Source organism: Salvelinus alpinus, chromosome 26 (assembly GCF_045679555.1).
Source record: "Salvelinus alpinus chromosome 26, SLU_Salpinus.1, whole genome shotgun sequence".
Lineage (NCBI taxonomy): Eukaryota > Metazoa > Chordata > Actinopteri > Salmoniformes > Salmonidae > Salvelinus > Salvelinus alpinus.
In genome coordinates this window covers 19,185,380-19,255,907 of record NC_092111.1, presented here as the reverse complement: position 1 = coordinate 19,255,907, position 70,528 = coordinate 19,185,380, and the positions used below count along the sequence as shown (strand labels likewise).

Below are 70,528 nucleotides of genomic sequence, written 5' to 3'. Positions count from 1 at the left end.
TGACGACTGGCTGTTCAGGCTAGAAATATACACTCAGCTGATATATCAACAACTCAAGGCAGTAAGGCTGCGTTTACACAGGCAGCACAATTCTGATCTTGTTTTCACTAATTAGTCTTTTGACAAATCAGATCTGCTCTGAAAAAGAGCTGATTTGAAAAGATCTGATGTGATTGGTCAAAAGGCAAATTAGTAGAAAAAAGATCTGAATTGGTCTGCCTGTGTAAAAGCAGCCTAAGTTAGCGAGCTGCCAGCTATTGCGTTGTCTAGTCTGTGGGTTCTGTAGTACTTCATTTAAATATAGCTTTTGGAAAACATTTTGGTTACAATGTTTGGGGAAAAAAGTGTTTCATACCTACTGAAAAGTTTGTGAAATATGTTGTGTAATTTCTCTCTTGGCTTTTACGTGATTTAACTTGTACAATTTATTCTCTTGACAGGATCTGTTTGTTTTGTTCATTGTTTGCAGCTTGTGTAAGCTATGTGTGTCAAATCAAATCAAAATTCAAATCAAATTGTATTGGTCACATACACATGGTTAGCAGATGTTAATGCGAGTGTAGCGAAATTCTTTGCTTCTAGTTCCGACTATGCAGTAAAATCTAACAAGTATTATAACAAATTCAGCTACCTTATACAAAAACAACTACCTTATACACACAAATAGACACAAACGTAAAGGGATGAATAAGAATATGTACATATAAAAATATGGATGAGCGATGGCAATGAGATGAGTAATGTAGGATATGTAAACATTATTAAAGTGGCGTTATTTAAAGTGACTAGTGATACCTTTATTAAGTCAGTTTATTTCAGTGGCCAAAGATTTTTGTCTGTATGTTGGCAGCAGCCTCTCTATGTTAGTGATGGCTGTTTAACAGTCTGATGGCCTTGAGTTTGAAGCTGTTTTTCAGCCTCTCGGTCCCAGCTTTAATGCACCTGTACTGACCTCGCCTTCTGGATGATAGCGGGGTGAACAGGCAGTGATGATCTTTTTGGCCATCGGGTGCCGTAGGTGTCCTGGAGGGCAGGTAGTTTGCCCCCGGTGATGCGTTGTGCAGACCGCACTACCCTCTGGAGAGCCTTGCGGTTGAGGGCGGTGCAATTGCCGTACCAGGCGGTGATACAGCCCGACAGGATGCTCTCGATTGTGCATCTGTAAAAGTTTTTGAGTGTTTTAGATGAGAAGCCACATTTGTTCAGCCTCCTGAGTTTGAAGAGGCGCTGTTGCACCTTCATCACCACGCTGTCTGTGTAGGTGGACCATTTCAGTTTGTCCGTGATGTGTACACCGAGGAACTTAAAACGTTCCACCTTCTCCACTTACTCTCCCGTCGATGTGGATGGGGGGGGTGCTCCCTCTGCTGTTTTCTGAAGTCCACGATCATCTTCTTTGTTTTGACGTTGAGTGAGCAGTTATTTTCCTGACACCACACTCCGAGGGCCCTCACCTCCTCCCTGTAGGCTGTCTCGTCGTTGTTGGTAACCAGGCCTACCACTGTAGTGTTGTCTGCAAACTTGATGATTGAGTTGGAGGCGTGCATGGCCACGCAGTCATGGGTGAACAGGGAGTACAGGAGAGGGCTGAGAATGCACCCTTGTGGGGCCCCAGTGTTGAGGATCAGCGGGGTGGAGATGTTGTTTCCTACCTTCACCACCTGGGGGCGGCCCGTCAGAAAGTCCAGGACACAGTTGCACAGGGCGGGGTCGAGACCCAGGGTCTCAAGCTTGATGACGAGTTTGGAGGGTACTATGGTGTTAAATGCTGAGCTGTAGTCAATGAACAGCATTCTTACATAGGTGTTCCTCTTGTCCAGATGGGATAAGGCAGTGTGCAGTGTGATGACGATTGCATCGTCAGTGGACCCATTGGGGCGGTAAGCAAATTGGAGTGTGTCTAGGGTATCAGGTAGGGTGGAGGTGATATGGTACTTGACTAGTCTCTCAAAGCACTTCATGATGACAGAAGTGAGTGCTACGGGGCGATAGTCATTTAATTCAGTTACCTTAGCTCTTGGGAACAGGAACAATGGTGGCCATCTTGAAGGATGTGAGGACAACAGACTGGGATAGGGATTGGTTGAATATGTTTTTTTGTTTGTAGCACATAGCCCTTTAGCTTCACGGTTGTTTTGGATTATGTGCCACAAACAAAGTTAACCTCCCACAAAGACAGGTGGGAAAAAGGGCTACCTAAGTATGGTTCTCAATCAGAGACAATGATAGACAGCTGTCCCTGATTGAGAACACTACCCGGCCAAAACATAGAAATACAAATAATAGAACTAAAGAACATAGAATACCCACCCCAAATCACACCAAATAGAGACATAAAAAGGATCTCTAAGGTCAGGGCGTGACACCAGTCACTCTATGGGTAGCTTTACTCTGGCCTGAACCAGCAGTACTAGAGGCTGGTCTGAGTTGATCCTGTGGTTAGCTGCCACTTGGTGGTCCCTGCTTAACTTATAAGACTGACTTATACATGAATATTGCATGGCCCAAACTGACTTATAAATGCATATTGCGTGGCCCAGACTGACTTATAAATGAATATGGTGTGGCCCAGACTGACTTATAAATGAATATGGTGTGGCCCAGACTGACTTATATTTTAATATTGCATGGCCCAGACTGACTTATATTTGAATATGGTGTGGCCCAGACTGACTTATAAATGAATATGGTGTGGCCCAGACTGACTTATAAATGAATATGGTGTGGCCCAGACTGACTTATATTTTAATATTGCATGGCCCAGACTGACTTATAAATGATTATGGCATTGCCCAGACTGACTTATAAATGAATATGGTGTGGCCCAGAATGACTTATAAATGAATATGGTGTGGCCTACAGTGATGTTCTGTGCATTCAAATGACTATTTGTTAAACTCTCCTTTGTTCTCCAGAAAACACTATTTTATAATAATAATAATGTAAGGCCCATGTACAATGGTTCACAGCGCCTTTATGCAACCACTTCTGTTCTTCAGCAATGTTGCACATGTTTACATTCCAAATAAGTCATTCATTCAAATTTGTACAATTTAATGTACATTTTATAAAAACAACGTTTCCTAAGTCGTAGACGACTATGTTTGTTACTACGCTGTACCACAGCGCCGATAAAGGACGATATCCATCTGGACCTTTGCCACCGAGGAAATTTGTGTCACTGGACCTTCTCAAATGGTTTAATACCGAGGTAAAGTTGGTTTTATATTCACACATTCGGACATGCAACAGACATTCAACAGACATTCGCCAAAAGCAATTTAAAAATGTAAAAATCAATAACTAATTCACGTTTGTCACAGAATCATCAAGCTATATATGATTTATTCTATAAACGTCTAGCATACTTTTACAACCTTCGTTTCGAGGAAAAATTCCAGTTTTGATTTAATAGAACTACATAAAATCTATAAAATGCCATTTAAAGCGGCAAAAATCAATAACTAATTCACTGTTTGTCACAGAAACATCAAACTATGTATGATTTATTCTATAAATGTCAAGCATTCTTTTATAACTTGTTTTGAGTAAAAATCCCTGTTTTGATTTGATAGAGGTCATGTAGTCCGTCTAGAGGGCGTGTGGTCAAAGTTCTAATGAGTCTGTTATACCCTATTAGAAGGGGCCTGGCAGGAAATTCTGCATCTTCACCAAGACAACCAAGAGGATCAACATGGACATTCCACAGTGGAGATAAGGAAAACAGAGTGAACCATAACATACACTACCATTCAAAAGTTTGGGGTCACTTAGAATTGTCCTTGTTTTTAAAGAAAATCAACATTTTTGTCCATTAAAATAACATCAAATTGATCAGAAATACAGGGTAGACATTGTTAATGTTGTAAATGACTATTGTAGTTGGAAACGGGAATATACTTACTTACTTACTTTATTGTCCCCATGGGGAAATTTTGTTGCAGTGTCATGTACACATTTAAAGTGGCGTTAAATACAAAACAAGATTGACAATACAACTTTCAATAACAGTCACGCACCAATAAATAAAATAAAATTTTAAATTTTAAATTTTAAAAAGAAGAAAAGACTAACCTACTGGCCTTACGGGGTCAATGGGAACATTTGCCCGAGCTATTTAAGAGGGATATCACACCTGGCACAAATGATTGTCTCGTTCTATTTTTCCTGCTGAGGGGTGCCCTATACCTGCGCCCAGAGGGGAGTAATTCAAAGTCCAGGTACAGGGGGTGACTTGGGTCTAAAATGATTTTGTGAGCCTTACGGAGGGCCCTGACCTTAAAAATCTCATCCAGGCCTGTCTGTTTGACTCCAAGTACCTTGCTTGCTGTGCTAATAATCCTTCTCAGCATGTTTCTCTGACTGACAGTGGCATTGCCAAACCAACAAACAATACAAAAAGTTAAAATACTCTCAATAAAGGATTTGTAAAACAGAGTCAATATAGTACAGTCTATATTAAAAGAACCCAACTTTTTTTTAAAGTACAGTCTCTGTTGGCTCTTTTTGTAGATCTGGTCTGTACATTTACTCCACTGAAGCTTACTGTCCAAAAAGACACCCAGATATTTATATTCCTCTACAATTTCTATATTCTGGCCTCTGATAGATGTTGCAGAGGTAGGTGTTGTACGCTTCCTGAAGTCTATGCACATCTCTTTGGTCTTGTTAGTATTGAGGACCAAGTGTGATTCCTCACACCACTCTACAAAGTCATTTAGGATCGGGCCATGATGTTCCTCGTCATCATGCAACAGGCTGATCAAGGCAGTGTCATCAGCGAACTTAACGAGGTGTCTGTCAGTATGGGAACTAGTACAACTATTAGTGTACAAGATGTACAGAAGTGGGGACAAAACACATCCCTGAGGAGAGCCTGTATTGGTATTGCGTATATCCGACACATGGGGACCTATTTTGACTCGCTGTGAGCGTTGGCTCAGGAAGTCCAACAGCCACAAAACCAGCCCCCCATCTAAGGAAAAGTCCCGAATGAGTCTCTGTGCCAGAATGTAGGGCTGGATTGTGTTGAAGGCAGAAGAAAAGTCAACAAACAGAACCCTGACATGGGATTTGGTACCTTCTAGATGTCTATAGACCATGTTAAGGAGGGTAAGAATGGCATCATCAACTCCTCTGCTGGTCTGATAGGCAAACTGAAATGGGTCGAGGAGCTTCTGGGTGACACTGAGAATATGACTTTTCACAATTTTCTCAAGGCATTTCATAACTAAGGATGTCAAAGCGACAGGGCGATAGTCATTCAGCACAGAGGGATTCGATACTTTAGGAATTGGTATAATTATTGATTTTTTCCATAATACTGGAACGTGTTGCTGGTTGAGTGAGGATTGGAAAATGTCTGTAAAAACACCAGCCAGTTGTTCAGCACAGTGCTTTAACACATGCCCACTTATTTTGTCTGGGCCTGGGCTTTTGTATGTGTTACATCCCCTGAACAACTTTAGAACATCAGACTGTTGAACAACAACTCTCTCAAACATTTGTAATGATGCTTCCATTTGTTTTACCTCCGACACGAAGTTGTCTGATTCAAATCTTGAGAAGAAAACATTCAGTTCATTAGCCATGTTCTGGCCCTCATATCCCCCAAGGTCAGCACTGGTTTTTCCCCTGCCAATATGGGGGGCGCTAGCCATGGATTTAATCCCTTGCCAGGCCACCCTTGCGTTTCCTGAGGAGAGGGTCCTCTCCACCCTTTGCTTGTATGCCTCCTTGTCCACCAGTATCTGTCTTTTTATCTCACGTTGTACATCTCTTAAAGCCTGTCTATCACCCCCAGCATAAACTGCCTTCTTCCTATCAAGTAGTGATTTTAGATGTTTTGATACCCAAGGCTTGTTGTTAGGGAAGATTTTACAGGTCTTAGTAGGCACAACTGACTCAACACAGAAGTTTACATAGTCTGAAATAACCTCTGTGAGTTCATCCAGATCAGAGCTGCTGTCCTCAAATACCTCCCACATTGTACAGTCAAAACACCCCTGGAGACAAGTGATACTGTTGTCATTCCAGATCTGGACAGTTTTAACTGTGGGTTTCTCCCTCTCCAGGAGGCGACAGTAAGTTGGCCTGAGGTAGACCACATTGTGGTCTGATGTTCCCAGAGGAGGTCTGGTGGTGGCAGAGAACGCCTTTGGTATTGTCCCATAGCACAAATCAAGAGTCCTATTTTTCCTAGTGTGACATTTCACATACTGATGGTATGTGCGCAAGACTTTGCGCAAGGTACAGTTGTTAAAATCCCCTAAAATAAATTTGGGTGCGTCGGGGGAGATGGATTCCAGTTTCTGTGACAGATTATAAATAATCTCTGATGCCTTTGTTATATTAGCTTTTGGTTGAATGTACACAACGGTAACAAACAATTGGGGGAACTCACGGGGCAGATAGTAAGGTCGCAGTGACACAGAAAGCAGTTCAATGTCGGGGGTACAGAGTCGCTCTCTTACCAGGATCGATTTACACCACTGGTCCCTGACAAGCAGGCAGACGCCCCCGCCGTGAAGTTTCCCTGTGACTGTCAGATCGCGGTCCGCTCTGACCAGGGTGAAGCCGGCCGGCTCCACTTCTCTGTCCGGGACTCTGTCATCCAGCCAAGTCTCAGTAAATGCCAGCAAACAGGCCTCCCGGTATTCGTGTTGGAAGCGCAGATTCGCTGACAACTCATCCGCTTTCCCCCTCAGTGACTGGGCATTAATCAGCAAGGTGGTGGGTAAGGGAAGTTTTTTCTTAATTTTTTAAAGTCGTTGTCTGATTCCCTCGCGTTTTCCACGTTTGCATTTGGGTTTGTAATCCACTCGCAGACAATCAGGTATTAGATGGGCCATTGGGATATCCATCGCGTTCGTATTTGAGTTGCATTGTAGTAAAAACTCCCTGCTGTATTGGATTCCGCTGCCAGCAGCGTTTTCATTATTTAGTCCGTTCTTAGCGGGTATGTACACGATCAACAAGATCAGTCCAACACCCCACCACTGGAAATCCATGGTTGGCAGAATGTTTATAAACTAAGTGTTGTAAGAAATGCTGTCTTCATTGACCTTAACACATAGCTATAATACTGTTATAATGCCTTCCTTATTAAAGCAGACTTTGTTGCAAATATCTTGCTACACCCCACAGTTAAACACCATCTGCCCGTAACAGATACAAACCTCACTCCCCCACGCAGGGGAGGATGGCTGACTCAGACCTTTTATTACCACTGATAAGGGAGGCATGCCATTATACGAGCACACACACACACCCTTGTTTCAGGCTGGGTTTCCAAGAACAAAGAACAGTGCCAAGAACCAATGAGGCATTGACACCAGCGTGGAGGGAACGGGCCTCCACTTACAACGACCAATCAGGAGCACGAACTACCAGAATCTACCTACGTCATTCACTGTATAAAATGTACTGCACAATATGTTACGGGACTCGCTCCTGCTAGTTCCTTCTGAGCTAAATGAACGAGTCCGTGCACGCTTTGCAAGATATCTTTACCTCTGAATAAACTGTCTTTACTATATACCGATCCACCCTGTCCAGCGTCTTGACTTGGTCTCATTTCTCTAGTAACGAATCATCAACAGTGTACAAATTAAAAACATAAAATAACGCCACTAAGTGTACAAATTAAAAACATAACATTAAAAACATAAGATAACGCCACACCAAACGTCACACACACTGCAGGTCGCAACAGAGCCGCGCCCCCTAACCTATATGCAAATGAACATTAATACCATTTAAATGTAGATGTTTTTTGCATTGGATATATTTACCATATCATATGGAGACAGAAACATAAACCTTATCATAAGTAGACATAATTGCAAATTATGAAATCCTTCCAATAGAAAAACAACAACAATTTAGTTACGAATTGAACTTTAATTAAATGAGTTGACTCTTCACATGGGATGATTTCACTGAACAACAAAAGAAAGGGAATATTTAATGATCCATCACATCTCCCAAAAACGTTATCAACATAACATAACTAAAATGATAGTCTAGAAACTAAAGCTTTGGTTGTCTTCCTCGCAGGCGTCCACGTGTTCTCCCTGGACCTCCTCAATGTCCACTTCTTAAACATCAGACTCTGAGGCCTCATCTTCACTGTCACTTTCCAACCTTGTTGAGGATGGCTCGTTGTCAGGCTCAAATAGCCTCAAATTTGCCTGGATGGCCACCAATTTTTCAACCCTTGTATTGGTCAGCCTGTTGCGTGCTTTGGTGTGTGTGTTCTCAAACAAGGACCAGTTGCGCTCTGAGGCGGCTGATGTTGGTGGGATTTGGAGGATGATGGAGGCAACAGGGGAAAGAGCCTCAGATCCACAAAGCATCTTCCATCAGGTGGCTGATGAGATATGTTGGCACGACTACCATATTGCATCTCCATCCCAAAGCCCTTGCTTGGAAGTGTACTTCCCCAGACTGCCAAGAACCTTGCCCTCATCCAAGCCAAGGTGGCGAGACACGGTAGTGATGACACCATAGGCCTTGTTGATCTCCAGACAGGATGCTCTTGCCAGCATACTTTGGGTCCAATATGTACACTGTGGCATGTATGGGCTTCAGGCAGAAGTCTTCACACTTTTTGATGCATTTCAGAACTGCAGTTTCCTCTGCTTGGAGCAACAGTGAAGTGGGCAGGGCAGTACGGATTTCTTCTCTTACATCTGCCAGCAGAGTCTGAACATCAGACAGGATGGCATTGTCTCCCTCAATCCGTGCAATGGCTACTGCTTTAGGTTTCAGCAGTTTCAGGCTGCTTACCACTCTCTCCCAAAATACATCATCCAGGAGGATCCTCCCGATGGGGCTTGTCCATATTGGCAGACTGTGATATGGCCATTTCATGGCGACTCCTTCCCCTCCAGGAGACTGTCAAACATGATGACACCACCCCAACGGGTGTTGCTGGGCAGCTTCAATGTGGTGCTCTTACTCTTCTCTCTTTGCTTGGTGAGGTAGATTGCTGCTATAACTTGATGACCCTTCACATACCTAACCATTTCCCTGGCTCTCTTGTAGAGTGTATGCATTGTTTCCAGTGCCATGATGTCCTTGAGGAGCAGATTCAATGTATGAGCAGCACAGCCAATGGGTGTGATGTGAGGGTAGGACTCCACTTTAGACCAAGCAGCCTTCATGTTCACAGCATTGTCTGTCTCCAGTGAAAATGCCTTCTGTGGTCCAAGGTCATTGATGACTGCCTTCAGCTCATCTGCGATGTAGAGACCGGTGTGTCCGTTGTTCCTGGTGTCTGTGCTCTTGTAGAATACTGGTTGAGGGGTGGAGATGTAGTTAATTATTCCTTGTCCACGAACATTCGACCACCCATCAGAGATGATTGCAATACAGTCTGCTTTCTCTATGATTTGCTTGACCTTCAGACCTTCACTTGAACTCTGTTGAACTCTACATCCAGCAAATGAGTAGATAAAGCATGTCTGGTTGGAGGGGTGTATGCTGGGCGAAGAACATTCAGAAATCTCTTCCAATACACATTGCCTGTGAGCATCAGAGGTGAACCAGTTGCATACACAGCTCGAGCAAGACATTCATCAGCATTTCTCTGGCTACGTTCCTCCATCCATTTAATACTGCAGATAGAATGCTCTGTGTGCCAGAGATGGTACCATTCAGCTTGTCTGGGGATGAAGGACTTCAACAAAGCCAAAATAGAAAATGATTGGAAGGGGCCTCTTTGCTGTTAAATTAGAGACGTGTAAATAACTGTTGTGCCTTGTAACTACTTTAAAATGTGGAACTGTTGCACTAAAAATGTGAACATTGATTTGACATCAAGTTGTACAGTGTTTACAATCTTACATTGTTAATGAAATACTTCACAATCAGATAACTTTCAGGAGGGTTTTAGTGAGATAGAAAGCAAGTGCATTAGAGCCACCATTAATATTAAAGGCATCAGGCCCTAAACACTGCTTCAAGCTCATTGACTGCAGAGGTCCAGTGATGCAAATGATCCTGGCCAATGCCAGAGAACCAACATTTCTTCTACTGGAACAAGCAACCTGATTACCACAACACAGCATTCAAAACATTTAAATTTAAAAAGAAAAAGACTAAAATGTATTAGAATCAATTTTATTTAAAACAATTGAAGTAGAGAAGTCCTGACAACACTTCCAGGTCACAGCACCTAGAAGACAACATATTAGTAACAAGCATACATGAAAGCAAAGACAGGTGGCAAGGCTGCATTTACACAGCCAGCCAAATTCTGATCTTTTGCCTAAGAGCCAATTAGCAAAAAGATCAATAAACGGCCTGTGTAAACCTACACAGCCCAAGTGGCATAAAAATACAGAGAAGCCGAAATCTCACCTCAACTGGTGGCTACAGATCCCACTTCATGTTCTGGACTCCCCTAGTCCACTAAAGCGCTGGACTCAGACGTAGGTAGTGCTGGGGCCTTTCTGCTTGGCAGATAGTGTGGTTTGCCTGTGGCTTTCCGACACTTGAAGAGCTGGGTCGAGTGGCTAGGGGAGGCCCTACTCCTACTGAGTAGGGTCTTTGAGCCGGTGGATTGGAGATCCGCCGTACAATTCTGGGATGCTGTGGATGACGGTCTGGGCAAAGCGTTGAGGGGTGGTCGAGATGGCACTGCTGGCAGCGCCAGTGTTGGACTTCACTTCATTGAACATATAGCGTTGACTGGGGGCAGGTTCAGAGCCACTTGACTTCTGGGCTGTGGCAGGAGCATTCTGGATGAATGTTGAACTGGCAGCCTGGGTAGAACTGAAGAGGCTGGAGACTGGCCCACTACTGGCAGCATAGCTGGGCTGGTAACTCCCCCAATGAGCAGACATTTGGCCATACTTCCTTTGGGTAGGTTTAGCAAGGAGATTCTGGCTGTATGTTGAACCCTTTCCACCCTGGTTAGAGGTAAACAGGCTTTGGCTTGGTGTTGCACCAAGGTCATAGCCAGGCTTGTAGGCTCCATAGGAGTTTCCACTAGCTGTAGAGCTAGGGCGAAAAAGACTGGCGCGAGAGGCCAGGCTAGAAGTGGGCATGCCACGACTTGAGGTAGAGGCTCCATCTATTCTCTGGCCAGAGGTTTGGGCATATTGATTGGAAGTTGAAACACTACTGGCAGAGCTGCTCTGGTATTGCATAACATCTTGGGAGAAGCTAGGCTTGTAGCTTTTTGTTGCACTCCACCCTTGAGTAGAACCAAAACTCAGAGGACCTGGTCTAAATGAAGTTAGTGAAGAACCACTTGAGGGAACTTGACGGTCAGGAGTGGAAATTGACTGGGCAGAGATTTCTATTGGTCCCTTGGAAGCCAGGGTAGGGAAGCTGCTCCCTTGCTTCAGTTCCTGGACATAGCGGGTGAGGGAGGTGGTTTGGGTAGCAGCTTGACCATAGAGGCTGGGGGCTCCTCTACTCTGAGTCTGGACAAGGCCTTGGTTGGGTTGTCTGGAGGTGGAGAACTTCAATCCACTCTGGGTAGAGCCATAGTTAGGAGTAGATGGTTTCAGGTTAGAGGCAGTTCTACTGTGGACATTAAACATAGCATATGGACTCTGGACTAATCCAGAGCTGCTGGAGTGAGGCTGTACTGGACGAAGAGTGTAGGGCTGGATTCTCTTTGCCTCCCAACTTGAAACTGGCCTTACTGCACTGGGGTCAGTGACACTTTGACCATAGGTTCTGCTGGCCTTGGTTTGATGCTTGTTGTGGATGGCAGAGGTTCCACTGGCTATAGAACCAGAGAGGCTAATGTCAGTATTCTTGGCACGGGTCCTCTTACCCTTTGTCTGGGCAGAGGTAAAGCTGCTGGGGTTAGAGCCACGAGAGGCTGGTCTGAATTGATCCTGGGGATAGCTGCCACCGGTTTGCCTCTGCTCAACTTCCATTCTGGAAGAGCCAGAAAACCCATAGCCTCTTACTCTCTGGGCATCTAAACAGAACAAAGGGAAGTTATAGATTCAGTGACAAACTTGAAGGTTGGTCTGACAAAAGTGACAATGTTTGGTGTTCATGCCTTACCACGTGGAGCCCATGTAAAACTTGAGTGTTCTGCAAACAATGAGCAAAGGAACACAATCCTGTCAAGAAAAGAAGTGGCCATTACACATCAACATTGCAAATACAAGCAGCAACCTTGCAGTAGACCTGAAACACATTGTTCAAAGAATCTTACCCCAAATTAATTCCAAAAGCCATATCAAAGCCTTAAACCACCAGACCAGCCAGCGCAATACTCCACAATTAGTAGCTCAATGCCTTGCTGCCTTGCTTAGTTCACATACTAGCTTGGTGTGTATTTATTGCCTGAACCTGCAGTTGCCATCCAAGCACTGGCTTATTGATTGATCATTCTCAGCTGTATGTCTTTGTGGAGTGGACAGATTTTAAAACAACCAAGGTGAGGAGAGAGGACGCGAAGAGTTAAGGAAAGACTTTTGAAATTCACACAAAGAGGGCTAACGTTATGACATCACAACGACATGCAGCTGAACATGATCAATCAATCAAACAGTGATGACGACTGGCTGTTCAGGCTAGAAATATACACTCAGCTGATATATCAACAACTCAAGGCAGTAAGGCTGCGTTTACACAGGCAGCACAATTCTGATCTTGTTTTCACTAATTAGTCTTTTGACAAATCAGATCTGCTCTGAAAAAGAGCTGATTTGAAAAGATCTGATGTGATTGGTCAAAAGGCAAATTAGTAGAAAAAAGATCTGAATTGGTCTGCCTGTGTAAAAGCAGCCTAAGTTAGCGAGCTGCCAGCTATTGCGTTGTCTAGTCTGTGGGTTCTGTAGTACTTCATTTAAATATAGCTTTTGGAAAACATTTTGGTTACAATGTTTGGGGAAAAAAGTGTTTCATACCTACTGAAAAGTTTGTGAAATATGTTGTGTAATTTCTCTCTTGGCTTTTACGTGATTTAACTTGTACAATTTATTCTCTTGACAGGATCTGTTTGTTTTGTTCATTGTTTGCAGCTTGTGTAAGCTATGTGTGTCAAATCAAATCAAAATTCAAATCAAATTGTATTGGTCACATACACATGGTTAGCAGATGTTAATGCGAGTGTAGCGAAATTCTTTGCTTCTAGTTCCGACTATGCAGTAAAATCTAACAAGTATTATAACAAATTCAGCTACCTTATACAAAAACAACTACCTTATACACACAAATAGACACAAACGTAAAGGGATGAATAAGAATATGTACATATAAAAATATGGATGAGCGATGGCAATGAGATGAGTAATGTAGGATATGTAAACATTATTAAAGTGGCGTTATTTAAAGTGACTAGTGATACCTTTATTAAGTCAGTTTATTTCAGTGGCCAAAGATTTTTGTCTGTATGTTGGCAGCAGCCTCTCTATGTTAGTGATGGCTGTTTAACAGTCTGATGGCCTTGAGTTTGAAGCTGTTTTTCAGCCTCTCGGTCCCAGCTTTAATGCACCTGTACTGACCTCGCCTTCTGGATGATAGCGGGGTGAACAGGCAGTGATGATCTTTTTGGCCATCGGGTGCCGTAGGTGTCCTGGAGGGCAGGTAGTTTGCCCCCGGTGATGCGTTGTGCAGACCGCACTACCCTCTGGAGAGCCTTGCGGTTGAGGGCGGTGCAATTGCCGTACCAGGCGGTGATACAGCCCGACAGGATGCTCTCGATTGTGCATCTGTAAAAGTTTTTGAGTGTTTTAGATGAGAAGCCACATTTGTTCAGCCTCCTGAGTTTGAAGAGGCGCTGTTGCACCTTCATCACCACGCTGTCTGTGTAGGTGGACCATTTCAGTTTGTCCGTGATGTGTACACCGAGGAACTTAAAACGTTCCACCTTCTCCACTTACTCTCCCGTCGATGTGGATGGGGGGGGTGCTCCCTCTGCTGTTTTCTGAAGTCCACGATCATCTTCTTTGTTTTGACGTTGAGTGAGCAGTTATTTTCCTGACACCACACTCCGAGGGCCCTCACCTCCTCCCTGTAGGCTGTCTCGTCGTTGTTGGTAACCAGGCCTACCACTGTAGTGTTGTCTGCAAACTTGATGATTGAGTTGGAGGCGTGCATGGCCACGCAGTCATGGGTGAACAGGGAGTACAGGAGAGGGCTGAGAATGCACCCTTGTGGGGCCCCAGTGTTGAGGATCAGCGGGGTGGAGATGTTGTTTCCTACCTTCACCACCTGGGGGCGGCCCGTCAGAAAGTCCAGGACACAGTTGCACAGGGCGGGGTCGAGACCCAGGGTCTCAAGCTTGATGACGAGTTTGGAGGGTACTATGGTGTTAAATGCTGAGCTGTAGTCAATGAACAGCATTCTTACATAGGTGTTCCTCTTGTCCAGATGGGATAAGGCAGTGTGCAGTGTGATGACGATTGCATCGTCAGTGGACCCATTGGGGCGGTAAGCAAATTGGAGTGTGTCTAGGGTATCAGGTAGGGTGGAGGTGATATGGTACTTGACTAGTCTCTCAAAGCACTTCATGATGACAGAAGTGAGTGCTACGGGGCGATAGTCATTTAATTCAGTTACCTTAGCTCTTGGGAACAGGAACAATGGTGGCCATCTTGAAGGATGTGAGGACAACAGACTGGGATAGGGATTGGTTGAATATGTTTTTTTGTTTGTAGCACATAGCCCTTTAGCTTCACGGTTGTTTTGGATTATGTGCCACAAACAAAGTTAACCTCCCACAAAGACAGGTGGGAAAAAGGGCTACCTAAGTATGGTTCTCAATCAGAGACAATGATAGACAGCTGTCCCTGATTGAGAACACTACCCGGCCAAAACATAGAAATACAAATAATAGAACTAAAGAACATAGAATACCCACCCCAAATCACACCAAATAGAGACATAAAAAGGATCTCTAAGGTCAGGGCGTGACACCAGTCACTCTATGGGTAGCTTTACTCTGGCCTGAACCAGCAGTACTAGAGGCTGGTCTGAGTTGATCCTGTGGTTAGCTGCCACTTGGTGGTCCCTGCTTAACTTATAAGACTGACTTATACATGAATATTGCATGGCCCAAACTGACTTATAAATGCATATTGCGTGGCCCAGACTGACTTATAAATGAATATGGTGTGGCCCAGACTGACTTATAAATGAATATGGTGTGGCCCAGACTGACTTATATTTTAATATTGCATGGCCCAGACTGACTTATATTTGAATATGGTGTGGCCCAGACTGACTTATAAATGAATATGGTGTGGCCCAGACTGACTTATAAATGAATATGGTGTGGCCCAGACTGACTTATATTTTAATATTGCATGGCCCAGACTGACTTATAAATGATTATGGCATTGCCCAGACTGACTTATAAATGAATATGGTGTGGCCCAGAATGACTTATAAATGAATATGGTGTGGCCTACAGTGATGTTCTGTGCATTCAAATGACTATTTGTTAAACTCTCCTTTGTTCTCCAGAAAACACTATTTTATAATAATAATAATGTAAGGCCCATGTACAATGGTTCACAGCGCCTTTATGCAACCACTTCTGTTCTTCAGCAATGTTGCACATGTTTACATTCCAAATAAGTCATTCATTCAAATTTGTACAATTTAATGTACATTTTATAAAAACAACGTTTCCTAAGTCGTAGACGACTATGTTTGTTACTACGCTGTACCACAGCGCCGATAAAGGACGATATCCATCTGGACCTTTGCCACCGAGGAAATTTGTGTCACTGGACCTTCTCAAATGGTTTAATACCGAGGTAAAGTTGGTTTTATATTCACACATTCGGACATGCAACAGACATTCAACAGACATTCGCCAAAAGCAATTTAAAAATGTAAAAATCAATAACTAATTCACGTTTGTCACAGAATCATCAAGCTATATATGATTTATTCTATAAACGTCTAGCATACTTTTACAACCTTCGTTTCGAGGAAAAATTCCAGTTTTGATTTAATAGAACTACATAAAATCTATAAAATGCCATTTAAAGCGGCAAAAATCAATAACTAATTCACTGTTTGTCACAGAAACATCAAACTATGTATGATTTATTCTATAAATGTCAAGCATTCTTTTATAACTTGTTTTGAGTAAAAATCCCTGTTTTGATTTGATAGAGGTCATGTAGTCCGTCTAGAGGGCGTGTGGTCAAAGTTCTAATGAGTCTGTTATACCCTATTAGAAGGGGCCTGGCAGGAAATTCTGCATCTTCACCAAGACAACCAAGAGGATCAACATGGACATTCCACAGTGGAGATAAGGAAAACAGAGTGAACCATAACATACACTACCATTCAAAAGTTTGGGGTCACTTAGAATTGTCCTTGTTTTTAAAGAAAATCAACATTTTTGTCCATTAAAATAACATCAAATTGATCAGAAATACAGGGTAGACATTGTTAATGTTGTAAATGACTATTGTAGTTGGAAACGGGAATATACTTACTTACTTACTTTATTGTCCCCATGGGGAAATTTTGTTGCAGTGTCATGTACACATTTAAAGTGGCGTTAAATACAAAACAAGATTGACAATACAACTTTCAATAACAGTCACGCACCAATAAATAAAATAAAATTTTAAATTTTAAATTTTAAAAAGAAGAAAAGACTAACCTACTGGCCTTACGGGGTCAATGGGAACATTTGCCCGAGCTATTTAAGAGGGATATCACACCTGGCACAAATGATTGTCTCGTTCTATTTTTCCTGCTGAGGGGTGCCCTATACCTGCGCCCAGAGGGGAGTAATTCAAAGTCCAGGTACAGGGGGTGACTTGGGTCTAAAATGATTTTGTGAGCCTTACGGAGGGCCCTGACCTTAAAAATCTCATCCAGGCCTGTCTGTTTGACTCCAAGTACCTTGCTTGCTGTGCTAATAATCCTTCTCAGCATGTTTCTCTGACTGACAGTGGCATTGCCAAACCAACAAACAATACAAAAAGTTAAAATACTCTCAATAAAGGATTTGTAAAACAGAGTCAATATAGTACAGTCTATATTAAAAGAACCCAACTTTTTTTTAAAGTACAGTCTCTGTTGGCTCTTTTTGTAGATCTGGTCTGTACATTTACTCCACTGAAGCTTACTGTCCAAAAAGACACCCAGATATTTATATTCCTCTACAATTTCTATATTCTGGCCTCTGATAGATGTTGCAGAGGTAGGTGTTGTACGCTTCCTGAAGTCTATGCACATCTCTTTGGTCTTGTTAGTATTGAGGACCAAGTGTGATTCCTCACACCACTCTACAAAGTCATTTAGGATCGGGCCATGATGTTCCTCGTCATCATGCAACAGGCTGATCAAGGCAGTGTCATCAGCGAACTTAACGAGGTGTCTGTCAGTATGGGAACTAGTACAACTATTAGTGTACAAGATGTACAGAAGTGGGGACAAAACACATCCCTGAGGAGAGCCTGTATTGGTATTGCGTATATCCGACACATGGGGACCTATTTTGACTCGCTGTGAGCGTTGGCTCAGGAAGTCCAACAGCCACAAAACCAGCCCCCCATCTAAGGAAAAGTCCCGAATGAGTCTCTGTGCCAGAATGTAGGGCTGGATTGTGTTGAAGGCAGAAGAAAAGTCAACAAACAGAACCCTGACATGGGATTTGGTACCTTCTAGATGTCTATAGACCATGTTAAGGAGGGTAAGAATGGCATCATCAACTCCTCTGCTGGTCTGATAGGCAAACTGAAATGGGTCGAGGAGCTTCTGGGTGACACTGAGAATATGACTTTTCACAATTTTCTCAAGGCATTTCATAACTAAGGATGTCAAAGCGACAGGGCGATAGTCATTCAGCACAGAGGGATTCGATACTTTAGGAATTGGTATAATTATTGATTTTTTCCATAATACTGGAACGTGTTGCTGGTTGAGTGAGGATTGGAAAATGTCTGTAAAAACACCAGCCAGTTGTTCAGCACAGTGCTTTAACACATGCCCACTTATTTTGTCTGGGCCTGGGCTTTTGTATGTGTTACATCCCCTGAACAACTTTAGAACATCAGACTGTTGAACAACAACTCTCTCAAACATTTGTAATGATGCTTCCATTTGTTTTACCTCCGACACGAAGTTGTCTGATTCAAATCTTGAGAAGAAAACATTCAGTTCATTAGCCATGTTCTGGCCCTCATATCCCCCAAGGTCAGCACTGGTTTTTCCCCTGCCAATATGGGGGGCGCTAGCCATGGATTTAATCCCTTGCCAGGCCACCCTTGCGTTTCCTGAGGAGAGGGTCCTCTCCACCCTTTGCTTGTATGCCTCCTTGTCCACCAGTATCTGTCTTTTTATCTCACGTTGTACATCTCTTAAAGCCTGTCTATCACCCCCAGCATAAACTGCCTTCTTCCTATCAAGTAGTGATTTTAGATGTTTTGATACCCAAGGCTTGTTGTTAGGGAAGATTTTACAGGTCTTAGTAGGCACAACTGACTCAACACAGAAGTTTACATAGTCTGAAATAACCTCTGTGAGTTCATCCAGATCAGAGCTGCTGTCCTCAAATACCTCCCACATTGTACAGTCAAAACACCCCTGGAGACAAGTGATACTGTTGTCATTCCAGATCTGGACAGTTTTAACTGTGGGTTTCTCCCTCTCCAGGAGGCGACAGTAAGTTGGCCTGAGGTAGACCACATTGTGGTCTGATGTTCCCAGAGGAGGTCTGGTGGTGGCAGAGAACGCCTTTGGTATTGTCCCATAGCACAAATCAAGAGTCCTATTTTTCCTAGTGTGACATTTCACATACTGATGGTATGTGCGCAAGACTTTGCGCAAGGTACAGTTGTTAAAATCCCCTAAAATAAATTTGGGTGCGTCGGGGGAGATGGATTCCAGTTTCTGTGACAGATTATAAATAATCTCTGATGCCTTTGTTATATTAGCTTTTGGTTGAATGTACACAACGGTAACAAACAATTGGGGGAACTCACGGGGCAGATAGTAAGGTCGCAGTGACACAGAAAGCAGTTCAATGTCGGGGGTACAGAGTCGCTCTCTTACCAGGATCGATTTACACCACTGGTCCCTGACAAGCAGGCAGACGCCCCCGCCGTGAAGTTTCCCTGTGACTGTCAGATCGCGGTCCGCTCTGACCAGGGTGAAGCCGGCCGGCTCCACTTCTCTGTCCGGGACTCTGTCATCCAGCCAAGTCTCAGTAAATGCCAGCAAACAGGCCTCCCGGTATTCGTGTTGGAAGCGCAGATTCGCTGACAACTCATCCGCTTTCCCCCTCAGTGACTGGGCATTAATCAGCAAGGTGGTGGGTAAGGGAAGTTTTTTCTTAATTTTTTAAAGTCGTTGTCTGATTCCCTCGCGTTTTCCACGTTTGCATTTGGGTTTGTAATCCACTCGCAGACAATCAGGTATTAGATGGGCCATTGGGATATCCATCGCGTTCGTATTTGAGTTGCATTGTAGTAAAAACTCCCTGCTGTATTGGATTCCGCTGCCAGCAGCGTTTTCATTATTTAGTCCGTTCTTAGCGGGTATGTACACGATCAACAAGATCAGTCCAACACCCCACCACTGGAAATCCATGGTTGGCAGAATGTTTATAAACTAAGTGTTGTAAGAAATGCTGTCTTCATTGACCTTAACACATAGCTATAATACTGTTATAATGCCTTCCTTATTAAAGCAGACTTTGTTGCAAATATCTTGCTACACCCCACAGTTAAACACCATCTGCCCGTAACAGATACAAACCTCACTCCCCCACGCAGGGGAGGATGGCTGACTCAGACCTTTTATTACCACTGATAAGGGAGGCATGCCATTATACGAGCACACACACACACCCTTGTTTCAGGCTGGGTTTCCAAGAACAAAGAACAGTGCCAAGAACCAATGAGGCATTGACACCAGCGTGGAGGGAACGGGCCTCCACTTACAACGACCAATCAGGAGCACGAACTACCAGAATCTACCTACGTCATTCACTGTATAAAATGTACTGCACAATATGTTACGGGACTCGCTCCTGCTAGTTCCTTCTGAGCTAAATGAACGAGTCCGTGCACGCTTTGCAAGATATCTTTACCTCTGAATAAACTGTCTTTACTATATACCGATCCACCCTGTCCAGCGTCTTGACTTGGTCTCATTTCTCTAGTAACGAATCATCAACAGTGTACAAATTAAAAACATAAAATAACGCCACTAAGTGTACAAATTAAAAACATAACATTAAAAACATAAGATAACGCCACACCAAACGTCACACACACTGCAGGTCGCAACAGAGCCGCGCCCCCTAACCTATATGCAAATGAACATTAATACCATTTAAATGTAGATGTTTTTTGCATTGGATATATTTACCATATCATATGGAGACAGAAACATAAACCTTATCATAAGTAGACATAATTGCAAATTATGAAATCCTTCCAATAGAAAAACAACAACAATTTAGTTACGAATTGAACTTTAATTAAATGAGTTGACTCTTCACATGGGATGATTTCACTGAACAACAAAAGAAAGGGAATATTTAATGATCCATCACATCTCCCAAAAACGTTATCAACATAACATAACTAAAATGATAGTCTAGAAACTAAAGCTTTGGTTGTCTTCCTCGCAGGCGTCCACGTGTTCTCCCTGGACCTCCTCAATGTCCACTTCTTAAACATCAGACTCTGAGGCCTCATCTTCACTGTCACTTTCCAACCTTGTTGAGGATGGCTCGTTGTCAGGCTCAAATAGCCTCAAATTTGCCTGGATGGCCACCAATTTTTCAACCCTTGTATTGGTCAGCCTGTTGCGTGCTTTGGTGTGTGTGTTCTCAAACAAGGACCAGTTGCGCTCTGAGGCGGCTGATGTTGGTGGGATTTGGAGGATGATGGAGGCAACAGGGGAAAGAGCCTCAGATCCACAAAGCATCTTCCATCAGGTGGCTGATGAGATATGTTGGCACGACTACCATATTGCATCTCCATCCCAAAGCCCTTGCTTGGAAGTGTACTTCCCCAGACTGCCAAGAACCTTGCCCTCATCCAAGCCAAGGTGGCGAGACACGGTAGTGATGACACCATAGGCCTTGTTGATCTCCAGACAGGATGCTCTTGCCAGCATACTTTGGGTCCAATATGTACACTGTGGCATGTATGGGCTTCAGGCAGAAGTCTTCACACTTTTTGATGCATTTCAGAACTGCAGTTTCCTCTGCTTGGAGCAACAGTGAAGTGGGCAGGGCAGTACGGATTTCTTCTCTTACATCTGCCAGCAGAGTCTGAACATCAGACAGGATGGCATTGTCTCCCTCAATCCGTGCAATGGCTACTGCTTTAGGTTTCAGCAGTTTCAGGCTGCTTACCACTCTCTCCCAAAATACATCATCCAGGAGGATCCTCCCGATGGGGCTTGTCCATATTGGCAGACTGTGATATGGCCATTTCATGGCGACTCCTTCCCCTCCAGGAGACTGTCAAACATGATGACACCACCCCAACGGGTGTTGCTGGGCAGCTTCAATGTGGTGCTCTTACTCTTCTCTCTTTGCTTGGTGAGGTAGATTGCTGCTATAACTTGATGACCCTTCACATACCTAACCATTTCCCTGGCTCTCTTGTAGAGTGTATGCATTGTTTCCAGTGCCATGATGTCCTTGAGGAGCAGATTCAATGTATGAGCAGCACAGCCAATGGGTGTGATGTGAGGGTAGGACTCCACTTTAGACCAAGCAGCCTTCATGTTCACAGCATTGTCTGTCTCCAGTGAAAATGCCTTCTGTGGTCCAAGGTCATTGATGACTGCCTTCAGCTCATCTGCGATGTAGAGACCGGTGTGTCCGTTGTTCCTGGTGTCTGTGCTCTTGTAGAATACTGGTTGAGGGGTGGAGATGTAGTTAATTATTCCTTGTCCACGAACATTCGACCACCCATCAGAGATGATTGCAATACAGTCTGCTTTCTCTATGATTTGCTTGACCTTCAGACCTTCACTTGAACTCTGTTGAACTCTACATCCAGCAAATGAGTAGATAAAGCATGTCTGGTTGGAGGGGTGTATGCTGGGCGAAGAACATTCAGAAATCTCTTCCAATACACATTGCCTGTGAGCATCAGAGGTGAACCAGTTGCATACACAGCTCGAGCAAGACATTCATCAGCATTTCTCTGGCTACGTTCCTCCATCCATTTAATACTGCAGATAGAATGCTCTGTGTGCCAGAGATGGTACCATTCAGCTTGTCTGGGGATGAAGGACTTCAACAAAGCCAAAATAGAAAATGATTGGAAGGGGCCTCTTTGCTGTTAAATTAGAGACGTGTAAATGACTGTTGTGCCTTGTAACTACTTTAAAATGTGGAACTGTTGCACTAAAAATGTGAACATTGATTTGACATCAAGTTGTACAGTGTTTACAATCTTACATTGTTAATGAAATACTTCACAATCAGATAACTTTCAGGAGGGTTTTAGTGAGATAGAAAGCAAGTGCATTAGAGCCACCATTAATATTAAAGGCATCAGGCCCTAAACACTGCTTCAAGCTCATTGACTGCAGAGGTCCAGTGATGCAAATGATCCTGGCCAATGCCAGAGAACCAACATTTCTTCTACTGGAACAAGCAACCTGATTACCACAACACAGCATTCAAAACATTTAAATTTAAAAAGAAAAAGACTAAAATGTATTAGAATCAATTTTATTTAAAACAATTGAAGTAGAGAAGTCCTGACAACACTTCCAGGTCACAGCACCTAGAAGACAACATATTAGTAACAAGCATACATGAAAGCAAAGACAGGTGGCAAGGCTGCATTTACACAGCCAGCCAAATTCTGATCTTTTGCCTAAGAGCCAATTAGCAAAAAGATCAATAAACGGCCTGTGTAAACCTACACAGCCCAAGTGGCATAAAAATACAGAGAAGCCGAAATCTCACCTCAACTGGTGGCTACAGATCCCACTTCATGTTCTGGACTCCCCTAGTCCACTAAAGCGCTGGACTCAGACGTAGGTAGTGCTGGGGCCTTTCTGCTTGGCAGATAGTGTGGTTTGCCTGTGGCTTTCCGACACTTGAAGAGCTGGGTCGAGTGGCTAGGGGAGGCCCTACTCCTACTGAGTAGGGTCTTTGAGCCGGTGGATTGGAGATCCGCCGTACAATTCTGGGATGCTGTGGATGACGGTCTGGGCAAAGCGTTGAGGGGTGGTCGAGATGGCACTGCTGGCAGCGCCAGTGTTGGACTTCACTTCATTGAACATATAGCGTTGACTGGGGGCAGGTTCAGAGCCACTTGACTTCTGGGCTGTGGCAGGAGCATTCTGGATGAATGTTGAACTGGCAGCCTGGGTAGAACTGAAGAGGCTGGAGACTGGCCCACTACTGGCAGCATAGCTGGGCTGGTAACTCCCCCAATGAGCAGACATTTGGCCATACTTCCTTTGGGTAGGTTTAGCAAGGAGATTCTGGCTGTATGTTGAACCCTTTCCACCCTGGTTAGAGGTAAACAGGCTTTGGCTTGGTGTTGCACCAAGGTCATAGCCAGGCTTGTAGGCTCCATAGGAGTTTCCACTAGCTGTAGAGCTAGGGCGAAAAAGACTGGCGCGAGAGGCCAGGCTAGAAGTGGGCATGCCACGACTTGAGGTAGAGGCTCCATCTATTCTCTGGCCAGAGGTTTGGGCATATTGATTGGAAGTTGAAACACTACTGGCAGAGCTGCTCTGGTATTGCATAACATCTTGGGAGAAGCTAGGCTTGTAGCTTTTTGTTGCACTCCACCCTTGAGTAGAACCAAAACTCAGAGGACCTGGTCTAAATGAAGTTAGTGAAGAACCACTTGAGGGAACTTGACGGTCAGGAGTGGAAATTGACTGGGCAGAGATTTCTATTGGTCCCTTGGAAGCCAGGGTAGGGAAGCTGCTCCCTTGCTTCAGTTCCTGGACATAGCGGGTGAGGGAGGTGGTTTGGGTAGCAGCTTGACCATAGAGGCTGGGGGCTCCTCTACTCTGAGTCTGGACAAGGCCTTGGTTGGGTTGTCTGGAGGTGGAGAACTTCAATCCACTCTGGGTAGAGCCATAGTTAGGAGTAGATGGTTTCAGGTTAGAGGCAGTTCTACTGTGGACATTAAACATAGCATATGGACTCTGGACTAATCCAGAGCTGCTGGAGTGAGGCTGTACTGGACGAAGAGTGTAGGGCTGGATTCTCTTTGCCTCCCAACTTGAAACTGGCCTTACTGCACTGGGGTCAGTGACACTTTGACCATAGGTTCTGCTGGCCTTGGTTTGATGCTTGTTGTGGATGGCAGAGGTTCCACTGGCTATAGAACCAGAGAGGCTAATGTCAGTATTCTTGGCACGGGTCCTCTTACCCTTTGTCTGGGCAGAGGTAAAGCTGCTGGGGTTAGAGCCACGAGAGGCTGGTCTGAATTGATCCTGGGGATAGCTGCCACCGGTTTGCCTCTGCTCAACTTCCATTCTGGAAGAGCCAGAAAACCCATAGCCTCTTACTCTCTGGGCATCTAAACAGAACAAAGGGAAGTTATAGATTCAGTGACAAACTTGAAGGTTGGTCTGACAAAAGTGACAATGTTTGGTGTTCATGCCTTACCACGTGGAGCCCATGTAAAACTTGAGTGTTCTGCAAACAATGAGCAAAGGAACACAATCCTGTCAAGAAAAGAAGTGGCCATTACACATCAACATTGCAAATACAAGCAGCAACCTTGCAGTAGACCTGAAACACATTGTTCAAAGAATCTTACCCCAAATTAATTCCAAAAGCCATATCAAAGCCTTAAACCACCAGACCAGCCAGCGCAATACTCCACAATTAGTAGCTCAATGCCTTGCTGCCTTGCTTAGTTCACATACTAGCTTGGTGTGTATTTATTGCCTGAACCTGCAGTTGCCATCCAAGCACTGGCTTATTGATTGATCATTCTCAGCTGTATGTCTTTGTGGAGTGGACAGATTTTAAAACAACCAAGGTGAGGAGAGAGGACGCGAAGAGTTAAGGAAAGACTTTTGAAATTCACACAAAGAGGGCTAACGTTATGACATCACAACGACATGCAGCTGAACATGATCAATCAATCAAACAGTGATGACGACTGGCTGTTCAGGCTAGAAATATACACTCAGCTGATATATCAACAACTCAAGGCAGTAAGGCTGCGTTTACACAGGCAGCACAATTCTGATCTTGTTTTCACTAATTAGTCTTTTGACAAATCAGATCTGCTCTGAAAAAGAGCTGATTTGAAAAGATCTGATGTGATTGGTCAAAAGGCAAATTAGTAGAAAAAAGATCTGAATTGGTCTGCCTGTGTAAAAGCAGCCTAAGTTAGCGAGCTGCCAGCTATTGCGTTGTCTAGTCTGTGGGTTCTGTAGTACTTCATTTAAATATAGCTTTTGGAAAACATTTTGGTTACAATGTTTGGGGAAAAAAGTGTTTCATACCTACTGAAAAGTTTGTGAAATATGTTGTGTAATTTCTCTCTTGGCTTTTACGTGATTTAACTTGTACAATTTATTCTCTTGACAGGATCTGTTTGTTTTGTTCATTGTTTGCAGCTTGTGTAAGCTATGTGTGTCAAATCAAATCAAAATTCAAATCAAATTGTATTGGTCACATACACATGGTTAGCAGATGTTAATGCGAGTGTAGCGAAATTCTTTGCTTCTAGTTCCGACTATGCAGTAAAATCTAACAAGTATTATAACAAATTCAGCTACCTTATACAAAAACAACTACCTTATACACACAAATAGACACAAACGTAAAGGGATGAATAAGAATATGTACATATAAAAATATGGATGAGCAATGGCAATGAGATGAGTAATGTAGGATATGTAAACATTATTAAAGTGGCGTTATTTAAAGTGACTAGTGATACCTTTATTAAGTCAGTTTATTTCAGTGGCCAAAGATTTTTGTCTGTATGTTGGCAGCAGCCTCTCTATGTTAGTGATGGCTGTTTAACAGTCTGATGGCCTTGAGTTTGAAGCTGTTTTTCAGCCTCTCGGTCCCAGCTTTAATGCACCTGTACTGACCTCGCCTTCTGGATGATAGCGGGGTGAACAGGCAGTGATGATCTTTTTGGCCATCGGGTGCCGTAGGTGTCCTGGAGGGCAGGTAGTTTGCCCCCGGTGATGCGTTGTGCAGACCGCACTACCCTCTGGAGAGCCTTGCGGTTGAGGGCGGTGCAATTGCCGTACCAGGCGGTGATACAGCCCGACAGGATGCTCTCGATTGTGCATCTGTAAAAGTTTTTGAGTGTTTTAGATGAGAAGCCACATTTTTTCAGCCTCCTGAGTTTGAAGAGGCGCTGTTGCACCTTCATCACCACGCTGTCTGTGTAGGTGGACCATTTCAGTTTGTCCGTGATGTGTACACCGAGGAACTTAAAACGTTCCACCTTCTCCACTACTGTCCCGTCGATGTGGATGGGGGGGGTGCTCCCTCTGCTGTTTTCTGAAGTCTTCTTTGTTTTGACGTTGAGTGAGCAGTTATTTTCCTGACACCACACTCCGAGGGCCCTCACCTCCTCCCTGTAGGCTGTCTTGTCGTTGTTGGTAACCAGGCCCACCACTGTAGTGTTGTCTGCAAACTTGATGATTGAGTTGGAGGCGTGCATGGCCACGCAGTCATGGGTGAACAGGGAGTACAGGAGAGGGCTGAGAATGCACCCTTGTGGGGCCCCAGTGTTGAGGATCAGCGGGGTGGAGATGTTGTTTCCTACCTTCACCACCTGGGGGCGGCCCGTCAGAAAGTCCAGGACACAGTTGCACAGGACGGGGTCGAGACCCAGGGTCTCAAGCTTGATGACGAGTTTGGAGGGTACTATGGTGTTAAATGCTGAGCTGTAGTCAATGAACAGCATTCTTACATAGGTGTTCCTCTTGTCCAGATGGGATAAGGCAGTGTGCAGTGTGATGGCGATTGCATCGTCAGTGGACCTATTGGGGCGGTAAGCAAATTGGAGTGTGTCTAGGGTATCAGGTAGGGTGGAGGTGATATGGTACTTGACTAGTCTCTCAAAGCACTTCATGATGACAGAAGTGAGTGCTACGGGGCGATAGTCATTTAATTCAGTTACCTTAGCTCTTGGGAACAGGAACAATGGTGGCCATCTTGAAGGATGTGAGGACAACAGACTGGGATAGGGATTGGTTGAATATGTTTTTTTGTTTGTAGCACATAGCCCTTTAGCTTCACGGTTGTTTTGGATTATGTGCCACAAACAAAGTTAACCTCCCACAAAGACAGGTGGGAAAAAGGGCTACCTAAGTATGGTTCTCAATCAGAGACAATGATAGACAGCTGTCCCTGATTGAGAACACTACCCGGCCAAAACATAGAAATACAAATAATAGAACTAAAGAACATAGAATACCCACCCCAAATCACACCCTGACCACACCAAATAGAGACATAAAAAGGATCTCTAAGGTCAGGGCGTGACACCAGTCACTCTATGGGTAGCTTTACTCTGGCCTGAACCAGCAGTACTAGAGGCTGATCCTCAACACTGGGGCCCCACAAGGGTGCATTCTCAGCCCTCTCCTGTACTCCCTGTTCACCCATGACTGCGTGGCCATGCACGCCTCCAACTCAATCATCAAGTTTGCAGACAACACTACAGTGGTAGGCCTGGTTACCAACAACGACGAGACAGCCTACAGGGAGGAGGTGAGGGCCCTCGGAGTGTGGTGTCAGGAAAATAACTGCTCACTCAACGTCAAAACAAAGAAGATGATCGTGGACTTCAGAAAACAGCAGAGGGAGCACCCCCCCCATCCACATCGACGGGAGAGTAAGTGGAGAAGGTGGAACGTTTTAAGTTCCTCGGTGTACACATCACGGACAAACTGAAATGGTCCACCTACACAGACAGCGTGGTGATGAAGGTGCAACAGCGCCTCTTCAAACTCAGGAGGCTGAACAAATGTGGCTTCTCATCTAAAACACTCAAAAACTTTTACAGATGCACAATCGAGAGCATCCTGTCGGGCTGTATCACCGCCTGGTACGGCAATTGCACCGCCCTCAACCGCAAGGCTCTCCAGAGGGTAGTGCGGTCTGCACAACGCATCACCGGGGGCAAACTACCTGCCCTCCAGGACACCTACGGCACCCGATGGCCAAAAAGATCATCACTGCCTGTTCACCCCGCTATCATCCAGAAGGCGAGGTCAGTACAGGTGCATTAAAGCTGGGACCGAGAGGCTGAAAAACAGCTTCAAACTCAAGGCCATCAGACTGTTAAACAGCCATCACTAACATAGAGAGGCTGCTGCCAACATACAGACAAAAATCTTTGGCCACTGAAATAAACTGACTTAATAAAGGTATCACTAGTCACTTTAAATAACGCCACTTTAATAATGTTTACATATCCTACATTACTCATCTCATTGCCATCGCTCATCCATATTTTTATATGTACATATTCTTATTCATCCCTTTACGTTTGTGTCTATTTGTGTGTATAAGGTAGTTGTTTTTGTATAAGGTAGCTGAATTTGTTATAATACTTGTTAGATTTTACTGCATAGTCGGAACTAGAAGCAAAGAATTTCGCTACACTCGCATTAACATCTGCTAACCATGTGTATGTGACCAATACAATTTGATTTGAATTTTGATTTGATTTGACACACATAGCTTACACAAGCTGCAAACAATGAACAAAACAAACAGATCCTGTCAAGAGAAAATAAATTGTACAAGTTAAATCACGTAAAAGCCAAGAGAGAAATTACACAACATATTTCACAAACTTTTCAGTAGGTATGAAACACTTTTTTCCCCAAACATTGTAACCAAAATGTTTTCCAAAAGCTATATTTAAATGAAGTACTACAGAACCCACAGACTAGACAACGCAATAGCTGGCAGCTCGCTAACTTAGGCTGCTTTTACACAGGCAGACCAATTCAGATCTTTTTTCTACTAATTTGCCTTTTGACCAATCACATCAGATCTTTTCAAATCAGCTCTTTTTCAGAGCAGATCTGATTTGTCAAAAGACTAATTAGTGAAAACAAGATCAGAATTGTGCTGCCTGTGTAAACGCAGCCTTACTGCCTTGAGTTGTTGATATATCAGCTGAGTGTATATTTCTAGCCTGAACAGCCAGTCGTCATCACTGTTTGATTGATTGATCATGTTCAGCTGCATGTCGTTGTGATGTCATAACGTTAGCCCTCTTTGTGTGAATTTCAAAAGTCTTTCCTTAACTCTTCGCGTCCTCTCTCCTCACCTTGGTTGTTTTAAAATCTGTCCACTCCACAAAGACATACAGCTGAGAATGATCAATCAATAAGCCAGTGCTTGGATGGCAACTGCAGGTTCAGGCAATAAATACACACCAAGCTAGTATGTGAACTAAGCAAGGCAGCAAGGCATTGAGCTACTAATTGTGGAGTATTGCGCTGGCTGGTCTGGTGGTTTAAGGCTTTGATATGGCTTTTGGAATTAATTTGGGGTAAGATTCTTTGAACAATGTGTTTCAGGTCTACTGCAAGGTTGCTGCTTGTATTTGCAATGTTGATGTGTAATGGCCACTTCTTTTCTTGACAGGATTGTGTTCCTTTGCTCATTGTTTGCAGAACACTCAAGTTTTACATGGGCTCCACGTGGTAAGGCATGAACACCAAACATTGTCACTTTTGTCAGACCAACCTTCAAGTTTGTCACTGAATCTATAACTTCCCTTTGTTCTGTTTAGATGCCCAGAGAGTAAGAGGCTATGGGTTTTCTGGCTCTTCCAGAATGGAAGTTGAGCAGAGGCAAACCGGTGGCAGCTATCCCCAGGATCAATTCAGACCAGCCTCTCGTGGCTCTAACCCCAGCAGCTTTACCTCTGCCCAGACAAAGGGTAAGAGGACCCGTGCCAAGAATACTGACATTAGCCTCTCTGGTTCTATAGCCAGTGGAACCTCTGCCATCCACAACAAGCATCAAACCAAGGCCAGCAGAACCTATGGTCAAAGTGTCACTGACCCCAGTGCAGTAAGGCCAGTTTCAAGTTGGGAGGCAAAGAGAATCCAGCCCTACACTCTTCGTCCAGTACAGCCTCACTCCAGCAGCTCTGGATTAGTCCAGAGTCCATATGCTATGTTTAATGTCCACAGTAGAACTGCCTCTAACCTGAAACCATCTACTCCTAACTATGGCTCTACCCAGAGTGGATTGAAGTTCTCCACCTCCAGACAACCCAACCAAGGCCTTGTCCAGACTCAGAGTAGAGGAGCCCCCAGCCTCTATGGTCAAGCTGCTACCCAAACCACCTCCCTCACCCGCTATGTCCAGGAACTGAAGCAAGGGAGCAGCTTCCCTACCCTGGCTTCCAAGGGACCAATAGAAATCTCTGCCCAGTCAATTTCCACTCCTGACCGTCAAGTTCCCTCAAGTGGTTCTTCACTAACTTCATTTAGACCAGGTCCTCTGAGTTTTGGTTCTACTCAAGGGTGGAGTGCAACAAAAAGCTACAAGCCTAGCTTCTCCCAAGATGTTATGCAATACCAGAGCAGCTCTGCCAGTAGTGTTTCAACTTCCAATCAATATGCCCAAACCTCTGGCCAGAGAATAGATGGAGCCTCTACCTCAAGTCGTGGCATGCCCACTTCTAGCCTGGCCTCTCGCGCCAGTCTTTTTCGCCCTAGCTCTACAGCTAGTGGAAACTCCTATGGAGCCTACAAGCCTGGCTATGACCTTGGTGCAACACCAAGCCAAAGCCTGTTTACCTCTAACCAGGGTGGAAAGGGTTCAACATACAGCCAGAATCTCCTTGCTAAACCTACCCAAAGGAAGTATGGCCAAATGTCTGCTCATTGGGGGAGTTACCAGCCCAGCTATGCTGCCAGTAGTGGGCCAGTCTCCAGCCTCTTCAGTTCTACCCAGGCTGCCAGTTCAACATTCATCCAGAATGCTCCTGCCACAGCCCAGAAGTCAAGTGGCTCTGAACCTGCCCCCAGTCAACGCTATATGTTCAATGAAGTGAAGTCCAACACTGGCGCTGCCAGCAGTGCCATCTCGACCACCCCTCAACGCTTTGCCCAGACCGTCATCCACAGCATCCCAGAATTGTACGGCGGATCTCCAATCCACCGGCTCAAAGACCCTACTCAGTAGGAGTAGGGCCTCCCCTAGCCACTCGACCCAGCTCTTCAAGTGTCGGAAAGCCACAGGCAAACCACACTATCTGCCAAGCAGAAAGGCCCCAGCACTACCTACGTCTGAGTCCAGCGCTTTAGTGGACTAGGGGAGTCCAGAACATGAAGTGGGATCTGTAGCCACCAGTTGAGGTGAGATTTCGGCTTCTCTGTATTTTTATGCCACTTGGGCTGTGTAGGTTTACACAGGCCGTTTATTGATCTTTTTGCTAATTGGCTCTTAGGCAAAAGATCAGAATTTGGCTGGCTGTGTAAATGCAGCCTTGCCACCTGTCTTTGCTTTCATGTATGCTTGTTACTAATATGTTGTCTTCTAGGTGCTGTGACCTGGAAGTGTTGTCAGGACTTCTCTACTTCAATTGTTTTAAATAAAATTGATTCTAATACATTTTAGTCTTTTTCTTTTTAAATTTAAATGTTTTGAATGCTGTGTTGTGGTAATCAGGTTGCTTGTTCCAGTAGAAGAAATGTTGGTTCTCTGGCATTGGCCAGGATCATTTGCATCACTGGACCTCTGCAGTCAATGAGCTTGAAGCAGTGTTTAGGGCCTGATGCCTTTAATATTAATGGTGGCTCTAATGCACTTGCTTTCTATCTCACTAAAACCCTCCTGAAAGTTCTGATTGAAGTAATTCATTAACACCCCCCCCCAATATTTTTTTTTTTTAAGAACATTTATTCCATTTTCTGATCGTCTAGGAAATGACCAAATTTAACTTGTCACATGTGCTGACTGGAGTGAGGAGATGTATGGGCAGTCTGGTATGTGGAACTGTCACAGGGCTCACCAGGCTGGGGAGACATGCAGGAGGCTTAGTTCTGGGCACAGGACTCACCAGGCTGGAGAGACATACAGGAGGCTTAGTTCTGGGCGCAGGCACGTGTTGACTACAAGTGTTACCTTTACCATTAGATGGTTACTTGCAAGCCCTTGAGTGCAGTTAATTTCTTTTTTTTAATGAATTTTTCAGCAGGCTTGGGGTGCAATGAAGCTGTTGAGGAGCCTTTTGGTCCTCGATCTGGCACCAGCTATAGAACCATCTGGGGACCCATGCCAAATCTTGTCAGTCTCCTGAGGGGGAGAATGAGACTTCATTGGCGATGTGGACACCAAGTAACTTGACACTCTTGACCCGCTCCACTACAGGCCCATCAATGTTAATGGAGGCCTGTTCGGCACACTTTTTCCTGTTGTCCACGATCAGCTCCTTAGTCTTGCTCACATTGAGGGAGAGGTTGTTCTGCCAGTTCTCTGACCTCCCTATAGGCCCTCTCGTCGGTGATCAGGCCAAACATTCCTGTTACTGAGCTCAACTTCTTGTTTCAAAATGAGTTGTTCATCTTGCCCAATATACATCTAAGAATATGACTGTAAGAAAGGAAACTACTGGGACAACAGGAATAGCAGCATTGGCATTGGAGTATTTGTATGTGTGGGTTCTGTAACTCGGCCCCGTTGGCTTGTCGCACATGGAATTTCACCTTGCAAACTTGGTAACCAGAATGTCACTAACTGCTTGTTTGTGCCTGCTTGACAAATCTGAATGAAACATCACCAGGTATGCTCCATATGGAGCGACGTAGGACACTTTCTCTCTAGCTCCCATCAGTCTGGCAGGTGTCAATCTGATTGATGGGGATCATTACTGTCTCCTGCTGGAAGTGTGTGAGCAGGAGGAGCCAGTGTGTGCCATTAGGCACCCTATCCATGATGAGGATATCTGTCACATTGTTCCACTTTCACCCTCACGTCTTATCAGACACATGGCACTGCTAACCAGCTTGGGTTCAGATAGTATTAAAAATCATTCCATGTCTTCAGCTGTGCTTGGTTGAGTGTGCCTGGCTCAGTGGAACCAATAAAATATTTGTTGAAGTACAAACCCGTATCCTGCCCAACTGGCATTCCAGACAGGATCAAGCAAACACAAACTATTTGAAAGATATCGAATACTGTTTGATCCCATGTCTGACTAGTTAGCCATGGAGTAAAGATTCAGAATGTTCCCTTGGGTATTAGATGGTATAATATTGTTGACACATTTGTCTTTTACACTGAGGTGTATGACTAAGCCAGGAAGGGCACACCAGTTTGTCACAGTAAAATAAACAGAGAGAGAGCAACACCTCGCATGCATTGACCATCGGTGTGTGGTGGCTCAAATCAAAGATGCTATTTCCTGCCAGAGGAAGTGGAGGCACAGACATATTTTTTTTTAGGGGCCGTTTCCTTTCCTTTCTTTTTCCATAACGCATGGCAACATTCATACTAAAGAAAGAAAATAAAGAGAATAATAACATTCACGCGGAAGACAGAAATTTAAAAAATACAAATAAGTCTTCCTTTCATTGGAATCAGCTGAAACGATCTTGTTGGCAGGACATTTAGACGGAGGGTAAATTTGCAGGAAGAGGAGAAAGGTGTCTTAAATCATACTGAAAATTAGTTCTATTAATCAACAAAGGATGGAGTAGTAACAGTAGTAGTAGTGGTATTAGTAGTAGTAGTAATAGTGGTAGTAGTAGTGGTAATAGTGGTAGTAGTAGTAGTGGTAGTAGTAGTGATAGTAGTAGTAGTGGTAGTAGTAGTAGTAGCGGTAATAGTGGTAGTAGTAGTAGTAGTAGTAGTGATAGTAGTATTAGTAGTAGTAATAGTAGTGATAGTAGTAGTAGTAGTGGTAGTAGTGATAGTAGTGGTATTAGTATTAGTAGTAGTCATAGTGGTAGTAGTATTAGTAGTAGTAATAGTAGTGATAGTAGTAGTAGTAGTGGTAGTAGTAGTAGTAGTAATAGTAGTGATAGTAGTAGTAGTAGTAGTAGTAGTAGTGATAGTAGTAGTATTAGTGGTAGTAGTAGTGATAGTAGTATTAGTAGTCGTAATAGTAGTGATAGTAGTAGTAGTAGTGGTAGTAGTAGTAGTAGTAGTAATAGTAGTGATAGTAGTAGTAGTAGTGGTAGTAGTGATAGTAGCGGTATTAGTAGTAGTAGTAGTAGTAGTAGTAGTGGTAGTAGTGATAGTAGTGGTAGGATTAGTAGTAGTAGTAGTAGTAGTAGTAGTGGTAATAGTGGTAGTAGTAGTAGTATTAGTAGTAGTAATAGTAGTGATAGTAGTAGTAGTAGTGGTAGTAGTGATAGTAGTGGTATTAATAGTAGCAGTCGTAGTGGTAGTAGTGATAGTAGTGGTATTAGTAGTAGTAGTAGTAGTAGTAGTAGTGGTAGTAGTGATAGTAGTGCTATTAGAAGTAGTAGTAGTAGTAGTGATAGTAGTAGTAGTAGTAGTAGTAGTAGTGATAGTAGTGATAGTAGTGGTATTAGTAGTAGTCGTAGTAGTAGCGATAGTAGTATTAGTCGTAGTAGTAGTGATAGTAGTATTAGTGGTAGTAATAGTAGTGGTAGTAGTAGTAGGAGTGGTAGTAGTGATAGTAGTGGTATTAGTAGTAGTAGTAGTAATCGTTGTGATAGTAGTAGTAGTGGTAGTAGTGATAGTAGTGGTATTAGTAGTGGTAGTAGTGATAGTAGTGGTATTAATAGTAGTAGTAGTAGTGGTAGTAGTGCTATTAGAAGTAGTAGTAGTAGTAGTGATAGTAGTAGTAGTAGTAGTAGTAGTAGTAGTAGTAGTAGTAGTAGTGATAGTAGTAGTGATAGTAGTAGTGGTAGTAGTGCTAGTAGTGGTATTAGTAGTAGTAGTAGTGGTAGTAGTGATAGTAGTGGTATTAATAGTAGTAGTAGTAGTAGTAGTGATAGTAGTAGTAGTAGTGATAGTAGTAGTAGTAGTAGTAATAGTAGTGATATTAGTAGTAGTGGTAGTAGTGTTAGTAGTGGTAGTAGTAGTAGTAGTAGTGGTAGTAGTGATAGTAGTGGTATTAATAGTAGTGGTAGTAGTGGTAGTAGTGATAGTAGTAGTAGTAGTGGTAGTAGTGATAGTAGTAATAGTAGTAATAGTAGTGGTAGTAGTAGTAGTAGTAGTAGTAGTGGTAGTGGTAGTAGTGGTATTAGTAGTAGCAGTAGGGGTAGTAGTGGTAGTAGTAGTAGTAGTAGTAGTAGTAGTAGTAGTAGTAGTGGTAGTAGTGGTAGTATCTCAATCCTACTGAGTACTTCTGGGACCTGTTGGATCGGAGGGTGACGGCTAGGGCCATTCCCCCCAGAAATGTCCGGGAACTTGCAGGTGCCTTGGTGGAAGAGTGGGGTAACATCTCACAGCAAGAACAGGCAAATCTGGTGCAGTACACGAGGAGGAGATGCACTGCAGTAATTAATGCAGCTGGTGGCCACACCAATGTTCAGGGACACATTATTGGGGCGGCAGGGTAGCCTGGTGGTTAGAGCATTGGGCTAGTAACCGGGAGGTTGCAAGTTCAAATCCCTGAACTGACAAGGTACAGATCTGTCGTTCTGCCCCTGAACAAGGCAGTTAACCCACTGTTCCTAGGCCGTCATTGAAAATAAGAATTTGTTCTTAACTGACTTGCCTAGTTAAATAAAGGTAAAATAAAAAAATATTCAATTTCTGTTAGTCACATGTCTGTGGAACTTGTTCAGTTTATGTCTCAGTTTTTGAATCTTGTTATGTTCATACAAATATTTACACATGTTAAGTTTGCTCAAAATAAACACAGTTGACAGTGAAAGGACTTTCTTTTTTTTGCTGAGTTTAGTAGTAGTGGTAGTAGTAGTAGTAGTGGTAGGAGTAGTGGTATTAGTAGTAGTAGTAGTAGTAGTAGTAGTAGTAGTAGTAGTAGTAGTAGTAGTAGTAGTAGTAGTAGTAGTAGTGGTAGTGGGAGTAGTAGTAGTAGTAGTAGTGGTAGTAGTAGTAGTAGTAGTAGTAGTAGTAGTAGTAGTAGTAGTAGTAGTAGTAGTAGTGATCTTAGTAGTAGTAGTAGTAGTAGTGATAGTAGTAGTAGTCGTAGTAGTAGTCGTCGTAGTAGTAGTAGTAGTAGTAGTAGTAGTAGTAGTAGTAGTAGTAGTAGTAGTAGTAGTAGTAGTAGTAGTAGTGGTAGTGGTAGTAGTAGTAGTGATAGTAGTAGTGGTAGTAGTGCTAGTAGTGGTAGTAGTGGTAGTAGTGATAGTAGTGGTATTAATAGTAGTAGTAGTAGTAGTAGTAGTAGTGATAGTAGTAGTAGTAGTAGTAGTAGTAGTAGTAGTAGTAGTAGTAGTAGTAGTAGTAGTAGTAGTAGTTGTTGTTGTTGTTGTTGTTGTTGTTGTTGTTGTTGTTGTTGTTGTTGTTGTTGTTGTTGTTGTTGTTGTTGTTGACATACATTGGTGACCCTCATGGCTTTCGGTTCTCCTGGCTTCTCCAGGAGCCCACATTTGTTTGTGTTGTATTGGAGTTGCCAAGACAGTTCAACCAGATATGAGACACAGGCTAGGATCTGTGGCATGCCAAGACAGAGGTCTCTTAATCCATAGGGAACCTGGTTACAAATGGCATGCAGGCAGGAGACCATGGAGGCATGCAGAACTGTCATCTAATTTATGTGCATGACTAGTGTATTAGTCTACAAGGAGGGTCAACTTCCGACTTTCCTACAATCTTAAAGATGGATATTTGCAATAGGCAGGTTTCATTGAATTGTTAGAGGTTGATGGATGTACAGTATATTCCTACATTACTGACTGTCTTTGTCTGTTATGTGTCTTTATGTCAGTAGTAGAATTCAGAGAGAGACAAGAGACCGTCAGCACAGCACCAGGCAGATGGTGTCTCCTCTCATCTCCTCTCTGGAATATCTGCCCTTTGACCTTCAGAATGTTCTTCTCCTTCCGGCTAATCAGGTTCTTCAGATCCCTGTCGGGCGTGCCAGACCCCCTTCCGCTTCGGCATCTGGTCGTTGTGGTGAAGAAATGAAGGTAATAGTAACCTGAGAAATAACAAGCTTAAGACTCCTCCCCCTGCAGGTGAGAGGTCAAGCTACCTATAGAGAGCCACGCCTACAGCTGTGACCACACTGGTCACAGATTCATCATCAGAATGACAAGTGAAGCAAAGCCCTGTCCATGTCCATCCCAGAGTTCTAGTGTTACAGAAGCATTGTTTTTTTTAAACCACGATAACATTTACTGAAACAATAATAGCCAGCAATGTTAAATCTAGATTTTCTCTCAACCACAATAACAATAATTTTACATAAACATTTGTCATTTTATTTGTGCATTTAAATGGTCCCGATTGACTCAGTAAACTACACATACTGGTAAATTGATATCTATAATAATTTCACAAGACAGATATGTGCTGTGTGAGGAAATGTAAGGCCATCACAAATCAAGAGTAAAGTACTTCATTGTTACCCAGAAATGAATTGATATGGAGATAAAACCTTCTGCATTGGACCTTTAATGAGAGGGAAGGGGAATTGATCCCTGATGTGTTGAGATGACTGCTGTTCCCAGATTAATGTCTTGTATCGTCTTTGGCCCTGTGTCCTAACGGCTCAACTCAATAGCAGATACCAGGCAATTGCTGCATGAATTAGATGATAAAGTGGGCTAGGAGTTTCCAATGTCTCTTTCTTTACTTTAAAAACCGGTCAAGACCATGATATTACTCACAGACAACACAGTCATTTAGCCAGGAGTGCCTTCAGAAATGATCCATACCCCTTGTATCACGACTCAGGATAAGAGCCAGATTCAGACAAATCGAATAGCATACGTTTATTATAAAACAGTGGGCAGGCAAACGACAGGTCAAGGGCAGGCAGAGATCGATAGTACAGGGCAGAGTCTGTAAGGTACAGAATGGCAGGCAGGCTCAGGGCAGGCAGAGGTCAGTAATCCAGGGCAGTGTTAAAAGGTACAGAACAGCAGGCAGGCTCAAGGTCAGGGCAGGCAGAATGATCAAAACTGGAATAACTAGAAAACAGTGGCTCAAGAAAACAAGAAGTACGAAGAAGTACGAAAAACACGCTGGTAGGCTTGACAAGACGAACTGGCAACAGACAAGCAGAGAACACATGTATAAATACACAGGGGATAATGGGGAAGATGGGCGACACCTGGAGGGGGGTGGAGACAACCACAAAGACAGGTGAAACAGATCAGCGTGTGAGACCTTGACCGTTTCCACATGTGTGGTGTTCAATGTTGGCCTACATTCCATGAGACTTTTGAAAAAAAACATGCAGGGCTTGACATGAACCTATTTATCCAATTGTCCTTCAGACAAGGAGGTGACTGAAAATGCTGTCTTTTTAAGACAAAAAAAAGCTTTTTACCTGACTTTCATTTCTAAGATGTCTTGAAATGTACACCTTTTGTGCATATTTCAGGTATAAATCATAGTTTTACATTGCAGTAGTCTCACCAAAGCAGCTAGAATAACTACAGAAACCAACGTGAAATACCTAAATACTCATCATAAAACATTTATGAAAAATACACGGTGTACAGCAAATGAAAGAGAAACATCTTGTGAATCCAGCCAATATTTCAGATTTTTTAAGTGTTTTACAGCGAAAACACAATATAGCATTATATTAGCTTACTACAATAGCCTACCACACAGCCGCATTCATTCAAGACACGTTAGCGATAGCGAATAAACCAGCAAAAGATATTAATTTTTTCACTAACCTTCTCAAACTTCATCAGATGACAGTCCTATAACATCATATTACACAATACATATATGGTTTGTTCGAAAATGTGCATATTTAGTGGCACAAATCGTGGTTGAACAATGTGAATACGTAGTGAAAATGCAGAAATATTGTCCGGAGAAATCTTGGAGAGGCACCCATTCTAATCAAATAACTAATCATAAGCTTTACTAAAAAATACATGTTGGACAGCAAATTAAAGATACACTAGTTCTTAATGCAACCGCTGTGTTAGATTTTTTAAATTAACTTTAGTACGACTTACAGCTTACGTTATAGCGATACAGCGCCCAAAATCAGCGCCCAAATTACGTCTAAACATTTTCGACAGATATACGAAAAAACATCATAAATCGTTCCTACTATTTGATGAGCTTCCATCAGAATATTGTACAAGTTGTCCTTTGTCCAGAATAATCGTTGCTCGGTTGTAGAATGTCGTCTTCATCTGTAGAACGCTAGCCAACTTTAGCCATGCGGCACAGAAGTGTCCAAATCCCCAGAACGCATCACAAAGAAAATACCGAAAATCGGAATAAACTTATATAAACTGATATAAGTCGGTTTAATATAACTAGTTGATGTTAACACATCAAATAAAATCAGAGCCGGATATATCTAACGCCTATAACGACAGCTTTTCAGAACGCAATCCAGGTGACCGATTCCTGCCATGGTGAAGAAATTAAAGAGTGGTCGCGTCATTCCAACAGGTCTTATTCGGCCTCAGATAGAGCTATACACCCCATTCCAATTCTCACTGCCTACTGACATCTAGGGGAAGGTGTATGCAGTGCATGTAGACCCATAGAGTCCATGCAAATTAATAAACTGACCCTGGAACAGAGCCCTCGATTTCAGATTTCTCACTTCCTGACAGGAAGTTTGCTGCAAAATGAGTTCTGTTTTACTCACAGATATAATTCAAACGGTTTTAGAAACTAGAGAGTGTTTTATATCCAATAGTAATAATAATATGCATATTGTACGAGCAAGAATTGAGTACGAGGCAGTTTAATTTGGGAACGATTTTTTACAAAGTGAGAACAGCGCCCCCCCCTATTGAGAAAAGGTTTTAACAGGAAAAATAGAAGAGTGGTGACTAACCTTTTCTGAGTGAAGATCACTTTCTCAGTCAAAATGCAAGCTGAGATCTACGGCTCAGATTTGTTTTAGCATGACTTAAAAAACATAAGCCTATACAACATGAACCAATTAAAACAGTACTGTAGCAATGAGGTTTGTGCAGTAAGCTATAGGCCCAATACATTATCACCGCATATTAGCTTTGCTTGAATTGCCCTGCATGGCAGTCCCGGGGATCTGCTCGGCAGTCTAGGGGCTACAGCACACGCGCAGTTTAGAGGGACCGTTGCCCATAACATGATGCAGCCACCACCATGCTTGAAAATATGGAGAGTGGTATTAATTAATGTGTTGTATTGGATTTGCCCCAAACATAACACTTTGTATTCAGGTTAAAAAGTTCATTGTTTTGTCCCATTTTTTGCAGAATTACTTTAGCGCCTTGTTGCAAACAGGACGCATGTTTCAAATATTTTTTTCTGTACAGGTTTCCTTCTTTTCACTCTGTCATTTAGTTTAGTACTGTATTGTGGAGTAACTACGATGTTGTTGATCCATCCTCAGTTTTCTCCTGTCACAGCCATTAAACTCTGTAACTGCTTTAAAGTCACCATTGGTCTCATGGTGAAATCCCTGAGCGGTTTCCTTCCTGTCCAGCAACTGAGTTAGGAAGGACACCTGTGTCTCACGTTCTGACCTTAGTTCCTTTTTTATGTCTTTATTTTAGTTTGGTCAGGGTGTGAGTTGGGGTGGGCATTCTATGTTGTTTTTTCTATGTTTTGTTCTGTGTGTATATTTCTATGTGTTTGGCCTAGTATGGTTCTCAATCAGAGGCAGGTGTCGATCGTTGTCTCTGATTGAGAATCATACTTAGGTAGCCTGTTTTCCCACTATGGGTTGTGGTTAGTTATTTTCTGTTTCAGTGTTTGCACCATACGGGACTGTGCGGGTTTTCATTTATTCTCTTGTTCTTTTTGTATTTTGTATTCATTCTCGATTAAACGATATTATGGATACGCACCACGCTGCATTTTGGTCCTCCTCTCCTTCCACCAACGAAAGCCGTTACAGAACTACCCACCAAAAAAGGACCAAGCAGCGTGGTAGCCAGGAGCAGAGGGTTCTGGACTCCTGGTCTTGGGAGGAGATACTAGACGGTAAGGGACCCTGGGCACAGGCTGGGGAATATCGCCGCCCCAAGGAAGAACTGGAGGCAGCAAAAGCTGAGCGGCGGTGGTATGAGGTAAGGCAGCGCAACAGGCACGAGAGGCAGACCCCCCCCCCAAAATTGGGGGAGATAGACACACGGGGAGATTGGCGGAGTCAGGTGTTAGACCTGAGCCAACCCCCCGTGCTTACCGGAAGAAGCGCAGTACTGGTCAGGCACCGTGTTATGCAGTCAAGCGCACGGTGTCGCCAGTATGCGCTCATAGCCCGGTGGGCTATAGGCCAGCCCCCCGCAAGTGCTATGCGAGTGTGGGCATCCAGCCAGGGCGTATTGTGCCGGCCCAGCGTGTTTGGTCTCCGGTACGCCATTTCGGCTGGGGTGGGGTGGGTATTCTATTTTGTTATTCTATGTTTTGTTCTGTGTGTTATATTTCTATGTGTTTGGCCTAGTATGGTTCTCAATCAGAGGCAGGTGTCGATCGTTGTCTCTGAATGAGAATTATACTTAGGTAGCCTGTTTTCCCACTATGGGTTGTGGGTAGTTAATTTCTGTGTCTGTGTTTCACCATACAGAACTGTTTCGGTTGTTTGTTCGAGTTTTTTGTTATTTTGTTCTGTGTTCATTGGATTTATTAAAAATCTAATTATGGACACTTACCACGCTGCACATTGGTCCGATATTTCCTACTCCTCCTCAGACGAAGAGAACCGTTACACTGTGTTGTTGTAGTGACTGGGTGTATTGATACACCATCCAAAGTGTAATTAATAACTTCACCATGCTTAAAGGGATATTTAATGTATTTTTTTTACACATCTACCAATACAGTAGGTGTCCTTCTTTGCGAGTTGAATAGTGTGTTTGAAATTCACTGTCCATGTATAGTTGAAGTCGGAAGTTAGGCTTAGACAAATACATTTAAACTCAGTTTTTCAGAATTCCTGACATTTAATCCTAGTAAAAATGTCCTGTTTTAGGTCAGTTTTGATCACCACTTTATTTTAAGAATGTGAAATGTCAGAATAATAGAAGAGGGAATGATGTCAACTTTGTGTATGTAAACTTCTGAACCACTGGAATGTGATACAGTGAATTATAAGTGAAATAATCTGTCTGTAAACAATAGTTGGAGAAATTACTTATGTTATGCACAAACTAGATGTCCTAACCGACTTGCCAAAACTATAGTTTGTTCACAAGAAATTTGTGAAGTGGTTGAAAAAGGAGTTTTAATGACTCCAACCTAATTGTATGTAAACTTCCGAATTCAACTGTAACTTATTATGTGACTTGTTAATCACATGTTTTACTCCTGAACTCATTTAGCGTTGCCTCAACAAAGGGGTTAGGGTTTCAGCTTTTCATTTTTAATTAATTTGTAAAAATTTCGAAAAACATCATTCAATTCAGGCTGTATGAATACTTTCTGAACGTACATTGTCTGTGCTCCAAGAGGACTAATGGCAGGAGTTTTTTCTCTAGATGATGAATTGCATAATGGCTTAGCGTTGGATTGCTCAAATCAATCGTTGGCTTGATTGTGTTTTACGACCAATTCATCTTCAGACTGTGTTCCTCCTTCCTGGAAAATGCCATATTTAAAAAGAGAAACCATATTTCTTAGGGAGAACAAACCCAACCAATCCTCCTCCTCCACCATATTGCTTTTATTTCCAATCCTCCACAGCAACACAATAGAAAGGACATGATCAGATCAAATGACACCAGACTCGACGGTCATGGTATGTAGGACAGAAAGCAAAAAGCCTGGTATGAATTGCGATGGCAGATCCTCTAATCTGTAAGGTAATTGGCAGAGATGAAGAGAGACGTATGGCCGTGTGTGCGTGCGTCAGTCCGTGCTTGTGTGTGTGGAGAGTTAGGAGGACAGAGAAGGAAAAACAGACTGTCTAAATAATAACTATAACAGAACATAACTTCTTACAAGCCACATGGACAGACAAACAAAGGGGCCGTCATACAAATACACACACGCGCACGCGCACACACACAAACTCACGGACGCACACACACACATGGACAGACACATATACACAGATGGACAGACACACACACACACACTTAGCTGGGAGAGGGCTATGCCCACAACAGAGCCTGAAGCTGGTCACGGCTGTGCTATGCTACAGAGGCCGTGAGGAGAAGGGCTGGAGAAGGATTTATAAGAGTCTGCAGAAATGGTGGTGCATTTACAGTTGTTGTCACTTCTCAGATCAATGACGGTGTTGTCATGACGTTGGCCTGGGGGTAGGTTTATGACAGTCATAAATACCTCTTTCCCCCTTTTTCCCTCTCCCTACTATAACTGATGTGACATAAGAAAACCCCTTTGTTAACAGAGATTCTGGGAACATCAGAAGTTGGGGGGAAATGAACTATATTCTGGTAATCTGACCAACTGAACATATGCGGTGGTACTTAAGGTATATTATGTCAGTTCGGTTGCCCTCTGACACATTCTCATCAATGACAGAATTACATAAACTCTACTGTGGAAAGTCTAAACGTCAGAGGTATCGGATTCACATGGAATTGTTGTTTAATTCAAATGTTTGAATATGAAATTATTTGTGAAGAGATTAAATGTAATTTTAGCTTCCAAATGAGAGATTTGGGTTTTCATAAGTTTGGGCTTCTGCTCAACCAGGGGCCCGCCCCTGTGAAGAGACATGGGTTATAAACTTTTCAGACACACCCCTCTCCCTCCACTATATAAGCCATTGACAAAAATATAACTTCCTGTTCCGGGTACATTAGGATGACGATCCGATGTCAGAATGGTTCAGATAATAACTACAGAACTAAGCCAACATCAGCATGGACTTTGGTTGCAAATGGTATGAACTTTGAACTCGTATTCACTACAGAAGTGATACCTCCTAGCCGTTGAGTTAGCAACAGCTGCTACAAACGCAGGTTAGGAAGGACATTCAGAGTATCCCGTCTACTACACATCGACGTTACTCCAACGTATCCAGTGACCACCAGAGACATTCTTCAAAGGACAGAGGACTCGGTTTGGCAAGACGGTCTTCCATCTACCACCAACCTACTGAAGCGCAGCTCAGAGTAAATATTTATTGCATTTTCCTTTTCTAGATGGGCGGTAATTTAGAATGCATCAGATACTGTATTTACGATAGTACAGCTTCGCCTCTGTCCCAGTCTCCCGCGCTTTCACTAAAACTCAGCCCCTTCCCTTTGTGTAACAAGCTGTCATATCTATTCCGCCCGCTAGGGACGTTTTCCTTTATGACGGCAATTTGTAATCAAGTTATGATTTAATTGTGTATGTGTGATTCTGTGTGATTAGTTAGGTATTTAGTAAATAAATAATTAAACCCAATTTTGTATTGCTGATTCAACTTGTTAGCCAGGATTCTTGCAGATAACCAAGGATTTACAACTTTCAGATGAGACTGAATAAAATGACGATTAATGTGACTGCTATGGATGTAAAATATTACTAAATCTTTAAGTGTTTATTCGGAAGATAACAGCTCTATAAATATTATTTCGTGGTGTCCCTCTCTAGTTAATTACATTTACATGATTAGTTCAATCAGGTAATATTAATTACGGAGAAATTATTTTATAGAATAGCATGTCATAGCAATTAATCTGGCATAGCCAAAGACACGACAGTGTGTTTGTGACGACTTCAGAGGGAAGCCACATCAGCGTGGTTGCATTATTTTACTTGACTCTTTCTCTCTCATTCAAATGACTGTTTTTGTTTTTACCAAATGCCTTTGTTTCTAATTCTATGAGAGCTCAATCCCCTAGTCGAACAATCTGTAGTGGATGGAAGTCTTGTGATACCAGAGGTGTTCTATTACTTTTGGGTAGATAGCACTATTATTATTACTCTTACTGGCTGCTTCACCTGACAGTTGTGGCTGTTTCACCTGAAAGTTGTGGCTGCTTCACCTGACAGTTGTGGCTGCTTCACCTGACAGTTGTGGCTGCTTCACCTGACAGTTGTGGCTGCTTCACCTGACAGTCGTGGCTGCTTCACCTGACAGTTGTGGCTGCTTCACCTGACAGTTGTCGCTGCTACACTGGCTCTGATGCTTGTCGGATGTGGCAGACTACAAAGGGAAACCCAGCCGCGAGCTGCCCAGTGACGCAAGCCTACGAGACGAGCTAAATGCCTTTTATGCATGCTTCGAGGCAAGCAACACTGAAGCATGCATGAAAGCACCAGCTATTCCGGATGACTGTGTGATCACGCTCTCCGTAGCTGATGTGAGCAAAACCTTTAAACAGGTCAACATTCACAAAGCCGCAGGGCCAGACGGATTACCAGGGCGTGTACTCAAAGCATGCGCTGACCCACTGGCAAGTGTCTTCACTCACATTTTCAACTTCTCCCTGACCGAGTCTTTAATACCAACATGTTTCAAACAGACCACCATAGTCCCTGTACCCGAGGAAGTGAAGGTAACCTGCCTAAATGATTACCGCACCGTTGCACTCATGTCGGTAGCAATGAAGTGCTTTGAAAGGCTGGTCATGGCTCACATCAACACCATCATGCCGGAAACCCTCGACACACTCCAATTTGCATACCGCCCCAAGAGATCCACAGATGACGGAATCTCAATCGCACTCCACACTGCCCTTTCCCACCTGGACAAAAAGGAACACCTATGTAAGAATGCTGTTCATTGACTACAGCTCAGCATTCAACACCACAGTGCCCTCAAAGCTCATCAGTAAGCTAAGGACCCGATGAGACAGCTTCTACCCCCAAGCCATAAGACTGCTGAACAATTAATCACCTGGACCACCTGGACAATTTACATTGACCCCGCCGTTTATCCAGACCCTTCTTTGGAGAGAGGAGATCTGAACGCTTCAGCAACAACCAGAGCTTGTGTGTGTGCGTGCCTGTGCGTGTGTGTATAAGACTTTGTTTACACAGCCACCCTAACAACACACATTTGATTTTCTTTCTATATCCAATGTTTTTTCTGAGTGTCCACACTCGGTTTTACATGTGCCCAATATCAGATTTGCGCATTAACTAACACTGAAGAAGCACACAGTTGCAATTCTCATTTCCTGTCACAGTTCCTTTACATTTTGAGGTGGTTGTCATGGCAATGGCAGGTCATGTGCAAAAAAAACTATTTCAGAAACAAAGAAATCTGATTTGAGCATCCAGACAGAAGTTGCATATGGAGGATCAGGTTTGTATCAGGATTCAGATCCACATATGGATGTGGTATAAATCTGAAGTTAAACAATCAGATTCCATGTGTTTTATTTGTTGCTGTTTACACATTAGCGATAGATATCAGATATGCAAATAATTGGCAAAAAGATCTGAATTGTTCTGCCTGTGTGTACGCAGCCTTTGTGTGTGCTGATACAGCAGGCCCTTCTGAAAGTGATGAGTGGGAGGCCGCCTTGCTTTAATGGGTGTATTGCTTCAGCTGTAAAAACTTCTCTCCCACCTCTCCCTGCTCTTCCACCCTCTGGCAAACACTACTAGCTGCCATTGATCAAGTGAGCACCAGAACAATAGATGGGCCAATCCCTCTGTGGTTCTGTAGCTGTCTATTGTCTCAGGATTGACATGCTGGACAGGAGACACTAGTGTGCATGGTCCAAGATCTGTTTGTATGTATAGCCAACTCCTATTATTGTTGCACCAGGCTATATAGATACAGATACGGCTGGGTAAATATGATATGTCCATGGAGGGATGGTTAAATGGGTAGAGGAGCTTGCTCTTCAATTTCAATCAATTGGTGGAACCATGGCCGTGGACATACTGTGATACAGTGGGGAGAACAAGTATTTGATACACTGCCGATTTTGCAGGTTTTCCTACTTACAAAGCATGTAGAGGTCTGTAATTTTTATCATAGGTACACTTCAACTGTGAGAGACAGAATCTAAAACAAAAATCCAGAAAATCACATTGTATGATTTTTAAGTAATTCATTTGCATTTTATTGCATGACATAAGTATTTGATCACCTACCAACCAGTAAGAATTCCGGCTCTCACAGACCTGTTAGTTTTTCTTTAAGAAGCCCTCCTGTTCTCCACTCATTACCTGTATTAACTGCACCTGTTTGAACTCGTTACCTGTATAAAAGACACCTGTCCACACACTATCAAACAGACTCCAACCTCTCCACAATGGCCAAGACCAGAGAGCTGTGTAAGGACATCAGGGATAAAATTGTAGACCTGCACAAGGCTGGGATGGGCTACAGGACAATAGGCAAGCAGCTTGGTGAGAAGGCAACAACTGTTGGCGCAATTATTAGAAAATAGAAGAAAATAGAAGAAGTTCAAGATGATGGTCAATCACCCTCGGTCTGGGGCTCCATGCAAGATCTCACCTCGTGGGGCATCAATGATCATGAGGAAGGTGAGGGATCAGCCCAGAACTACACGGCAGGACCTGGTCAATGACCTGAAGAGAGCTGGGACCACAGTCTCAAAGAAAACCATTAGTAACACACTACGCCGTCATGGATTAAAATCCTGCAGCGCACACAAGGTCCCCCTGCTCAAGCAGGCGCATGTCCAGGCCCGTCTGAAGTTTGCCAATGACCATCTGGATGATCCAGAGGAGGAATGGGAGAAGGTCATGTGGTCTGATGATTCAAAAATAGAGCTTTTTGGTCTAAACTCCACTCGCCGTGTTTGGAGGAAGAAGAAGGATGAGTACAACCCCAAGAACACCATCCCAACCGTGAAGCATGGAGGTGGAAACATCATTCTTTGGGGATGCTTTTCTGCAAAGGGGACAGGACGACTGCACCGTATTGAGGGGAGGATGGATGGGGCCATGTATTGCGAGATCTTAGCCAACAACCTCCTTCCCTCAGTAAGAGCATTGATGATGGGTCGTGGCTGGGTCTTCCAGCATGACAACGACCCGAAACACACAGCCAGGGCAACTAAGGAGTGGCTCCGTAAGAAGTATCTCAAGGTCCTGGAGTGGCCTAGCCAGTCTCCAGACCTGAACCCAATAGAAAATCTTTGGAGGGAGCTGAAAGTCCGTATTGCCCAGCGACAGCCCCGAAACCTGAAGGATCTGGAGAAGGTCTGTATGGAGGATTGGGCCAAAATCCCTGCTGCAGTGTGTGCAAACCTGGTCAAGAACTACAGGAAACGTATGATCTCTGTAATTGCAAACAAAGGATTCTGTACCAAATATTAAGTTCTGCTTTTCTGATGTATCAAATACTTATGTCATGCAATAAAATGCTAATTAATTACTTAAAAATCCTACAATGTGATTTTCGGGATTTTTGTTTTAGATTCCGTCTCTCACAGTTGAAGTGTACCTATGATAAAAATTACAGACCTCTACATGCTTTTTAAGTAGGAAAATCTGCAAAATCGGCAGTGTATCAAATACTTGTTCTCCCCACTGTATATATGAGAGCCACCAAATGTAAAGTACGGGATTTTTACAGTAACATATTGTATGTTATTGGTATGGTCATTCTAACTGATTGTGGTTCCGTCGAGGTGCTGGTCATGTAAGGGGGGGGGGGGGGGTGTTCGCTACAAAGGTGTCAGACTTGGTCCACTTCTGGGCAGAGACCAGGGGCTACAGATCTTTCACAGTGTGTCACACAGAGAGAGAGAGAGAGAGACAGAGAGAGAGAGAGAAAATGGAAGAAAAGGTGAACAGACGGGTAGAGAATGAGGAAGAAAGAAAGAGAGTTAGGAGGGAGGGAGGAAGAGAGAAAGAGAGTTAGGAGGGAGGGAGGAAGAGAGAGAGAGAGTTAGGAGGGAGGGAGGAAGAGAGAAAGAGAGTTAGGAGGGAGGGAGGAAGAGAGAGAGAGAGTTAGGAGGGAGGGAGGAAGAGAGACAGAAAGTTGCTCCTCCTCCAGAGCTCTGTCTGTCTGTTTGCCATACCATAGCCTGCAGCCAAGTGGATGCCACTTTGTCTTTGTCATCATGCCGCTGACTGTTGTGGTCTTTTTTTTTTTACATGTTCAATTTCTCACAGATGTGGGATTCACTTTTAAGCCATATTCTCTATCATGGCGATTAAACCCAGTTAATGGCGCCAAGATGTTCCCCAAATGAAAGGGCTCATATAAGTGGCTAATTGCCTGAGAGGAAGGTTTTCAGAAGTAACTTAGAACCATCAAAATACTTCTTTCCCTTCTTTCTCTCTCTATTTAATAGCCAAACTGCATAGCAGAGATTAGTGAATATAATAAAATATGAAAGTTGCCTCTTCAAAAGCTGCCCAGTGGTCTTGCAAAACTTTTGTACCATTCAAGAAGTAGAAAAAAAACAGTTTGTTGCTGGAATAGGAAAAGAATAAATGAAAATCCAATTATAAACCAGGGATTGTCTCTCTGAAACAGCAACTGCCATGTGGGAGAGAGACATAGCAGTTTTTGATTGCCACATTCAGTGGTGTAATTGTGGCAATCATCTCTATGTGGGGATGTAAACATGATTTTTCATCATCATACAACACAAAACAACAACAAAACAACAGCAATTCATTTGTTTAACTTGTATAGTGGTTTTAACTAGCTAGCCTGTGTTCCTCTGGTGCAGAGGACGCCATGGAGAGAGACAGGGCCAGTTTATATTAAATATATTTCTCTCTTTATCTCTTTCTCTTCTCTCTCTCTCTCGCACACACTCTCTCTAGCTATCTAACACTCTCTCTGCTCTTCCTTCCCTGCCGTGACAACTTTGCAGCCCAACCTATTGAAAAGTGACACCATTGATTTTTCAGACCTCATGAGTATGTTAATCGAACCCAGTCACAGATCCACCCAGTAATAACCTGAGGAGCAAGTAATGACCAACAGTCACCAATCTCTGTTCAGTCCTTCTGTCTTAGTCCCAAATTGCACCCTATTTGCTTTATAGTGCACTACTAAATTGCTTTGCTCGTCGTGACACATTGCATAAAGGCAAAAGGAAATAGGCCTACTTCTCATGGATTTCCTTCCCAGTGGCCGTTATTAAGAATGATGACACTTCACTGATAATGGCTGCTGCATCAGATTGCCAAAATGGCACCCTATTCCCTATATAGTGCACTGTCCCTCGTTCAATGTAGTGCACTATATAGGGAATAGGCGTCAAAAGTAGTGTACTATAGGGAATAGGGTGCCACTTCAGACACACACTAGTCATGATGGGGGGAGGAGCTAGCTACTATCACGTCACAAGGCATCTCAGCATCTCTCCTCTTCCATCCCTCTCTCTCTCTCTCTCTCTCTCTCTCTCTCTCTCTCTCTCTCTCTCAACAATGCAATTAGTGGTGGCGCTTTGCTCGTAGTTAGGTCTTTCTCTGTGACACGTCCTACATCACCACGGCCACATAGGGATTGAGTCAGCTTTTCTGCAAGAGGATAATGAGGAACAATACGGCGATGGGGGCCGGTTGAGTCAGAGTAATGAGAGAGTCAAACTCTGTTCAATTCAACCATAGCAGAGTAGAGCACCTTCCTGTTTTATGAAGTTATTGTGTCTGTTTGAAATGATACCCTAACTCCTATATAGTGCACTACATTTAACCAGGGCTATGGTCAAAAGTAGTACACTATATAGAAAATAGGGTGCATTTCAGACCAAGCCATTGTGTTTTGTTCTATTCTCTCTACCAGCAGCAAACCACAGCAAAACCAAGCTGACACAGGCTTTTATTCAAATATATATAAAAAGATAAACCTCATTCAAATATGCTTTTAGAATTTCAAGATTGGTTAAAAGGATTCTACACAATGTCCAGGCTTTATATTCAACTAAAAAAACATGCAATAAAAAATGTAAACTTCAAATGGGGACATAAATAAGAAATGTGTTCTCCGTTGCTTTGTTCTCCCTCTCTAGTTTTCACACACCAGACTAAACATTAGCTAAACAATTACCAAGTGGAGGTTTCTCACTGTGACTTTAGACATCATGACAGAAACATCACAGATCACGACAAGGAGCACATCTCAAAGAGAACCCCCTTCATATGTACGCCCAACACATCCCATTTAGGTCAACTATCACTTCACAAATTGGTTAAAAAAACACAGATAACAGTAGAGGAATGAATTATAATTGAAGTTTATAACAAATACTATAAACTGGGTGGTTTGAGCCCTGAATTTGGATTGGCTGAAAGCCATGGTATATCAGACCGTATACCACGGGTTTGACAAAACATTTTGTTTTACTGCTCTATTTATGTTGGTAACAAGTTTATAATAGCAATAAGGCTCCTCCGGGGTTTGTGCTATATGGCCAATATACCACTGCTAATTTATATTTGTTGCGTTGTGCCTAAGACCAACCCTTAGTCGTGGTATATTGGCCATATACCACAACTCCTCTGGCCTTATTGCTTAAGTATATTTCTGTTGTAAGAAGGAAGGCAACAACAGTTCCTTCACTGCACTGGTTAATAAGAGCAGAGCAGGCCTCGACCTCTGAATGAAACTGCTGCTGTCTGCTCTGTTGCTGGCATTCCAGACTCATCTGTATCCTATCACTGAAAAGTCCCCTGAACAGAAACAGCTTCAGCTCCACCCAGGCTTTCCTTCCTTTAGGGAACGGCTGTTGTCTTCGAGGAGGAGGGCTCGCTTTTGGCTCAGCCCCATGCACCCCCAGCCCCTGCTTCAGCCTCAGCCTCAGTCCTATAGCCCCTGCTTCAGCCCTATAGCCCCAGCCTCAGTCCTATAGCCCCAGCCTCAGTCCTATAGCCTCAGCCTCATAGCCCCAGCTCCAGTTCTATAGCCCCAGGCTCGTCCTGGTTCTCATCATCTTGACAATAAAACTAGAGAACTTAAAACAAAGCACATTTTCATGAAAGAGGGACTGGAGATTTCCGTTGCCCCAGCCTCAGCCCTATAGCCCCAGCATCAGCCCTATAGCCCCAGCCTCATAGCCCCAACCTCAGCTCCAGTTCTATAGCCCCAGGCTCGTCCTGGTTCTCATCATCTTGACAATAAAACTAGAGAACTTAAAACAAAGCACATTTTCATGAAAGAGGGACTGGAGATTTCCGTTGCCCCAGCCTCAGCCCTATAGCCCCAGCATCAGCCCTATAGCCCCAGCCTCAGCCCTATAGCCCCTGCTTCAGCCCTATAGCCCCAGCCTCAGTCCTATAGCCCCTGCTTCAGCCCTATAGCCCCAGCCTCAGTCCTATAGCCCCTGCTTCAGCCCTATAGCCCCAGCCTCAGCCCTATAGCCCCTGCTTCAGCCCTATAGCCCCTGCCTCAGCCCTATAGCCCCTGCTTCAGCCCTATAGCCCCAGCCTCAGTCCTATAGCCCCTGCTTCAGCCCTATAGCCCCAGCCTCAGCCCTATAGCCCCTGCTTCAGCCCTATAGCCCCAGCCTCAGTCCTATAGCCCCTGCTTCAGCCCTATAGCCCCAGCCTCAGCCCTATAGCCCCTGCTTCAGCCCTATAGCCCCAGCCTCAGTCCTATAGCCCCTGCTTCAGCCCTATAGCCTCAGCCTCAGTCCTATAGCCCCTGCTTCAGCCCTATAGCCCCAGCCTCATAGCCCCAGCTCCAGTTCTATAGCCCCAGCCTCAGTCCTATAGCCCCTGCTTCAGCCCTATAGCCCCAGCCTCAGTCCTATAGCCCCAGCCTCAGTCCTATAGCCCCTGCTTCAGCCCTATAGCCTCAGCCTCATAGCCCCAGCTCCAGTTCTATAGCCCCAGGCTCGTCCTGGTTCTCATCATCTTGACAATAAAACTAGAGAACTTAAAACAAAGCACATTTTCATGAAAGAGGGACTGGAGATTTCCGTTGCCCCAGCCTCAGCCCTATAGCCCCAGCATCAGCCCTATAGCCCCAGCCTCATAGCCCCAGCCTCAGCTCCAGTTCTATAGCCCCAGGCTCGTCCTGGTTCTCATCATCTTGACAATAAAACTAGAGAACTTAAAACAAAGCACATTTTCATGAAAGAGGGACTGGAGATTTCCGTTGCTGTATGACTGTGGCTGTGCAGTGTGAACTGAATGAACAATCCTCCTTTTTCCACTCATCTCATCTCTGTGAAGAGAGAGAGAGAGAGAGAGAGAGAGAGAGGTGGTGGAGAGAGGTAGAGAGAGGTAGAGAGAGAGAGAGAGAGAGAGGTAGAGAGAGAGAGAGAGAGAGAGAGAGAGAGAGAGAGAGAGAGAGAGAGAGAGAGAGAGAGAGAGAGAGAGAGAGAGAGAGAGAGAGAGAGAGAGAGAGAGAGAGAGAGAGAGAGAGAGAGAGAGAGAGAGAGAGAGAGAGAGAGAGAGAGAGAGAGAGTTGATTTTAGGAGAGCTAAGAGGAGAGGTTCTCCTTCCTTTGGAATGCTATGGAGACTAATCTGCTGGGATTCCATTCAGGCACCCTGGGGCAGAGGGACAGAAGACCAAAGAACTGCTCCTCAGTCCTGGGGTGAGCTGGCCCTCAAAGCTCAATGAGAGATTGTCTGTGTCCCAATGGTACCCTATTCCTTTTATAAGTGCACTACTTTTGACCAGGGCCCATACAGGAAATATGGAGCAATTTCAAGTTTCACAGGGGTTGGTGTCACACAACCTGCATCTTATGGGCTGATTAACTTGGCTTTACTTGAGCTTGGTAGAGATAGTATATACATTTACAAGATCTCTCCTCAAAGAACAACATTCAAGTGAAGTCATAGCAGGTGAAATGTATAAGAACAGTCTTCAGTTTTATTACTTCAGCTTCATGAATTAAGTATATTCATCCATATCTGTTCTCAGTTCCAAGAATCAAAACATACATAAATGATACTGTCCAATTGTCGTTTCACATGACACTTCACTCTAGGACAGACAGAGAAGCACCTCTTTTAAGAGGGGGAAATCTATGTAGAAGAACAGTCAGTCAGTCCCCCATCCATATACCAGTTCTCTTTCACAGTCCATGCCCCTTTATTTGTTAGCCAGGGGTAATCCCTAGTCTCAGACGATGTGTGGACTAAAAGGGAGGACTGGTTGAGAAGGAATACAGATCAGACAGACGGTGCATGCTTTAATCATGGACATAGCTACTGGGAAAACAATAGCAATGCCCAGTTATATACTTACTGTATGTTTATATTTACAGACAATTCATATGTACAGTTTTTACATTATCTTCTCTATAAATGCAATAGAAAAAAAGTCCAATGTTTTCAATTATGAAAGAAGGATCATTGGAAGCCCCTTGAGTGTCTTGATATCATCAAATGTCTGCTGTGGTGGAGACCTGAGAGAGCCTGGGGTCGGAATCGAGCTCGTAGCGGTAGTGGTATCCCTCCAACACCTCTGTGCATGCTTCCCGCATGTCATTGATCCTCTTCTTGATGCCCTGCCGGTTGAGGTAGAGGACCAAGAGGAAGACGAGTCCCACGAAGCCCAGGACGATCCCCAGGAACACGTAGGAAGTCTGGAGGGCCAGGTCCGCCCCCTCATCCACCCTTTGGCACCCCAGCGCCACCCTGTCCCCGCCCACCCCAGCCTGTCCAGCCACCCCAGCCGCCAGCCTCAGCAGAGAGATGTTCCTCATGCCTGGGGGGAAGGCACACACCAGGCTCTCTGCGTCCCCCACATGTCCCTGGGAGGAGTTGAGCCAGGCAGCGAAGGGCTCCATGCCACAGATACAGGTCCAGGGGTTCTCCCCTAGAATGAGTCTCGCCCCGGGACACAGCGAGTCAAGCTCAGCCAGGCCTTCCTCCTGGATGGTCCGCAGAGCGTTGAAGGTCAGATCCAGCTGCTCCAGAGAGTCCAGCCCAGAGAAGGTGCCATTGTGGAGGGCCACCAGGGAGTTGTTGGCCAGGATGAGCCTCCGCAGACCCCCCATGTAGGAGAAGGTGTGAGAGGGCAGGTAGATCAGGCTGTTCCCTGACAGGTCCAGGGTCCGGATCTCCCCCAGGGTGGACCAGCGAAGAGACACAGCCAGGTCCATGACAGAGGAGTGGTTGTAGAGAGCTCGGCTGAGGTTGAGCTCCCTGAGGGTGTGGCCCGGAACAGTGAAGGCCTCTGGGTTGATCACAGTCAGCTGGTTGGAGCTCAGGTCCAGAGAGCGGAGGGAACGCAGTCCGGAAAACGTCTGAGACTCTACCTCTGTTATCCTGCAGGGAGGGAGGGTCAGTGGGAGCAGAGGACGTATAGTCACTCATGGTCTATAATAACAGTAATAACACAATAGTAGGCACATGGTTGATTCAAGACTACCCAACACAACAGGACACTACTCATCAAATGTTTCATGCTAAGACACATTCAAAAGTGTGAGAAAATTCAAATATAAAAAAATCTATATAGACAAACTCTGACGTGTTTGCTATAATAACACAGTGATATTTCAAATCATGAGGGAAATATAAACTTGTGAAAGTGAGTCTAATAAAAGTAGTCCAAACTACAAAAGTCTTATTTTTGGGGGGTGCAATCTTTATCTTACCTGTTGTTACTCAGTGACAACGTGGTTAAATTGTCCAGCCCTTTGAACGATTCTGGTCCAATTCTGCTTATCTGATTTCCCGTTATAAACAGATTCCTCGTGTACCCTGGTATCCCGGACGGGACACTCCGCAAATATTTGGAAACACACTTGACGGTGTGCGCGGCTTCTGAGCATTCGCAACGGAGAGGGCATCCGGACGCGCGCCCAGAGATTGAACAGAGCAGCGCAAAGAAAACAATTAGTGGTGCCAAAACCGGCATTTTTTACAAATATGCTATGTGAAACCAGAACAGTGATATAGTTTTTATTCATTCAAAACAAAAAACTCTACAGAGCGACACTCACGGAAATGGACTTGATTGCCATTTCAAACGAAGAACAAACTCGCCCGTATTGCCTACTTTTCTAAGCGTGACAAAAGTGATGCATATGCTTTAGGCTACAGAGCATTGACTGCGCACACCAGCTATATACAAATATATGAATCCTACTGCCGATGAGAGTGATACGTGGAGAGAGTCCTGTCGTACACTGTTCAGATTGTCCTCAGCATCTCCTTGATCCGTTCTGTATTACAAGTACTGGCTGGATGTTCAACTTTTTACCATTTCTGAAGCCCACGTGTGACTGAGAGGCAGTGTCTGATTTCTATGACAAAAAGGGATCTCGCTGTCGGGGTTGTTTGATCCCAGCGGATGCAAGCGGGGCGCAGCTCCACTCAAACAATGAAATTAAAGCACCATCGCGTCGTAGGCTACGATCAGCGGGGAGGGGCTTTCCAGCTTTCCACTCACCCTGTCCAGAGCCTTTCTGCTCTCCCACTCTAACAAGAAGGGTGAAATTACTGCCCGCAATTGGGGCGTTCCTGCATATTGTCACTCCCCTCCACTCAAACAGGAGTAATACAGGCCTAGTTCACTAATTTGGTCGGGAAATGAAAATATTCTAAAAATATATTGTTATAATATGATTGTGATTTATCAGGGGGTGCTCCCTACTTCCTGCGGCTAATAATAATATTGGATGCCAGCCACCGACAAAATCCCACAGAAGGGGCGGGGTGACAACAACTAGCTAACCGTACACTAGTACGGTGTCCTTCGCCCCCGAAGTACTGCTAGCGGGAGGCAGTTCTGTTAACGACGGTGAGGGCATGCGGGAGCATAGTAAACTGGCTTCCAGTGTCGCTTCTGCTAGCTAGTAAGGATGAATCCGTTAGGGTGGGTGGCGAAAAAAACTCAGATAATACTTTTATTTCCCTTTGACCCACATTCAAGTGTCACCCAAGCATGAAAATGTCGTGCTCCATTAGTTCATGCTGGGGTCCACATGCAGGAACGCCCCGAACTGCGGGTTGCAGTTGCACACCGTTGACTTCAACAGCATGCCTACACTGGATGGGAGAAAGAAACGCAACTATTGAATTTGACAAAAACCTTTAAAAAATGTAGGAGTTGGTTCAGTGTCTTCTTAGATTTCAAACATGGAGCTATTTAGCTCACACGATCCTATTATTAGTTAATAATTATTCGATAATAACCTAAGTCATCTTCACGCTATTCGATAGACAGGTAGGCTAAAGATTTCACCGGTATGTTATAATAACTGGATGCGCAAAATGGCCAGAATTAGTCATACACACGAAGATGGAGAACTGACACATTCCCAGATCCTTGTGGCATGACACTTGATTTGAACTATTGTGGGGCACTGAATAAGCACCCATGGGGTCCACTTCAACAACGTTTAAAAGTTAAAAGTTCTTCATTAAATGTTTTGAGCCATCGGGTTGAATACATCTCAATACTCGCCAAAGTCATTGACTTTATAACAATGTTATAACAATGAAGAACACAGGCTGTGTATAAAAAAAATTATTCCACAAGCGAAAGGTTAATGTATCCAAATCAATAAAGACGGACGCACCTTCAAGCATTTGCAGATCAAAATCTGTGCTACAGAAAATGCGGATAGAATGGTGTCAGATAGAAGTGCCCTCCTCTCTCACTGTGATATTAGATCAACAATGCTTTTTAGATGGAGGGGGAGCGGATCTGGACAGGGAGCGGAGCCTCTGTCTGTCCACCCCTCCTTCCCCAATGCTCTCTACAGAAAAAGAGAGAAAGAGCATCGAGGGTGTTTGCAGAATGATGACAAATGGCAATTGAATCCGAGGTTGTCCTTTTGACAGCCAAGTGTTTACTCTGAAATATGATACGAATGGTTGGATCAGTGGTGAAATTGTTAATTTGACTTTTTTCCTTGACACAAGGAAGGCTAACTATAATTTTGCGCACATGTAGTACTAAACCTATACTGTACGAGTAGGCATAAGTAATATGATCCAATACTAGCATAATGTATGCATTATTTCTTTAGAAATTCATCACCAACAAATAGTTACAATAATAAATGTCTTTATTGGTATCATAGTTACATGTTATTTAAATATAATCATAGTTCACTCGGTCACTTGCAGATTATTTCATGGGAAAACTGAACTCCTAATCTTCAAGGGATTAAAATAACAACATAAGGGTATTGGTGTTTATAACTTGATATGATTATTGGCCCTCAGTCATAATAGCATCCCAACTGTCTTTTGTTAGCAAGACAATGTGTGAAACCACAGGTGTCCACATTCCACAACCCAGCTTCTGGTTACAACCAGGGGGAAAGAACATCTAATATGAATTCAACTACTCTGAAGAGTGTTACTGATTCTAGAACATAACAGAATTTGAGAAAATGGGGGGTTCCATTGCACAAAAACATGTCTGGCTCCTCTGTTTTCCATTAGTTAAATAAAGGTTAAATAAAAATAAAATACAAATTATAGGAAAGGAGCAAGGTTTTCAAATGGAATCAAGGCCACAATTTATATCCAATTGTGCCTCTAAATTCAAAAAAGACCAGTGCTTCAGTCAACCTCTAGTGTTTTGAGAATGATCATCTATCATAGACATTGTCCAAGGATGCTACTAACAATAAAAAACGCCACCTAGCCTGGTACCAGATCTGTTTGTTCTGGATAGACAACTCCTATGGCCATTGGCATGCCAGCACAAATAGATCTGGGACCAGGCTTGGACATACCATACAAAATGGATGATGTAGTACACACAAACAGAGCCACTTTAGGCCCTTTGCACCATTTTCAAAACTACTGACTGAAATTATACACAAGTTTGAGAGTGCATCTTTAACTACAAGCCCCACTGTTTGTTCACAAGAAGCAGAGCTATTCCCCTGCATCTCAGATGATGCTCATCACTCACCGACAATATCAGTCAACTTTGACATCAGGAAGGAGGGACAACCCTTCTGCTGTTTAGTTTTAATCTACCTTTCTATTATATGGCACCTACACTCTTAGGAAAAAAACCTAAAAAGGTTATTTGGCTGTCCCCATAAGAGAAGCCTTTGAAGAACCATGTTTGGTTCCAGGTAGAACCCCTTTGAGTTCCATTTAGGACTCTTTCCACAGAGGGTTCTAAGTGGAACCAAAACGGGTTCTCCTACGGGGACAGCTGAAGAACCCTTTTTTCTGGGAAAGACTGGTAAACAGAGTCAACTATGGATAATTTAAAAGGTCTAATAAAGTCTAGTGTATTATATACAATACCTACAGTTGAAGTCGGAAGTTCACATACACTTAGGTTGGAGTCATTAAAACATGTTTTTCAACCACTCCACAAATTTCTTGTTAACAAACTATAGTTTTGGCAATTCAGTTAGGACATCTACTTAGTGCATGACAAGTAATTTCTCCAACTATTGTTTACAGATTATTTAACTTATAATTCACTGTATCACAATTCCAGTGGGTCAGATGTTAACATACCCTAAGATGACTGTGCCTTTAAACAGCTTGGAAAATTCCAGAAAATGATGTCATGGCTTTAGAAGCTTCTGATAGGCTAATTGACACCATTTGAGTGAATTGGAGGTGTACCTGTGGATGTATTTCAAGGCCTACCTTCAAACTCAGTGCCTCTTTGCTTGACATCATGGGAAAATCAAAAGAAATCAGCCAAGACATCAGAATTTGTTTTTGTAGACCTCCACAAGTCTGGTTCATCCTTGGGAGCAATTTCCAAATGCCTGAAGGTACCACGTTCATCTGTACAAACAATAGTACGCAAGTATAAACACCATGGGACCACGCAGCCGTCATACCGCTCAGGAAGGAGACGCATTCTGTCACCTAGAGATGAACGTACTTTGGTGCGAAAAGTGCAAATCAATCCCAGAACAACAGCAAAGAACCTTGTGAAGATGCTGGAGGAAACAGGTACAAAATTATCTATATCTATAGTAAAATGAGTCCTATATCGACATAACCTGAAAGGCTGCTCAGCAAGGAAGTGCTCCAAAACTGCCATAAAAAAAGCCAGACTACGGTTTGCAACTGCATATGGGGACAAATATCATACTTTTTGGATAAATGTCCTCTGATCTGATGAAACAAAAATATAACTGTTTGGCCATAATGACCATCGTTATGTTTGGAGGAAAAAGGGGGATGCTTGCAAGCCGAAGAACACCATCCCAACCGTGAAGCACGGGGGTGGCAGCATCATGTTGTCGGGGTGCTTTGCTGCAGGAGAGACTGGTGCACTTCACAAAATAGATAGCATTATGAGGGAGGAAAATGATGTGGATATATTGAAGCAACATCTCAAGACATCAGTCAGGAAGTTAAAGCTTGGTTGCAAATGGGTCTTCCAAATGGACAATGACCCCAAGAATACTTCCAAAGTTGTGGCAAAATGGCTTAAGGACAACAAAGTCAAGGTATTGGAGCGGCCATCACAAAGCCCTGACCTCAATCCTTTAGAAAATTTGTGGGCTGAACTGAAAAAGCGTGTGCGAGCAAGGAGGCCTACAAACCTGACTCAGTTACACCAGCTCTGTCAGGAGGAATGGGCCAAAATTCACCCAACTTATTGTGGGAAGCTTGTGGAAGGCTACACGAAACATTTGACCCAAGTTAAACAATTTTAAAGGCAATGCTACCAAATACTAATTGAGTGTATGTAAACTTCTGACACACGGGGAATGTGATTAAAGCAATAAAAGCTGAAATAAATGATTCTCTCTATTATTCTGACATTTCACATTCTTTAAATAAAGTGGTGACCTCAGACATTAAATGTCAGGAGTTGTGAAAAACTGAGTTTATATGTATTGGCTAAGGTGTATGTAAACTTCCGACTTCAACTGTATATCAAACATACTGTCATGGACAATTTACATCATTTTAGAAAACCCTTTGTTGTAATAAGTAAGTGTATCTAAATGTATTGTTATAGGTAGTCATCTGCTATGATATGCAGTTATCAGCAATTCCCCAAAAAGCCACAGGATTCAAGAAAATAGTTATGTCCACAGAGACATAGAACATGCAGCCAGGACATGCACAACCGCACCTCATGCATCCACACACCCACACACCCACACACTTCCATTCCCTCATGCATTCAGGCACAAACTTGCTTCATTGCAGAACAGTGATGAGTTTTGATATAATATAGTATGGTATGGTATTGCATGTAGAAAATTAAGGGAACTAAGGAGGATAGTTAATTTACAATATAAATTATAACAGGAAATTAAAACAGGATATTTGAGATTATACAATGTTACTTAAGACAATATCACTCGGTCTAATATTTGCACATGAACATGAAAGGAAAAATATGAGAAAGAAGCCATAGTACCTCTAGGCATAAGCACACCAAAGGAGTGTAAATACCCTATAAAGAATTGGTATCTTGGCATAAAATCGCCAAACAGCTACAGAAGTAGTGTAAAACTGCCTTGACTGTGAATGTCATGGAAAACAAAAGGATCTTTAAAAACCTACACAAATATATACGATTTTTTTGTACATACAATGTGGGGTTATTGCAGTAGTAGATCAACATCGATCACATTTGCTGGAATTTCAAAGAATGAAGTACGACAGGAGAGAAAGCAGGAATGTGAAAAGGGCTGCATGGAGATGCATTGACATTTCACAATGTCCTTCTAATCTCATCTGAGACAGCAGGAGTGGCACTCTGGCACAGGAGGAGAGGAGACCCCAGGATATTAAGCCAAAGACTTGAATGCTTTTCACACTATCGTGCCAACCCAAACCAAGCTGTGCTGGCTCAGACCTTTTTCCTTTCAGCACGGTTGCACATTATGCTGGATGCGTAACCAAGCCAGCTCAGTACATCGGTTCAGTCCAGTTCGGTAGTGTGACAAGGGTATTGGTGTGTTCAACCTGGAGGAGCCAGCAGGCTACCTGCTGCTTCTGGCAGCTCCATGGCTAAAGAGAGAAAGCTCAAGGCTCAGCGCTTTGTGGTTTCACTCCAAACAATGAGGGGATTTGAACCTGCCACCGCAGAAGGAAGCCATGGCAATGGATTTTGTGTGCAAACCATCATCTAGGATTAGCCAGTGTTTGAAAGTAGGCTACTACATACAAAATCAATATAGATGGTATAGTCTAAAAATGTAGTTTGATATAAATTGAGCCATTCATGTACATACATCCAGGAAGACCCATGATAGAAGACCATTGTTTTTCAGGCACCAACTATATGAATTGATTTCATTTGTTCAAGAACCCAGTCAGAGCTAGGATTCAGAGGTACTTATTTCTTCTAGGGCACATTTTGATGTTGGAGTTTGAGTGTTCAGGATCAGAAAGTGGTGACCCCTCTCCTGTAGGGACTGGGAAGCTCTCCATTTAGCACACTCACATCCTAGAACACAGAACACAAATGAACTCTGCAGCATTCCAGAACATCATGCATTCCATTCCCATCTGCAGGTGGAGTCCAGAGTAATGAGTCCAGGGTTCCACAGAGGTTACCATGGCCACTGTACGAAGTATCCAAATAATCCAACACACTTAATGAGATTATCTGAAATCTATCATCTATAATCCCGTTTTGAAAACGAGCCACCATTAAAATGGGTCTAAACATACAAATGTCAATAGAGTTAAGAAAAAGACAAATATTTAAATAAGACGCAGACAGAAGCAGTTCAACTACGCTCATAGATATCACACAAGATGAGGCATCACTTGCTTATAGCAGAGTTTTGAGAGTTGTTATCCTGGATACAGTCCATAGTAGTAAATAGATAGAATTCATTGAAACAACAAACCACTCTTGGTGAATCACAGGTTATTAAAAGTTGCAGTAATAGGAAGTGTATCAAACCAAGCGTAAAATGCCAATGCAATAACACATTCCTTGAAAGGCATTAAAGTGAAATATCAAGATGGAGTATTTGATTTATCTCAGAGTATGTGGAAGCACTGAGTCAGTGGATCGTCATCATCGTCCCATGTCATTCAAATGGATGGTGGGTGTTGGTTTCAGCATGGCAGAGAGAGAAAGGCAAGGATGCTGCTGTCCCTGTGGGAGACAAGACTACTACCCCTGAAAGAAAGAACAACCCCTACCCCCTCCACCACTACCATCGCTCCTGTAGTCTACAGAACCGACAACATCCTCCTCCTCCACATTCCTAGGTAATGGATGGTTATGATGGTCTATAACCATATACTAGGCCTTCATTGAAAATCAAAACATTTGAAAATTGCATAAACATTTATGGAGTTGGGATGTTTGTGGGGGGCATTAAAATATTTAAAAGTAAGCTACCGTCCATCAGGAACAATTACTCTCAACCCCAAAATAAACAAACAACTAAAATTGCCATCCAAATGTATTCCAGCTTCAGTAGGGCAACGCCACCAGTGAAAGCCAGGTTGCCTGGTCCTACAAACAAACAGGCTTTGTGCTTAGTTGAGTGGAGGATGTTTTTGGCCTTCTCTTCATTGTCCTCTCATTGGTTTGTATGTTGCTGGGGTGTCACAGTTCCATGTGTTTTTTCCTCTCCATCCTCACAATCAGAGTTGAGGAGGTGTGACACCTCCCACCTCAACCGTCACTTCCAACCTGCAAGGGGTTCCCATTCCCTCCCTCCTTGTTTGTCCTCTCACCCCCCCCCCCTCCCAATCTCCCTCGCCCCCCTTCTGCAGGGAGTCCATCCCACTCCCCCCTCTGCTCCTTGCCCCTGGCCACCCTGTAAGCTGTGTCCTCCCACCTGGTTGGCTGGTCACTTCAGGTTAATGGTCAGAGCCACAGTTAGGATGATACCCAGCAACATGAGGAAGGGAAGCCAGGTCTTCAGGAACCCTGCACAGCTGGAAAGGGGAGAAAAGGGGAGACAGAGATGGAGGGAGAGTGAGAGAGAGAGAGAGTGGGGGGGGCAAAGAGAGTGGGAGATACAGATGGGGAGCAGAGAGAGAGAGAGAGAGAGGGAGAGAGCGAGAGAAAGAGAGAGAGGGAGGGAGGGAGAGAGGGAGAGAGAGGGAGAGAGAGGGAGAGAGAGGGAGAGAGAGAGGGAGGGAGAGCGAGAGGCATTGGCTTTCTGGAACAACAACAATAACAGAAGACGTAAGCGATCTGAGGAGTGACTGAGTGAAAATCAAATTTTTCACCTAATTTCCCCCATAGGCTTGACAGCACACGCCTGAGATGGCACGCACTTAATTACAGAGGCTCAAGTGGTTTCCATGACAACCTCTTAAGATCCAGCCAGGCCAGGGTCATGTGACACGTCTGTCCAACCAACCAACTCACCCACCCACATAGCTACGCTCCAATGTCCATACTAGGATGAGTACCAATCAGATTGCCTGCATACATGGGTTCACTTTAGGTAGTATGCTAGTGGGAAGACTCCTGCCCGCTACCACCCTCACAGGATGGGGACAAGCTGTCGCATTCCATCAACCAAAACATACCACTGTTTCATCAGACTCAATCCTAATATCTCCATAGAATCATCAGGAGGCCCTCTGTCTGTCTGTCCCTCAGAGTGTTCCAGGATTCTCTGTATTCAGGGGAAATTCAGTGACATATCTATCAGCCCCTGGGACCCAGAGAGTACAGAGCGTACACATACCCAATATCCAGCCCTACCTCACAGTTCTGGCCCTAAAGAAGTTACGTCACAGTGCTGTAAATCTTAACAACATCAATGCAAATGCAGTCTGGAGGAGTTTCTTTTAACCTTTTCTGCAGCTGTATCTCAGTACCTGACGTGCTTGTCATCACTGAGGGAGAGCAGACAGAAAGACAGACAGAGACAGTATCTCAGTACCTGACGTGCTTGTCATCACTGAGGGAGAGCAGACAGAAAGACAGACAGACAGTATCTCAGTACCTGACGTGCTTGTCATCACTGAGGGAGAGCAGACAGAAAGACAGACAGACAGTATCTCAGTACCTGACGTGCTTGTCATCACTGAGGGAGAGCAGACAGAAAGACAGACAGACAGTATCTCAGCACCTGACGTGCTTGTCATCACTGAGGGAGAGCAGACAGAAAGACAGACAGACAGTATCTCAGTACCTGACGTGCTTGTCATCACTGAGGGAGAGCAGACAGAAAGACAGACAGACAGTATCTCAGCACCTGACGTGCTTGTCATCACTGAGGGAGAGCAGACAGAAAGACAGACAGACAGTATCTCAGCACCTGACGTGCTTGTCATCACTGAGGGAGAGCAGACAGAAAGACAGACAGACAGTATCTCAGCACCTGACGTGCTTGTCATCACTGAGGGAGAGCAGACAGAAAGACAGACAGACAGTATCTCAGTACCTGACGTGCTTGTCATCACTGAGGGAGAGCAGACAGAAAGACAGACAGACAGTATCTCAGTACCTGACGTGCTTGTCATCACTGAGGGAGAGCAGACAGAAAGACAGACAGACAGTATCTCAGTACCTGACGTGCTTGTCATCACTGAGGGAGAGCAGACAGAAAGACAGACAGACAGTATCTCAGTACCTGACGTGCTTGTCATCACTGAGGGAGAGCAGACAGAAAGACAGAGACAGTATCTCAGTACTTGACGTGCTTGTCATCACTGAGGGAGAGCAGACAGAAAGACAGAGACAGTATCTCAGTACCTGACGTGCTTGTCATCACTGAGGGAGAGCAGACAGAAAGACAGAGACAGTATCTCAGTACCTGACGTGCTTGTCATCACTGAGGGAGAGCAGACAGAAAGACAGAGACAGTATCTCAGTACCTGACGTGCTTGTCATCACTGAGGGAGAGCAGACAGAAAGACAGAGACAGTATCTCAGTACCTGACGTGCTTGTCATCACTGAGGGAGAGCAGACAGAAAGACAGAGACAGTATCTCAGTACTTGACGTGCTCGTCATCACTGAGGGAGAGCAGACAGAAAGACGGACAGACAGTATCTCAGTACTTGACGTGCTTGTCATCACTGAGGGAGAGCAGACAGAAAGACGGACAGACAGTATCTCAGTACTTGACGTGCTCGTCATCACTGAGGGAGAGCTGACAGAAAGACGGACAGACAGTATCTCAGTACCTGACGTGCTTGTCGTAGCTGAGGGAGAGCAGACAGAAAGACAGAGAATACCTGACGTGCTTGTCGTAGCTGAGGGAGAGCAGACAGAAAGACAGAGAATACCTGACGTGCTTGTCGTAGCTGAGGGAGAGCAGACAGAAAGACAGAGAATACCTGACGTGCTTGTCGTAGCTGAGGGAGAGCAGACAGAAAGACAGAGTCAGTATCTCAGTACCTGACGTGTTTTCCGTGGACTAGGGAGAGCAGACAGAGGTTGATCATGTTCCATGAGGTCTTGTTCTCATAGCGCATCAGGTTCAGAGCCATGGCCACATGGGAGTGACAGTTGTCACAGCAGAGGTTGTGCTGTGGAGGGGGTACAATCAACATTTGTATGGTGAGGCACCCTTGGAACAGTTTAGGGGTTAAGAACCTTGCTCAAAGGCACAAAGGCAATGGTATATGGTACACTATATATACAAATGTATGTGGACACTTCTTCTAATTAGTTGATTCGGCTATTTCAGCCACACCCGCTGCTGACGTGTATAAAATCGAGCATACAGCCATGCAATCTCCATTGACAAACATTGGCAGTAGAATGGTCTTACTGAAGAGCTCATTTACTTTCAAAATGGCACCGTCATAGGATGTTTCCATGGCCGAGCAGCTGCACACAAGTCTAAGATCACCATGCGCAATGCCACGCGTCGGCTGGAGTGGTGTACAGCTCACCGCCACAAAGTTTAGAGCAGTGGAAACGCGTTCTCTGGAGTGATGAATCACGCTTCACCATCTGGCAGTCCGATGGACAAATTTGGGTTTGGCGGATGCAAGGAGAAAGCTAACAGCCCGTATGCATAGTGCCAACTGTAAAGTTTGGTGGAGGAGGAATAATGGTCTAGGGCTGTTTTTCATGGTTTGGGCTAGGCCCCATAGTTCCAGTTAAGGGAAATCTTAACGCTACAGAATACACTGACATTCTAGATTATTCTGTGCTTCCAACTTTGTGGCTACAGTTTAGGGAAGGCCCTTTTCTGTTTCAGCATGACAATCCACCAGCGCACAAAGCAAGGTCCATACAGAAATGGTTTGTCGAGATCGGTGTGGAAGAACTTGACTGGCCTGCAGAGCACTGACCTCAACTCCATCGAACACCTTTGGGATGAATTGGAACGACCGACTGCGAGCCAGGCCTAATCGCCCAACATCAGTCCCCATTGCAATGTTCCAACATCTAGTGGAAAGCCATCCCAGAAGAGTGGAGGCTGTTATGACAGGAAAGGGGGGGGGGGGTCCAACTCCACATTAATGCCCATGATTTTGGAATGAGATGTTCGACAAGCAGGTGTCCACATACTTTTGGTAATGTAGTGTACCTAGAATCCCAACAGATCCCCCTCATTCGAAATTTGGATTCAAACCAATGACCTTCCGCCTACAATTCCTTACCATTCTGTTTTTGTACTCCTCTGAGGCGTCTTGCACTGCTGTGTCCCAGGGGTTGGAGCCACTAGCATACACCTTGGCTACGTCCAGCATCCAGTATCTTCAAATACACAGAGAATCTATCAGAAACTAAAGCTACTACTACTCTGTAGCCTGGTTGGTCCCAGATCTGTTTGTGCTGTCTTGAGTTGGGTACACAGCACAAATAGATCTGGGACCAAGCTAACTGCTGTGCACAAGTGCTTTCATTCAAGATAGGGTACGAAATTATTCACACCCTTGATAAAGATGAGCCAATAATGACATTATAAAATAATTAAAATACTCATTTACATTGTATGCGTAAACCTTTTTTGAATTTATATTACTTTATACTAATACAATTGCTCAAGAACGACATTTTGTTCAACAAGTAATCTTTTTTTTCTTCCCACACACAAAAAGGTAGGGGTCAAAATTATTGACACCCCTAAAGATTTTTATAAATAAAGTAGTCAAACATCTAGAATGAATGATGTCCTGAATGAATCGTGAATAATGATTAGTGAGCAAGTTACAGAGGGTCAAAGACTATAACCCCAAGACATGCTAACCTCTCACCATTACCAAGAACATGTTTTGGGGCGGCAGTTAGCCTAGTGGTTAGAGCGTTGGAACAGTAACCGAAAGGATGCTAGATTAAATCCCCGAGCTGACAAGGTAAAAATCTGTCATTCTGCCCCTGAACAAGGCAGTTAACCCACTGTTCCTAGGCCGTCATTGTAAATAAGAATTTGTTCTTTACTGACTTGCCTAGTTAAATAAAAGGTTCAATTAAAATTAAAAACAAATTGGGGCGTATGATCTTTGACCCTCTGTAACTTGCTCACTCATCATTACTTATGATTCATTCAGGATTATCTGTAATCATGGTAGCATCCAAATTAATGTACAAGTGTTTGGAAACATATATTCTCATTTACAATAAAAGTGACTCCAAAAATCAAACAATACATTATTTACCAGTCATTTCTACTGGGCAAGACACAATCAGAAACACAACCAAAATGAGCTGCAAATGCAGCCAACAAGTTTGTAGAGTCACAAGCTTCATGTATTCATTGCATTCTAGGAATATGGGACTTTGACTACTTTTTAAAAATAATCTTTAGGGGTGTACCTTTGAGAAAAAGTGTATGTTTTACTTGTTAAACAAAATGTCTTTCTCTGAGCAATTGTACTAGCATAAAATAGTAGAATTTCACAGAATTCTTTATTTTATACAGTCATTATTGCTCATCTTTATCAAGGTTGTCAATGATTTGGAACCCCACTGTTTGTTAAGAAAAGATGCTGAGATTTTAATATCCCTCTACTGATTTGACCATGAAGAAGACAATAAATATTTCAGTCATCAGGATAAGACTAAACACACCCCAGAACATTTCATTTACTTACTTTGTTGGTCTCCCAAAGGCCATGTTGTCTTCCTGCAATAAATCACAAAGAAAAATAACATGCAATATAATTGGTAATGCGTTCATAATATCAAACGTAATGAATGACAATGTTAAATCACCCTGAAGCTCACTTTTTGGGGTCTCTGAATTTTCATAAATTGAGCAGATATCAACAACAAAGCATATAAGGTGTTGAAGTGCTACAGGAAGCAGAAAGAGTACCCAGCAGGTGTTAGCCTGGCACTGGTGTGTGTGTGTTAAGGTGTCAGCATGCTTCAGTTCTGTTTTAGACTTCATTTCATGCAATTCTACACATTTTGCTGTTGGGTGGAGAGAAATGTTTGCAATTTGTCCTATGATATCTGAGTGAAAGTTACTAACAAAATCAACGGGGCCCCCCTGTTGTACGTAATTCAACCATGATTACTGCAAGTTTAGGTAGCTGGCTAGACTAACTTACCAATCTAAAAATTGTTAGCTGACATGGCTAATTGAAAGACTGTCAGTGACTGACATAGCAAGAGAAAAACTGCTGATTCACAACCACATTTCGAAATTGCACCTTGTGTATTCTACTATTCCAACCACCCAAGCCGTAGACTGTTCTGCTTCCGCTCGGCAAGCAGTACTAACAGGCTCCTGAACAGCTTCTATCCCCATGCCATAACAGCTAAATAGCTAACTAAAAAGCTAACACGGACTATCAGAGTTGACCTTTGTATCTTATTGTTGCAGTCTCTATGCACACTCACAGGGCCCTACACACTACGCACACTGATACTCCAACACACATACAAACACCATCAGTTGCTCATACACACATAAAATGCAAATACATTTCTACTGACTATACACACATCCAATCATCTGCTGCTGCTACACTGTTTATCATAAATCCTGACACCTAGTCACCTTACCTCTCTACCTCTTGATCCAGTATCCCTGCATATTCTAAATATGGTACTGGTACTGACCCTGTATATAGTATGCTTACTTACTTTATCATGTTCTTCGTATTTTATATGTTGTGTGTTTTTGTTCTACCTTGTTATTTTTTGTATTACAGTACATTGTTATTGATGACTGCATTGTTGGGGTTAGAGCTTGCAAGAAAGTAGTGGTGACCTGTCAATCAGGGCAGGTGGGGCCCCAACTGATTTTTTTGTTGTTGCCTGTTTTGTATCTTATTTTGTCATTAATACGCGTCACATATCAGTTTGCAAACAATGTAAAAAATAAATAAAAATAATTGAGTTTTTATTGGGCAGCCAGTGGAAAATACGGAGCGTAGGGGTTGGTAATGTTCTGTAGTTGCACCGTGATTGGCTCAGTGTTCTGTCACTCATGGGGACACTACGTCACAGCAAAATCTACGGGGAGAGATCAAAAATTCAAGCCCCTTGAGTGCTGTCATTTAGTTATATCAGAAGTGCCCATCCAAGAAGGCTCAAGGTCATTTGCCACAGATAAAATAATGTCAAATCACGTTATATATACACCATAGCTTTGATTGGACTGATCATGTCCACATCATACTTTCAAAATCTTAGCTAGCAAGCTAGACAAGCAGTCATCATCATGAATCAAGTCGACAATCTACTGGCAAATCCTTTTCAATCCTTGTTATATGAAGATAAATAATTAAGAGATATTATAGACAAAAACGTATCAGCCATAAACATTGGAAATCGCAAATTCAACAATGAGTGCTTTGAAAGGAATCAGTATCTAACTGCAAGGGTTGCGAAGCAATCACGAGCCTGCTATTTAGTGGGGTGGGTGTGTGGTCCAAGTCTGGGTTTAAGGGTCTCTTTTCCAAGCTTAAAAGGATAA

At 43.6% G+C, this 70,528-nt stretch overlaps 6 protein-coding genes across 8 annotated transcripts in view; 1 reads left to right on the top strand and 5 right to left on the bottom strand.

Annotated features, from left to right (window-relative positions):
* The window catches only part of LOC139554884 (uncharacterized), a 2,438-nt gene extending 2,420 nt beyond the window's left edge, over positions 1-18 (bottom strand). Inside the window, exon 1 of the mRNA XM_071368122.1 lies at positions 1-18. This exon is cut by the window's left edge and continues 342 nt beyond it. The gene's annotated coding sequence lies outside the window, so the exon portion shown is untranslated.
* A 10,091-nt stretch (positions 19-10,109) lies between these two features.
* On the bottom strand, positions 10,110-12,547 carry LOC139554883 (uncharacterized). The gene is made up of 4 exons (XM_071368120.1): positions 12,188-12,547; positions 12,034-12,092; positions 10,366-11,944; positions 10,110-10,180 (listed from the first exon to the last, which is right to left on the bottom strand). Exons 1-3 carry the CDS (start codon positions 12,208-12,210, stop codon positions 10,539-10,541), a joined length of 1,488 nt encoding a protein of 495 aa, XP_071224221.1. The 5' UTR covers positions 12,211-12,547; the 3' UTR covers positions 10,110-10,180; positions 10,366-10,538.
* A 10,091-nt stretch (positions 12,548-22,638) lies between these two features.
* LOC139554882 (uncharacterized) lies at positions 22,639-25,076 on the bottom strand. The gene is made up of 4 exons (XM_071368119.1): positions 24,717-25,076; positions 24,563-24,621; positions 22,895-24,473; positions 22,639-22,709 (listed from the first exon to the last, which is right to left on the bottom strand). Exons 1-3 carry the CDS (start codon positions 24,737-24,739, stop codon positions 23,068-23,070), a joined length of 1,488 nt encoding a protein of 495 aa, XP_071224220.1. The 5' UTR covers positions 24,740-25,076; the 3' UTR covers positions 22,639-22,709; positions 22,895-23,067.
* Positions 25,077-29,104: 4,028 nt separating this feature from the next.
* Positions 29,105-32,542, top strand: LOC139554881 (uncharacterized). Of its 3 annotated transcripts, none has more exons than XM_071368116.1 (4): positions 29,105-29,447; positions 29,543-29,601; positions 29,691-31,269; positions 31,455-31,525. In XM_071368116.1, the coding sequence occupies exons 1-3, from the start codon at positions 29,425-29,427 to the stop codon at positions 31,094-31,096; spliced, it is 1,488 nt and encodes a 495-aa protein (XP_071224217.1). In that variant the 5' UTR covers positions 29,105-29,424; the 3' UTR covers positions 31,097-31,269; positions 31,455-31,525. The 3 variants fall into 3 exon arrangements, with proteins under 3 accessions (XP_071224217.1, XP_071224219.1, XP_071224218.1); XM_071368118.1 differs by lacking the exon at positions 31,455-31,525 and adding an exon at positions 32,112-32,542 and having other exon boundaries at positions 29,184-29,447; XM_071368117.1 differs by lacking the exon at positions 31,455-31,525 and adding an exon at positions 32,109-32,300 and having other exon boundaries at positions 29,184-29,447.
* A 21,098-nt stretch (positions 32,543-53,640) lies between these two features.
* Positions 53,641-56,427, bottom strand: LOC139554871 (trophoblast glycoprotein-like). The gene is made up of 2 exons (XM_071368096.1): positions 55,401-56,427; positions 53,641-55,068 (listed from the first exon to the last, which is right to left on the bottom strand). Exons 1-2 carry the CDS (start codon positions 55,661-55,663, stop codon positions 54,180-54,182), a joined length of 1,152 nt encoding a protein of 383 aa, XP_071224197.1. The 5' UTR covers positions 55,664-56,427; the 3' UTR covers positions 53,641-54,179.
* A 7,025-nt stretch (positions 56,428-63,452) lies between these two features.
* Positions 63,453-70,528, bottom strand: part of LOC139554880 (transmembrane protein 222-like) — a 15,780-nt gene continuing 8,704 nt past the window's right edge. Inside the window, exons 3-6 of the mRNA XM_071368115.1 lie at positions 68,694-68,725; positions 67,260-67,356; positions 66,043-66,173; positions 63,453-63,618 (exon numbers count right to left, since the gene is read on the bottom strand). Of these exons, the coding sequence (XP_071224216.1) occupies positions 63,531-63,618; positions 66,043-66,173; positions 67,260-67,356; positions 68,694-68,725 (348 nt within the window). The 3' untranslated portion in view covers positions 63,453-63,530. The remainder of the gene's footprint in view (positions 63,619-66,042; positions 66,174-67,259; positions 67,357-68,693; positions 68,726-70,528) is intronic.

Coding starts and splice junctions, on each gene's coding strand:
- LOC139554883 (XM_071368120.1), bottom strand. CDS start 12,210: ATGGCTTTTGGAATTAATTTGGG. Junction 12,093..12,187: donor GCTTTTGGAATTAATTTGGG/GTAAGATTCTTT, acceptor TTTTCTTGACAG/GATTGTGTTCCTTTGCTCAT. Junction 11,945..12,033: donor TTTTACATGGGCTCCACGTG/GTAAGGCATGAA, acceptor TGTTCTGTTTAG/ATGCCCAGAGAGTAAGAGGC.
- LOC139554882 (XM_071368119.1), bottom strand. CDS start 24,739: ATGGCTTTTGGAATTAATTTGGG. Junction 24,622..24,716: donor GCTTTTGGAATTAATTTGGG/GTAAGATTCTTT, acceptor TTTTCTTGACAG/GATTGTGTTCCTTTGCTCAT. Junction 24,474..24,562: donor TTTTACATGGGCTCCACGTG/GTAAGGCATGAA, acceptor TGTTCTGTTTAG/ATGCCCAGAGAGTAAGAGGC.
- LOC139554881 (XM_071368118.1), top strand. CDS start 29,425: ATGGCTTTTGGAATTAATTTGGG. Junction 29,448..29,542: donor GCTTTTGGAATTAATTTGGG/GTAAGATTCTTT, acceptor TTTTCTTGACAG/GATTGTGTTCCTTTGCTCAT. Junction 29,602..29,690: donor TTTTACATGGGCTCCACGTG/GTAAGGCATGAA, acceptor TGTTCTGTTTAG/ATGCCCAGAGAGTAAGAGGC.
- LOC139554871 (XM_071368096.1), bottom strand. CDS start 55,663: ATGCCGGTTTTGGCACCACTAATTGTTTTCTTTGCGCTGCTCTGTTCA. Junction 55,069..55,400: donor TTGTCACTGAGTAACAACAG/GTAAGATAAAGA, acceptor CCCTCCCTGCAG/GATAACAGAGGTAGAGTCTC.